The 72,089-nt window shown below is 39.5% G+C and overlaps 1 pseudogene; it reads left to right on the top strand.

The window, feature by feature from the left end:
* The first annotated feature begins 13,475 nt into the window (after window positions 1-13,475).
* On the top strand, window positions 13,476-30,802 carry LOC138069756 (POU domain, class 5, transcription factor 1-like; annotated as a pseudogene).
* The last annotated feature ends 41,287 nt before the right edge of the window (window positions 30,803-72,089 follow it).

The following is a 72,089-nucleotide window of genomic DNA, read 5'->3' as shown; positions in this document are numbered from 1 at the left end:
AGGATAAAATAACATTCATTTGACTCTTGGCTGCAATATTCTTTCTAACTTTGAAAACCAGTAATTTCACATAAAGATGAAGTGGGCTAGAAGAAAAGTTTGAAAAAAAAATACTATTAATATTTTCAAGAAAAAAAACTATGCCATATGCAGAAAGTTTCCAATTAGGTTAATGTACCTTAAACTGTATTAGTAATTAAGTGCTTTGGGTATTAACATACCTAATCTAGCTGCAGGCTGTTTTTGATAAATCCTTTGACATTTTCCCAGCTGAGGGGAAGAGACGGAACAGAGAAGGTCTCGCCTGGGATTATAGAGCTCTTGGCTTCACTCCCTAGCTTATAGTGGCTTACCATGTGACCTTGGTAGGCAGCTTTAGATCCCCAGCCTCTAGTTACCTTATCTGTAAAATGGCAAAAACAAGAATATGGATACATGACTGATCATGTAAATAACTTCTAACAAAAGGTTTGGAACTTGGTGGGACAGAGCTTTTCTTGGGGGTGGGGTATGAGAAGAATGTTACTTTGGGTTTTGTTGCTATGTTATTTATGCTACTTAGGGACATATTCACTTGTAAGTAACAAGATAGCTGATGTTTCTGACTTGAAAACAATTTTTTTTGATAACAAGAAACTGGCAGATAGGCAATCCAGGACATCCATACAAAATGCATGCAGCTATGGTAATTCAGCCACATCATCCATGGCCCAAGTTGCTTCTGTCTTTCCACTCCAATGTCCTTAGCATTTCTTGTTGTTGGAGAGTGGCTGTATCTTTAAGAATCATGTCTACATCCAGCAGGAAAAAAGAAGGGCTGGTGCTAGCTTTGTTTCTCCCATTTGTCAGGAAGAAAATCACTTTCCCAGAAGCAGTGCCATGAGTGGCCTGGATGCCTATCAATAGCACTGTTTCTGCTCCCACTACTGCTCAAATCCTAGGGAAGCTGGGAATGTGAGGAAAGCCCTACACAACTTTTCCTGCTTCTGCAGTGAAAGGGGCAAGAAAGGAGGGACTGGGAATAGGTGTTGAGTGAGCAAATCAACAGCATCTGTCACACCTGCTAAACAGAGCACCATCAAACACAGGCAAGTGAATCATTTCCCTAGAAGAAAAGCATTGAAGGTTAGGCTGGAGCTGAGACTTTGCAAAGGCAGCCCCCACTGGGAGTTTGCTTCAAGTATGGTGGGGGTCTTTGAGTAATTTCTTTGGTCCAAATTTGTGAAAATCTGTCTGCCCTCCCCCCCGCCCCCCCACCAGAAGGTGAATTATAAGAAAATCTGATTTCTTTAGCTAGCAGGTAGGCTTAGCAATGAATAAAAAGCACATGAAAAGAGGGAGAAAAAGAGAACGATGCATCCATCACAGTAGGATGGGAGCCCATTACTGAAGAAATCTAGTTTAGCTTAGCCCTTTCAGACTTAGTCATTGTAAGGTATGACAGGGAGAGACTAAGCCAAGGAAAGAAAAATCAAATTGCTTATTTGTGTGATGCCCTTGAAAAAAATCTGACCCAGCATTTGGAGACACAGAAGGAGAAGGTCCCTACGATTGCATGTGGCTTCCCCAGTGGCTCAGCAGTAAAGTATCCACCTTCAGTGTAGGAGATGCTAGTTTGATCCCTGGGTCAGGAAGATCCCCTGGAGAAGGAAATGGCAACCTATTCCAGTATTCTTTCCTGGAGAATCCCATGGACAGAGGAACTTGGCGGGCTGTCCTCCATGGAGTCCCAAAAGAACTGGACACAACTTAGCGACTAAACAACAACAGAACAGCAGCTGCATATGTTCCCTATCCCAAAATTGGTTGGCCCCTCTGATGTGCATGGATCCTCTACCGCTTCCCTGGAGAGAGCCTTCCTTTACTCCCAAGAGGGCAGGGAGTGTGCAAGTGTGATTTCGGTATCAAATTTGAATAAGGTCTCAAATTTTCTGTTCAGATCATCTTCTAATAAGGTTTATCATTCATGCCTTTATGCCTTGGGCAGCCTATTAGGACATTAGGGCACAACTTCCCACCATCTTTTTTTCTAAAGACGAGGGACAACTCCCATGTCTGACCACCCACCTATACCCCCTTCCCTCCTTGACCTCTGATCCCACAAATTGGAGAAGTTGAACTGTGCTACAGTTGGAAAGTGTCTCCAACCACAGGCCACTTTTCTTCTGAGCCTTCATCGTGATGGAAGCTCCATAGTCTGTGAGATTTAAAAAAAAAAAAAAAACTTTTTAAAAGGTCAGCTTTTTAAGCAAGACTGTCACTTCCCTTTTTTCTTTTCTTTTTTTTTTTTCATGTGAAATGTTTCCCCAGGTAGGGATCCTGTGCACTTCCGGATGTGTCTGTCTGATGCCAGGGAGATCAGCCGACTGGAGTGGAGCATGTAACTCTCACAGCTAGAGTAACGCAGGGTCTCAGACGGAGCTCAGTGAGGAGAAGCAGACTCCTCAGCTGGTAAAAGTGAACTGGTAACTCAATTTAAGTCACAGGAGAATTACCGCAGAGGCTCTGACTGCAGACCAAAGCCTTGTCTGTGTATTTTTGCATGTATTTGTGCCACTACTAATCTGTCTGCTTGCGATGCAATTGCCCAGTTCCTTTACTAGAATTAAGTGCAGGCAGAAGAAGGGAAGCAAGCTCACATACAGTTAGGACACACTTCTGAACAATACAGTACTGAAATTAAGGTTGATGAGCACTGACTATATTTTCACATCCCTCTGCTAGCACTTGCTCCAGTGGCTTAAAGCCATAGAGATCACATTCTGAAAATCCATTTCAGAGACACTATGATGCCCTTCATGAAGTTTACATATCCACTTTCCAAGAGTTTCACCAACTCATGGTGACACATTAAAGAACCCCTAGCATCATGAATGTCAAAGCCTGTTTAATGGAAAAGGGTCTGTTTCCATTATCCTTCAATTCTACCCAGAGAAGACACTTAAATACTCCAGAGTCAAAGGTGGAACGGGAGCTCTGAAGAGACTCTCCTCGTGAATGGAGAATGGCCCTGGATATTCAGCACTCCTCCTCCTGTGGTTTCCCAGGTCAGAGGTGAGGAAGGCAGGTGGAGCAGGGACACAGTGCAGAGTAGTTGGAAGAACAGGGGTTTCATATGCAATGGAGCTGGTGTATTTAGCTTCTGGTCCTGCTGAGCCATCCTAATGTGGTCAGAGTAATGTGCCTTGATCTCCCCTGAGAGCATCGCCATTCATGGGTCTGGGCTACAGCCATTTTGAAAAGCACCTCAGGACTGGGAAACAACTTCTCTAATTTATGAATCAGGATAACTTGGTACCCTGTTCTGTAATGAACTGAGGGAGAATTCTTTCTCTCTGGGATTTTTCAAATTTTCCTTAAACCATTTGACATAATAGTGTTGCTTCTGGGATTCCTATTCCTCACTCAACCCTGTGTCTTCTGATACAGATACCACCTGAGTTAAATGAACGTATATTAACCTGAAATATACCCACTTAAAGTCTGGAAAAATGAGGACTTATACAAACATTTCTATTCTATTCATAGATCAGAGTTTAAAAAGAATGCTCATATTTACACTTTATACATTTTATCATAGTTGTTTTGTCCATTCTTATTGAGAAACATCATTCAAGAAGGTGCAACTGTCTATGTCTCCTTTCTGGACTGATCAGCCACCTTGATTATTACTGACTGTTGCACCTACGTGGCCCTTTCTCAGTTGTCTCTGGGCCCATGAGAGTCTTTCGGAATTTTCTTGCCATCCTCATACCCAAATGGATTTTTGACCTGGTCTATGGGGTTTGGGACAGTAGAAACTAGCTTTAGGGCAAAGAGCTGCTAGAGAGGTTTCCTTTTAGGAAAGAATATAAAAGTCCTATCTGTTTAGGGGCAGTTTTACAGGATGCTTTTCCTGGTAGCCATAGCTCCCCCTGCTGCCCAGTTAGCGGCAAGAGAGGCAGAAGGAACCTCTGAAAAAGGACAAAGCGGGGCCTACCTGGAATCAGGATGGCCCTGGGAGCTAGATATTGAAGGCTGTTAACCTCAGCTTAAAAGTCTAGGGCCTCAAGCATGCTCAGGGTGAGGAAAGGTAGTGAATGACTCAGGAAGGCAGGTGTGGGTCTTGGAGCATGGGAGAGCAGAGAGAGGGGGACTGGATTTTAAACATGGCACCACCAACTGTTGGTTAAAGATCGAAACTGCAGGTGAGAGAATACCTCGGACTCCCATGCCTGTGTAATTCCCTGGCGAGTTCTGCAAGTCTCCATCACTTGCTCATGCATGCATGACATTATTCTCGACTTCTAATAGCAGCTCTGTCAGCTCTTTAGCTGAGGGCAAGTTACATATCCTCTGCCTCAGTTTTCTGGCCTGTAAAAAGGATTTATTTGGTGACTCAATAAAAAAAAAATGTATTGATCACCATGACCCACATTTGTATAGAAGCAGCCAACATATATTGACTATTGCTATTATTTTAGTTATTATTATTATTTTTAATTGGTTCTCAAACTTAACTGCATATTGGAGTTACCTGGAGTTGTTTCTCTCTTTTTTTAATGGTACTATTTTTATTTTTTAAATAAGCTATAATTGAGTTTCACTATCCACAACTTCAAACTATAGAGGTTTTCAAAAACTTAATTTTTATAGTTGCATACTTGCCCTAAAATATACACTGATTTGCTTTTATTAATGATGAGTTGTTTTTAAAATGCTAATGCCTGGGTATCCATCCTAGAGATTCCGATTTAACTGATGTGGGGAGTGGTGGCAGCATTGGGATTTTTTAAAGTTCTCAGGTGATTATAATATGCAGGAAGTCTGAGAACCATCTATCTCTCCAGAGTGCCTCAGCATCCCTCTTCAAAGACTAATATTTCACAGGGAGATGGTCCCTTGTGCTAGGTAGAGCGAAGGGCCTTCTGCAGTGTTGGGCTAGCTACAGGTCTTGGGGAAACATGCTCTTTGCTCAATTGTGATCTCTGGATATGCAGCATCTGAGTCACTTGGGAGCAGGTTAAATTCTCATATCCTGTCTCAGTCTTTGGGATCAGAGCCTCCATTTTAACAAGGTCACCATGTGATCTGTACACAAATTCAAGTTGGAGAAGCCGTGCTCTAACACATACTTTCTCTCTCTCTTTCTTCTCCTTCTTGCTTGGGATTTATTTTTTTCACCATGGACAATATCCTTTCAAAGAAAGCCCCTGGTCTTTATTTCAAGTCTCCTCAGATTCAAATATCCTTATTATTTTTTTTTCAGCTGCCACATGTAGTTTGAGTTTTTAATACCTGTCTCAACTCACAAGCACCCACTTCATGTCTGCTGATAGACAGGTACTGGGCCTCTTATGTAGCTTCTAAAAATATTCCTTCTAGGGCTCTTGCAAATACCCTGATTTGGCCAGCTTTAGTCTATTGTTGAGACAAGGTTGGCATTTGATAGAAGATCTTCTGTACATCACAACTGGGAGACCAAATTTAGAGGATTATTATTTACTAAAGGCTTAAAAGGGGAATAAAATCCTCCATTAGAACCTAGTCATTAAGGTTAACAGTAAACCATAAAATGAATGGAATATTGGCCCTGTGAACAGGTTCCCAAAAAAGACAGTACTAATGTTTTTAACTAAAACTGGGGAGACCAGACAAGGCCTTGGAAGGAGGGGATGGGAGTAGAGTGAATGATTAGAAAAGAGACTAAACTTCAACAGAAAGTTAACTACTATGAATGAGCACTCCCCCCTCCCTCCTTCTCTCCCTTTCTCCCACCCTCACCCGCTCCATTTCAAACAGAAAAAAAAAAAAATTAAGTGTGAGTATTAAAAGATTCATATTGAGATAGAAATAACACAAGCATTACTATGGCTGTCTTCACTTTTTTCCTCTTATTCTCCTTCTAGAGACACAAGGTCCTGTTTATGATGCTTTTTTGTCTATAAACAATTTAGGGAAAGACACTGAAACCAAATCTGTAAACGTGCAAGGCTCCTGGTTTGGAGAGGAGTGGGGCGGGGTGAGGGGGAGACACAAATTGCAAAGAGCAGAATAATCAGACACAGAGGGACTTTGATCTTCTGGAGACCTCAGCTAATAGATGTTAAGTGCAGTTCAGTGGAAGTAATAACCCATGAAGAAAACAAAATCTGCAAAATGATAAAATGCTGCAGTCGACTGATCAAGGAAGACATTGGAAAATTACTATGAAAGCATCCTTAACCCAGCAGACCCAAGGTGAAGAAAGGGCTATGTCTGCCAACCAGCAGCCAGACATTCCAGGCAGACTTAGCTGTCTCCCATTCTGTGGCCAGATTAACACTCTGTGGAACTTGAGTGCTTTCTCATTGAAAAGGCATGAACTGGCACCATCGCAATCCTGGGCTTCATAATCTCTCCCAGTTACGCCATAGTGAATCACCCCACAGCTGGCCGTGTGCTCCGTGGGGGCATTTCAGGCCCGTTGTTACAGGTAATCAATTAGTCCAAGGAAAAAAAATTTCTGAATAGTCTCCAAATGAAGTGTTGGTCATTTTCTTTCTTTCTTTCTTTTTTTTGACATCAGAACATAGACAAGACATATTAGACATTCTGCAAGAAATTAAAATCTTACCAAGAAAACCATTTAAGCAGAAATTTGTAAATTATAAACATTTTAAATGCAATTTAAAAATCCAGACACTTTATAAAAGGGAACTCCTTAACACAGTTTATTTAAGTAATATTTTATTATGTGTATTTGTTAATTGAGTAATGACTCATTATACACATTGAGTAAAGTAGGACAGAATTAATTTAATCTGTCTATAGATGGAACTGAAATTTTATTATCAGAAGAAAATCTAAAACTTGAAGCAGTTTGATAAATTTAGTCTGAACAGATTCTTTATTACAAAAAGATTTTTTTTTTTAAACAACAAAAAATAACAACAAAAAGCCACCAGAGAATGTGAGTTAAAATTCAGGAAACTGGGAGAAAATGGAAAAAATACTATAAGAGCCACACCTTCCTATGTTTCATGTAATGGCTAATTAAACATATGGAATACATTATCTGGACCACGTATTAATGTGTTTGGATAGGGTGGGAGCAAACAAATGAAAATAAAGGAAAGCTATACGGTTGTAATCCGGACATGATGTGGACAAGCTCTGCTGGGCAAAAGCATTGGTTCATCTTTGAAAAATGTACGTTAGAACACTTAAAAGCAATAATCTTGCTTAGAGGATTCTCCTTATCAAGAGAAAAATTGAACTTGGCAAACCTCAGATAACATTACTTTGGTATCTGCAGAGAATAATTCCAGGACTCCCTCAGATACCAAAATCCTCAGATGCTCAAGTCTCTTACATAAAATAGCATAGTATTTACATATAACCTACACACATCGTCCCGTATACTTTAAATCATCTGTAGGTTACTTACAATACCTAATACAATGTAAATGCTATGTAAATAGTTGTAAATACAATGTAAATGCTATGTAAATAGTTGCCGGTGTACAACAAATTCAAGTTTTGCTTCATAGAACTTTCTGGAATTTTTTTCAAATAGTTCCTATCTGTGGTTGGTTGATTCCACGGATGTGGAACCAAAGGATATGGAGGACCAACTGTATAGATGAGTGCTGATATCCAAAAAAAAAACCAAAAAATTACACCACGGATTTGTTCTGGTGCATTTAAACTCTCCAGATTATTTTCTCGTGTTGAAAGGGCACTGGTTAGCATGGACGTGTGCCCTTAGTAATCACAGTGCTGCTCCTCAGTGGAGTATTCACACAGACTAGCCCTTTAAAATATATTTCCTGGATGGTGAAGCCTGAGACTGGGCCCACATGATGCCAAAGGAACTTAATGGAAAATTAAAACTCCAAGCCTACCAAAAATTGTTGGAAAAAATATTTTATTTGATATGTATATATGTATATATATATACATATTTAGTTCTTAAACAAATTGAATCCTTGTTTTGAAGGCCTGTGGGATGGGCCCAGCTCCTACTGCAAACTAACTGGATGGTTAAGATGAGACTGTCATCAGCCTCCGAGTTTCCAGTCCATTCCTCAGCGACTGTGTCATGTTCCCTCTCACCAACAACCATCCTTATCTATTATATGCATATAACACAATTTAGACTAAGCATGCTGAGTGGATTAACTAATAATTGCAAACCACTTTGGAAATAGAAAATAGCCCATACGTGCACAGAATTACTAATGATTAGACAATAGACTGTCCTAAATTTTACTTTTCATTCAAATAAACCTTTTCTTGATGAAAGTTGTGCAGTTAAACAAAAGACTTTATTTTTTTTTACTAGAAGTTTTCACGGTATTTTCATTTAGGTTGAATTTCTGTTCTTCAGACCCATATTTCTGCCAATTTCTATCTCTTGTGCTTTCTCTGGCACAACTGAAAGAACAAAGTTAATAACAGAGAAAGGACAAGCTTTAAAAAGTGCTGCATTTATCGTCTGGTGTAATTCTGCTATTAAATGATCTTGGCATTTGGGAAATTCTTCTCCATTTTACTTTTTTACTTAGAGAAAAAAACTGAAAACATGGAATTTATACTAAAAATAATTCTTCTCCATCTTTTACTTTCTCAGTCTTTTCCTCTCTTGCATTCAATGTTATCCCTCCTACCTCTGCAGGATAGTACGAGATAAATGCTGGGCCTTTGTTTTCTCCTTCACTTTTCTAGAAGTAACACACTCATGCTCTTACACACATACATACATGCACCACACACACATACATGCACCCCACACACGTGGTTTGTGTAGAATTATTTTTCACTCTGATTTCTGCCTGTGGAACAGATTGAAGATTTTACCATCCAAAACCCACAAAGAGAAAACTCCTACTGTGGTCTTCAGAATTTCCATTCAGTTGGTTTGCCTGCCAAGTCCAGTGACCAGGACCACCGCTCCTGATGGTGGGGAGCATATGGTACTGCTGTGAATAGTTTTGCTCTCACTGCTGTGAAATCCCACGCCCTCCCACAGAATGCGTTTGGAGGAGCTGATGGTAAGTGTTGCTATTCAGCACAGCTCTGTCTCTGCTTGTGGAACCCATTCCTTTAAACAACGCAACGAAGACATAACTGCAGGTCTTCGCAGGCCCTGGCTTAGCAAACAGCTTCAGGATTAATGGTGACCTGTGATTGTTCACTGTTCCTTCTCCCAGTGAAGGGGAAATTTTCCTTTACACATCCTGGATTTATCAGGATCCATAAGGGTAAATCAATCACACATCATTTTTCTTTTTTTTTTTTTTTTTGGTATTTATTTTCCTCTTTCTCCTTCTTCTCCTAAAAAAAAATCTCAAAGTAGGACACAATCTCCAAGTTAAATTGGGGCTCCAAAAAGAGCACTGGACTTGGCATTGGAAAGCCTGAAGTATCAAACATGAACTAGCCTTGTAACTTTGGGCAAATGTATTCTGTGCCTCTTCTATGAAACAGATGGTGTGGGGCCTTTATGCTCCTTCCAGTTCTAAGACTGTATGTATTTGTCAAATTCAACCCCTCCCCTCTCCAACCTCATCTCTAGAAAAGTCTCTTTCTAAACCACTCAAAATAAATGATTCTCTTTCATTGTATAACACAGCTTTCAGGAACTTACTTGGTAGCTTGTTTCTGGGATTATTCACCTCTGAAGTCAAGGGCTTCTTCTGTTTGTTTAGCAAAACTCTCTTTCCCGCTACAGTATAAGGTTGCTTTTTTTCTCCTTCTGTTTCCTGTGAAAACAGAGAACAATTCTTTGGAGTCTCACTTATAATAACTTTTCTTACGCATGCTAACTGTTACTGTCACTCTTTCATGCTTTGACCCTTAAGATGTGTATTCTAATGTACTTACTGTCTCTTCTGCACCTCCTCCTGTCCTGATCACCACGCTCTTGCTTTATCAAAAGAGACGTGTGATGAGTGAGCCACTGACTTGGGCTGTTTGGAGGCCTAGCAAACAGCTAGGCCTGATTCCGTGGGTGCCACATCTGCTGGTGTGCAATGGGAGGGGAAAGGAGAGAGAGCCTTTCCTCGGCTGTTGAAGAGGGCTGTGGAAACTGAAGTCACAGACATGCTTCAGCGAAGGATGAGGATTTGCCCAGATGGGAAGCCTCAAGTACACAGGCACTTATACATCTACTTATCTTGAGTCTCAATGATGCTGTTTATGAGTGAGCTATTCAAATGGAGAGAGAAACCCACAGAGAAGGAAAAATAACAGGTTGGAGTGATTATGTACAGGAGGAGAGGCCCTCGTAGAAACCCAATGAGAAAGGAAAAGGGGAATAAAATTAAGGATGATTAATGGCAGATCTTTAATGGTTTCTTGGGATCCAAAGGACCAGGGCAATATAGAGTAAAAAACACTTGATAAAGGAAAGGAATATAAATGTGAAAGAAAATGCATCATTCTACAGATGTTGACAGGCTCTGAGGATGGGCACAGATCCCTCCAGAGCAGAAAGGAGCTGTCACCTCCACCCAACCACACACACACAGAGGCACCCTAGCTGGCATGGCATCTTCTCCTGGTATTTCTGGGAAATTCTCTCCAGCTGTATTCCAGCAGGGCCAAGCAAAATAACTGTGGCAATAGATGAGGGTGAATAACAAAATAATGGATTTTGGTTTTTAGGAACATTTAGTTCAGGGGCCCAGGCATTTCTCCTTCTAATTGTGTTCTTAAATATACTGCAAGGGGCATGTGTGTGTGTGTGTGTGTGTTGCTCAAAGTATCTGCCTGAGAATTAGAACACAGATTATAGTTTTAGTTACAATGGACACAGCCGTAGTCTCCTGCCACCCCAGTTCTTACTACTCCCACCCCCCACATCAAGCTTAGAATGGCAATAATGTTTAAAGCTACTTATAATGGGAAATAGTAATATCTGCCATTTATGGAGTTCTTAATATATGTCAGCATTGTGGCATATTTTCACATTTAATCTTCACAGCAATATATGAGGTAATTACAAACATTTGATAGCGCTTTTTAAATGTCAGATGATATTCTAAATATCTTATACATGTGTATATATGTACCTATATGTAATATAAATTTTATGTGGCTTCCCCAATGGCTCGAGCAGGAAAGAATCTGCCTGCAATGCAAGCGACTCAGAAGATGCAGGTTTGATCCCTAAGTAGGAAAGATCCCCTGGACAAGGAAATGGCAGCTCACTCCAGTATTCTTGCCTGGAAAATCCCATGGACATAGGAGCCTGGTGGACTACAGTCCATAGGGTTGCAAAGAGTCAGACAGAACTGAGCACACATGCATCTCCAAACTTTATACATATATATATGTATATAAATTTATTTAGGTATACGATGATACGTTTTTTGACATATGAAGGCACTAAGGCACAAAGATGTAAAATAACCTTCAACAAAGCACTAGTGTCAGAGTCTAGATTCACCACTCAAATCTGACTTATCTCATTAGACGGGAAGCTCCATGAAAGTAGTAATTACATGTGGTTTGCTGTCAAATCCTGATGCCTTGAACACAGTAAACACTCATACAGAAAGACTGAGTGATGAATATAGAACCTATAACATTAACCTCTATGCCATATCAAGTGTTACACGCTTCAGTCGTGTCGACTCTTTGCGACACCATGAACTGTAGCCCACTAGGCTCTTCTGTCTATGGGATTTCCCAGGAAAGAATACTGGAGTAGGTTTCCATTTCCTTCTCCAGGGGATCTTCCTGACCCAAGGATCGAACCCAGGACTCCTACATTGTGGGCAGGTTCTTTACTGTCTGAGCCACCAAGACACTGGGCAAATAGGTATCCCCCAACACCAAGTGAACCAAAACTAGACAGGAAACAGCACTAGAAAAAGTCATTCATTTAATCATCATTCTTTCAACAAGTATTTTTCAAACACCTACTATTTGCCAAGGGGTAGCATGGGTACAAGTGGCACCTTCTCTTTCAGAAGAGAAAAGTCATGTGACTTGTTCTGATACCTCCTATACCCAGGAAGCTTTGCCTCCAACTTTCCTCCATATCCTTCATGTTGCCCCCCCGACCCCGACTACCTCCCACAGCTAATAAAATGGGCCCAGCAACATGGGGAAGGCAGTTCTGATTTCATGCAAGCGGCTCACAGACATATTCCACTTATTTTCCCTCAGTCCTAGGCTTGAAGGACCCTCTGGGGATAATGGCTCAGTGCTAGGGAGAGCATGGAGTCTGCTTGCAGCAAATCTCAGAGGGAGGGACTGCAGATTGGAGACATTTTATTGTTTTCTCCTTTCTTGCTTTGAAAACTTGCCAAAAAGAGAGATCTGTTTGAGTGGTTTGCAAAATCCATCTTAAGGTCAACCCTAATTAACTTGAGACCTGGCAGCTGTATGGTTTCCACGTTGTTACACAGCTGCCAAAGGCGACTGAGGTGCCCACCTTCAATGGCAGCGGTGAGTTTGGACTGCCTGCCTGGCTCCTGCAGCCTCCCAGACCAACTTGGCCTCCATGATGTGTAGAATAGGTCAGTGCCAAAGAGAAAATCTGTCCTATACTTGGGTTGAAGTAGACTGATGCAGGAGTTTAGAATTTCATATTTTGGTAAGTTTAGGAGAACATGGACACCAATTGTATCACATAGTAGGTACTCAAACAGTCTTCTGTTTCTCTACTCTAAGAAGCATGTGGAACAGAGCCATCCCTAGCCATAAACAGCCTAGACAAGACAAATCCCAGATAATTTGACCCTCAAAAGCTAAACAAATTTTGGCTTTAATCCACTGAGATGTGGAGTGGATTTTTATGTGATAGTTGTATGACAGTAGCTAACTGATACATCATGGGTTTAGAAGAGAGGAGTTGGAGATTGCTTTATTTTAAACATGGAGTTCATTAGTGAAATTTGCAAATATATTTACTTCCCCATATTTGGTGAAACTTCAGATACACTTTTGAGTAAAATTTTGAGAGGAGAAGGAAGAAGTTTTGCTAAAATTATCTTTTTAGTTCAAATGACAACTTTAATGGTATCTGAAGCATTTTAAATTGCTGGATTATGAATGTTTGAAAACTTGCCATTAGGTCTGAGTATTCTAGCTTTAATTTTAGATTTGGGAATTTTAAGCAGGGAGGGACTTAATATATGTAGGTCCAAATCTGATTATAGAGTATGTCTGCATATTGCTTAATATCATTTTCTTTTTGTAAAACCTACATATTTTAGTAGGAGTTTTAGTCAGATTAACGAGGCTTTCAAAATACTGTGTCAAAAGATGGCCCTTGATTGGTCAACAGTAACTTCTGTTTACAAGGTCAGACACATATCTTAGAAAGAAGGACTTTGAAAGAAACCAATCACTACCAAACCAACACAGTCACTTCTAAAATAAATCAGTGTTCAAGTCTATCTATAAAACAGAAGCCATGTTCTTCTGGGCATTAGGACTAATACTAGCTGGTAAGCTTCTTCAGGGCAGGGACCAGAACAAATATACACAACACCCGCCATATGACTGCTTGGGGAGCTGAAGATGAATGCTACCATCAAAGAAAGGTAAGTTGAAACTTATTTCTCACTACTTAGGATCCAGACCAAATGTTGCTCCACCAGAAAGGATGCATTTTTTTTTTTTCTCATCTGTGTTCCCCTGGGACCTGTCAGGTCCATTTCCATGTGTGGCGCTGCCACTAGGCTCTCAGCCCTCCAAGACATGAGACACATTGTACTCCTCTTACATCCCGTATACTTAGCAAGATACCTTAAATCCCCTGTGAGCTCAATAAGCTCTTGTTAGATAAATGAATGCTAGTACTGCCCCAATTTATAAATGAGGAATCTGAAAATCAGAAAGATTAGCTGATTTTCTAGAAACCATACAGCTAGACAAAGTTGGGAAATAGATTTGAATGTAGCTCCAGGTGAATCCAGTCTATTTCTCCTATGCCATGCTTGAGTCAGGGTTCTGGGGGCAATAAACAACATCGTGCAGGTAAAGTACCTCGCACTCTAACAGATACTGAAAACATGTTGCTGACCTTTTGCATGCCTTACTCTAGGACCAGGGATCCCACTATTGGAGACTTCTTTCTCTTCAGGTGAGTTCATTTTCCTTAGAAGTTATCAGCTTACTGCTCATTGAGGAAGTTAGAAAACAAACCAAAAATCCCAGCAGAGTAATGGCTCATTTATGACATTAAATATCAACTGGAGTATTGTTCAGTCATAAACAATCATGTATATAGGAAGAGCTTAAAATAACATGGAAATGCATTCAACAGTGATGTTGGGGATTTGGGAATGCAGCATCTAATTTCTTTTTTAATATGTGCAATATTTTTGCAGTACTATCACAATGCTTCCAAAATAGATTTAAATATATTGAGAAAAGAATGGAGGGAAAGGTTAGAAGCAAGTTGGCAATATTTGTCTTTAGACAATAATAACAAGGATGATTTTTGTCATCTTTCTACTTTGCTGAAATTTTCAAGTTTCGAAAAATGAGCGTGTTTTATTTTTGTCCCTGAAAGGCTTTCACAGTAGCCCCCATAACGCATTTTCTGCTTCCCCATCTGCCTTTGGTAGATGGACCACTGTAACCATTTTGTCCAACTTTGGCAATGCTTCCACTCTTTTCTTATGGCATCTAAACCTCTCTATTGCACTTAATGGTTTCCATATTTACCTCTTCTGTTACTTGATTGTGAGTTCATTAAGGGCAGGGATTGTCTGATTCCTCTGCATTTCTCCAGTACCCAACTAGAACACAGTCCAAAGTAGTACGCTCATAAATTTTTGTTGAATGGATGCTATTTCTCCTGACTAAATTCATAATTGGCACCATGACCTCCATGAAAAGGCAGGATAGGAAAATGTGTATGTTTATATGTGTGTATTTCAACAGTCAGAGCTTGCAAACATTGTACTACATGTTTTCACGTCTTCCTTCAATTTTGCACATTCACAAATTAGAAAATAAAACTAAAAATGCAGTTGAGTTTTTCTCCCTTCTACATTGCCTTTTCTGAATAATGATGACTGGTGCTCAATATGCATGTTTGTCTAACATGAAGTCTGTAAATTATCTGAATACAGGCAAAATGTATGGAAATTATATCAAATCTAATTTAAGTGTGTTTTCTTAAAATTAGAATGTATAATATTTGCTTTCATGAGCAGAACAAATAATACAATTAGTGTTTATTCTTTGACTGCTCTTTCCCTAAACAGCTCAGTTAAAACATGCAGGCAACACAAAAACACAGAGCTTCCCAGTCAATGTTCCAAGTTTCATATGTTAAACAAAGACAGGCCAACCTTAAACCTTTTGATAAATACGATGCTTGTGGTAACTGCAGCATTCACTTTGTATCCCATTTCTCCAAGTTCCTGTCAGCCAGATGTCACTTGCAATGCAAACACTAGAAAAATATGAAATAATAATTTCATACATCATCTATGTGTGCATGAGCCGGTCAAACATTCAATACAAATTCAAACTGCTACTACACACAGAGCAAATATCATCCAAATAATATTTAAAATGATTGAAAGGCTTTTGATTTGGAAGTGTATTCTCTTAAGCTAAGTGGTCCCCAAGACCATCTAGAAAATTCAATTGTTTCATTTTTAAAATGTTTTCTGCCCAAAATTATATCAAACCCTAATGTCTCAATAGAAACACATGGGATTGGATCGCTGACTGGGCGCCTGATGTCAAAGAAAAATCTAATTTCACAATGGCATTTCCTCATACTGTCTCACCAAAACACAAAATTGATAAAATTTTAATGGATAATTTTCAGAAGCAGAATGTTAACCACTGGGAAAATATGAAGGGAAAGTTAGCATTGTAGCGCAAGAGAGGCAAAGTGAAGGAAGGAATTGACTATAAATACAGATATACAATGCTGTATAAAAAGCACTCTTAAAAGCTTTTTCTTATCAAAACCAGAACTTCAACTTTAAAACAGTCCTTACTATCAAGACATAAGCCTTTTCTGTGTCTAAGTTTTTCTTCCCAAATCTTTTCTATTTTGTAAAATGACACAGGAAAAAGAATCATACTGTAAGCTATAGTATTAGATATTCATTTGTACCGTGTTGATTTCTATTTTTGATGTTAGCTGTAAAAACAGGCATGTCTACCCTCAGCTTCAATTAGAGATAAGAGAGAATGGTATTAGATTCAGCCCCATTTCTTTTCACCAAGGCCCTGAACATCATCTCTTTCTGCTTGTTGTTTAGTTGAATTTCCCTGCCTGCCTGCAGGGGAAAAGGTCCCATTCCCTTTGTTTTAAGGAGGGAACTCGATGCTATACAAAAAGCATGGTTCAGAGTAGATAGCTCTTCATCCTACTGTGTGACCTTCAGCATGTCCCTCACCATCTTTGAGTCTCAGTGTTCTCATCTGTAAGGAAGAGAGAGCAATTCCTACCTTATTGTTTTCTTGTGATGTTTAGGAATAAAACTTTAAAAATATCCGATGCAGTGCTTGAGGAAGAACTCAGATATTATCCTATGATGACTCTAATTTCTTTGTGCTTCGAATACTTGCTTTCTTGGATTCAGCCTTTCCTAAGCACATCTCTTTCGGCCATCTTCACACAAGTTGGCAGAATGGGCAGGTTTCACATAAAGTGCTGAGGGAGGAAGGAGTAGCCTTCACTGGGCAGCTTTGCCAGAGTGACCCTGGTATCAGTGAGGTGGGCAATGTGACAGCCAAGCCACCATCAACTCTGAAAGTCTCTGTAACCTGGAGCCATGGACTTGGGCGTTGGTGACAGCACAAAGTGGCAGCTGCTAATCTCTTATAGGAATCTTGCTCCTTGGGGACACTAAGGACGGCCATCCATTTTCCTCAGGACCCCACCTCCATACCACCAAGGCTCTCTAAAGTGGACCTCAGGATTTTTAAAGCGGAGTCGACTACGACACTGATGTTCCTGCTTAAAACACCTGAAATTGACTAGAAATATATTTAGCATTTTCCCCTCTCCCTCACCTCCCTATCCTTCAACTCCCTCTCCTTATCTCTCATTCATCTTCTCCACTACATTATATTTTCCTATGAGAGCAGGTCCTGGTTCTTAAAGTATCCTCGTATGCATCTTTTCTTGTCTCCAGCCCTAGCACAAGGCTTTGGATTACGAAGATCATTAATAAATATCTAGTACTTAATATTGAAGAGAGTTCTTTCTCTTGAGGCGGCTTATTTGACTGAATAAAACTGACTGTATTTATTAGCCTAGATGAGGAGACTGTATGGCATAGTTGCTGACAGTATAGGGTTTAAAATCAAACAGAAACAGTTATCCCAACTCCTCTACCTTTACTTATTATTGTGGGCAATTTTTTAAAAATGTCTCTGAGTCTTAGTTTCCTCAATTGTAAAATGGGAATGATAATCATTTCTTCTTAGGATTCTTCCAAATAGCATTGCCAGATAAAATACAGATGGTGGTAATGGTTTAATCACTAAGTTGTGTCCTACTCTTTGCGATCCCATGGACTGTAGCCTGCCAGGCTCCTCTGTCCCTGTTATTTCCCAGGCAAGAATAATGGAGTAGGTTGCCATTTCCTTCTCTAGATAAAATACAACACCCCCCCCCCCCCCGCCCCTCCACCTTAAATATGAATTTCAAGTAGAAAACATTTTTAAGTATAAGTATATCCCCAATACTGTATGAGACATATTTATACTGCCAAGAATGTGTTACTTATCTGAAATTCAAATGTAACTAGATGTTAACTAGATTTTAATTTGCTAACTATGGCAACCCTAATTATAAAGACTAAATGAAACAATACATTTAAAAATGCAGTTACTAGCTTCGTGCCCATTGGCTAGTAGGTGCTTATTAAGTTTTATCTCATTATCTTCTACCCTCATGGGGCTATTGTGCAATTAAATGCCTGGTGCATAGTACCAGTTCAATAAATCTGAATGTGCTTTTCTTCTCAAGGCTCAACCCCAAAGAATACACTTTATGCCTTCAACAGAGGAGAGATCTCATCGACTTGCAACATTTTTCTCCAGGTGGCTTGCTTGCTTCTTTCTCCTTCCCAGGGCATGTTAGCCTCATGGAGTCCAGACGGTTTAACATGGCCCTGGTGAAAGGGCAAAACTGAAGGGACCAAGTTGTTGATACAGGTCCCCCTCAATTTAAGGCAACTTGATCTCTGAAAATCTGAATTTACTGTGGAAATAGATGTTAGAAATTCTTTAATTTGCGAGCCCTCTTAAGTGCTCCAAAACAAAATTGTAAAGAAGAGTTTGATTTACAAAAACACAGAAGTAATATAACCTGTTCAGCGAAAAATCCGCTACCTAAAGTGTGCTATAAAGGCATCGCTAACAGCTCTATAAAACTCTGCCTTCCTTCCACAGGCACCCCTCACCCTGCAAGACAGCTCTTCCGGACACTGTTATTCATCAGGACAGAAAAGCTTTCTTCTGCGACTGTTGCCAAATGCCCTCCTGGGGCGGCTAGGCATGAACTTGGCTATCCGCAAAAGATATGGGCCAGGATTTTAAGGACACTTTTTGTTTTCTTTACAAGTTCAGTGTTGTTCCTCTCTGAGAAGCCAGAGATAGTGCATAGGACATGATTCAATGGAAAGTCTTTGTATGAGAAAATGGCTCTTTCAACGTGGTCTATCTGAGGATCAGCACAGTTGGAGTCTGTCCGACCCATGGTCCCAGACATACAGCTGGTTCTGCCGGACCAGAGAGAAGCTGCCAGCATCCAGAGAGAAACTCCCTTTTGCCCCAGTTTTTTCCCCATGTCTGGAAAATAGTTGGGGCTTAAAACTTTTGAATATTTCTAGATTACACATCAAATCATTCCATGGGAATCGAGTTCTTGGCTGACAGCAGAAAGCAGGTACTGTCCACTTCCTTCAACTCACATTCTCATGTAAACAGGCAGCCACTGTGGTACTCAGCACCAGCTGCAGCTTCTGGGTGGTCCTGTAGGAAGTTCCAAGCAGATTGCAGTGGAGTCTCCTAGGCTGGTGGTCACACAGCTCAAGTAAGCATCTGTGGGAGAGAGCACACTCTCCAAACTCTAGTCTCGGGTGGAAATATCAAAGCCAAATCTAACTTCCCAGAGAAGGTCTGTGCTTCAGAATTAAAAAACAAAGCCGAACCAGACAGAAAGAGAGGCAAACAGTGAGTGGATTTTTCTGGCAAGCAATAGTCAATATAAAAATTTGGGTGTTCTGCCCTCCTTTTCTCTTGGGCATATAGAAGCAGAGTCTTCTTAAGTGCATGCTAACTGATCAGTGTGATGGCACACTAAGGTACGGTCTCCTGAGAATTTCCACACCTTTCCTTAGGAAGGTAAATGGGGGATTTCTGGGGTGGAATTCCACCTCCACCACTTATCAGCTGTTAAACAAGTTACTTAAACTTTCTGTGTTGTTGTGAGAATATAAATGCATTAATACACACAAAGGTTTAGAACACTGCCTGGCTATAGTAAGCCTTAAAGAAGTATTAACTGTTCTCAACATAATTAAAACGTTAATAGCCATGCTCTGTGTGTGTATAGTGTTTTACAGTTATAAAGTACTTCTTCCTCTCTTTTGGTGGATCTGTAGTGGAGCTGAGGTGGAGTGAGACTGAGAAATCTCCATTTTTTTTTCTTTTTTTGCATTGAGAGAAGGGAGAAATAGAAGTAATCAGATGGCTCACTGAGATTGTTCTAGGTAGAAAGGGTGGTATATGTGACTTAGAGGTAGAAGAGACACGTTCCATACAGGAGCTTTTGAGATGGTTGCTGGGTTGGAACTGAGAACCCACAGCAGCCCAGGGGCATGGACAGTCAGTGAATAGAAATGAATGGAAATTAAAATAAATGTTTATAAAGAACTTACAAAGAAAAATCAGGAGTTTAAATGTAATTTTGGAGACAACTAAGGTCATGGGTAATGATTTAACATTTTCAGAAGAACCTAAGTTGACTTGCCCTATACCTTACTCTAAGTCTGTTACAGATGAAGATTTAAGGATTGAATGTATAAAAAAATTTAAAGAGCATAGAGTAATCAGAAGAGAAAATTTAAAATGAAAAAGTATTTTGGGTGGGTTTAATTTTCTAAGCTTTGAATCAATAGATCAAATATTTTTGAGTGTTCACACTTTCCTTATGGTATTCATGGACCAAATCAGATAAAACAATTTTAGGGCATAAAAGTAGCCCTTCCAATAGAAGCTTTTTGCTTTCCCAAGTTTCATCTTTCAATCAAGACCCTCAGGCAGGGGATGTATAGTCTGTGGTACCAAGTAAAAAGTGAAAATATGGAGGCCTTTGTTCAAAAACAGGAAGAAGTATAAAATTTTATTTCTTCTGTGGTATCTCCTTTGAATTGTCATATTTTAAATTTTCTATTAATATAATTCTAAGTAAACAAAAATAAAGATTTTTAATTATTAGCATGAATTTTATTTACTGTTCATCTTTATATTGGCAATGCCAGTTTTAAATGTAAATACAAAAGTATTTATATTATGTGCAGAATTACTGAAATTGCATAAGTTTTATTTCATAGTTTGTACATGCATATGTATTTTGCTACCAAAGAGTGGAAATGGTACACAAAGCTAACTCAACTGTTTTTATCACATTTATTTATACATACACATTCACCAACATGGTGCTTTCAACTGACTGATGGAAAGGTAAGGAAGAGGGGAAAACAAGGACTCTGGATTGCCCTAGCACTTCCTTTACTTCTGTGTCATCATTTTCAGCTTAAGTGATTGGCTAACACATGGATGTAACATGAGTAAGAAGGATATGATATGATTCTTTGATTGTTTGCATTTCTTAGAACACCATGCCTTCTTTATGTGTTCTATGTTTGGAGCAAAGTCTGGTGGAATGAAAAACCTAGCAATCGGGACATATCAGTGTCCCCTCCTCCTTTGCTAATAGTCATGGATATAGCATTTTGACCTTGTACTTGCTTTGAGTCTTCCACAGTAACTCCCTCATACTGTAGGTCCAACAGAACTGTACACACATCTGGGGCATTGTGAATTCCAAGTGTGAATGGGGCAGCAAGGACAGACAGAGATGCATATTGTATATGTATCTTCCCTGTTCATGTGCCTGCTCCATTCTACCTTAGAGTGTCACCTACAGAACACATTCCAAGATTTAATTGCTAAGAATTTTAAGATAGTGACAGCCCAGTATCATTAGTCCCATAAGACTGCTCAGGTACACACCAGTGAAGTAGGCCACATCTTTAAGCAAAGTTCTCCTTCATCTCAGTTTCAGTTACTATACTGTCTTTGGAGCACCCTCAGCATAATATAGTCCAAAAAAGTCTTATATAGCGGTTTCTATCATTTAAGCCTGTAGTGGTCTCTTTTAGACTCATCATAAGCTCTTGGAAAGGAAGAACTGTATTTTATAAGAATTTGCATCTTCAGCAGAACGCGGTGTTTATGGGAGGTGTTGTTGTGAATATTGCTGGTGGTGAGCACCCCACACAATGTGACTCAATGAATCCTTGAAACCAGAGTTAGTAGTGCTTCTTATTCTATTCCTACTTGCTAAATCCTTTATGTCAAACTAACAAAAAAGTGAGGTACCCTGGTTCCTACTTCTGATGTTCCTTTTTAACCTGTCACATCTTGAGGAATCGCCAAAAGTTTACCTTTCTAGTATGGGTGAACTTTCTGGTTCTTTCCTAGTCTGTGGCTACAGTGTGCAGGCCTCCATACTATCTCAGTCCAAAAATTGTAGGGTGCTTCTACCACCTCCAAGTCTAATCCCTGTGAAGATGCAGTGTACGCAACCACTGCTAGGATCTTGGACAATCAAATCTTTGTGTGTATAAGATACAAATCCTACACATACAAATATTTAACCCTCAGGGGGAAAATGAAATGACACAATGACTTTAAAATATACAGACATGAGCCAGTTCACCATGGTGAAAAAAGACACTCCAAATTGAGGCCAAAATGTGTGACACATTACTCACCTTTACCCGCTTAAACCCAGGGGCCGCAGCAAGCCCTATACTAACCAAGTAAGATGGTACTGTAAAAAGATTCTAGGTGTATAGGTTAACTATATCTCTAGTATCAAATCATTTCCAAGAGTAGCCCCAAAAGGGGAGAGTCTGAAAGATCTGCATTTTGTGTTAAAGGACCTAGAATCTATCTAGTAATAAAGGTAAAAGCCAGAGAAGCCAAAATGTCTCCCTAGACCAAGGGGATGAACACAGGGCCAGACAGAGGAAATCAAACAGAGAATACTACGGTCCAGATATTTTCTAGACTGCAGTAGACAGCAAATGGAATGACATAGAGCAGATGATTTAGAATGACTTTTGGTGAGTACGTGGTTCAGTGAATTTAAAGGCATTGACTCTGGTCTAGACACATGGCCAAGGATATGTCAATATGATCACTGTCCTTGCTGGATAGCACAGCTCGTGGGATAAACAGGATTTACAGAATGAAGAAAAAACTCAGGAAATGCTATCCCTGTATTCACCATGAGGATCAGAGGAAGAAATCCAAGGCAACTAAGCAAAATAACAAGAGTAAATTTGGAAAAAAGAAAAAAAAAAAAACAACCCACCAAGGGAAGGAAGGAACAAAGGGAGGAGGAGAAAGAAAGAAAGAAAATGATTACAGTTGACTTGACCTTTTATAGAGCTTCCCTGGTAGCTCAGGGGGTAAAGAATCCACCTGAAATGTGGGAGACCTGGGTTTGATCCCTGGGTTGGGAAGATGCCCTGGAGAAGGGAACAACAACTACCCACTCGAGTATGGGTTCTTCATCTGTGGATTCAAACAGCTGAAAATATATGGGAGAAACATTCCAGAAAGTTCTCAATAACAAAACCTGAATTTGCTGTGCTGGCAACTACGAACATAGCACTTACACTGTATTAGGTATGTAGAGATGATTTAAAGTAAACAAGAGGGTGTGTGTGGGCTATATGGAAATGCTACGTCATTTTATATTCGTATAAGGGACTTCAACTACCGCAGATTTGGTATCCACGGGAGTCCTGGAACCTGTCCCCTGCGAATACGGAAGGAAGACTGCATGTTCGTGAAAGTCCCCAGCCTTGCACAAGGCCTGACACATGGAAGCAATTTCAAGTCAGTGAAAGATTAGAGAAATTAGAAAGGAACAAAATAAACTATGATTTAGTTTCGATTAGTGCAATTTTTCTCTTCAATCCCTGCCCGCTAAAAATGTCACAATATACCCCATGATGAGACACTCCAAAGACAAACACTTAATCGAAGTCGGTTGATACCTTTCCTAAGGGTACTCATCTTTGGACTGGGAAGAAGAGAATGAAGGAAAGAGAGAGAGTGAAGGAGAAGAGAATGGATGGCTCACTCATCGATTCCAATCAAAAACAGCTTGAGTTGCTGCGAGGGTAGCCTCTGAGGCGTGGTTGCCAAACGAAACATGGAGAAGTGGACCTGCTATGATCCACAGAGACTCAGAGACTCTGAAAGGCCACCTCACAGAGCTAAGAAAGATCTTCTTAGGAAAGCATCTCTGAGGGGCCATGGTTTCTGTGTTCATCAAAAATCCCCGAAAACCTAAGAATTGGGAGGTAGTCAGAATTGATTTAATCCTTTTTACTATAAATCTCATTTCTGCAAATGATTAACAGAGGCAGAGACATAAATGGTAAAGTCTCGATCAGGGAAAATGCTGTCAGCGTATCATCTAGATAGATTAGAAAATGAGCGCTCAGGTTTCTGTGAAGGAAGACTAATGACATTAAGTCAAGATGAAATAGAAGGGAGCGTTGCACAGGCTCTGAAATCATAAACCATGAGCTCACCCTGACAGAGGACCCTCAGCAACTTTCTGAACTGGAAAATTATCAGGAGTTTGGGCTCAGAGTAGGTTCTTAGGCCTCATTTAGAGTCCCTGGTTTGTTTGGGTTTGTTCTGCATGGCCTCGCCAAGGTTCTGACAATTGTATGAAAGTAAGATCCTTCTGCCTACAGCTTTCAGTGCAATTGATCGCACGCTCCGAAACAAGAAAAGGAGGGTTTGGCTCACTACAATAAATAAACATTTAAGAAACTTCCATACTGTGCAACCATCTGATTTTCGAAGTGTCACAATTCCGGTGCCTTTCAGAAAGAGGGCTGTTACCCTGAAATCAGTGGTGGCTGAGACCAACATCCTTTGTTTAAGTTAAGATCAAATAGTGAAGCAAGTATATAAATTCCTGCCAAATAAAGCTAAACCAGGCCTTCTGCTCTGTTTAGTAGTGGGAACAAGCCTGTGCGTCTGCTTCACATGTGGTGTATCACTTGATTACTTTAAGTGTGTCTCCCCTGAAACACACACACACACACACACACACATGCTTCCCCTTTTTAAAATAAGCCAGTAGAATAACTTCAAGTATAAATAGTTTCCTACAATTTCCCTGTGATTTGATAGAGTAAATCTTTTGTGTTCTATTGCAGTGTCTTTAAGTTGATCCATCCTTTTTCAATGACACACAATGATTAACTGTAAATTGCTCCCATCATCTTAAAAACTAAAGAGTCCTTGCAAACTCACCGTGAGCGAGTCGTTCATACTTAGGCAGGGAGAACTGGCGTCCCTGACATTTGCTGTCCTGTGGCTAGGCCAGGAGTGATTTCCAAGCCTCATAACACACCACTGATTTTTAGGAAAGATAGTCCTATTAATCTAATATTCAAGGTAAAATCTTTATCCAGTTTCAGACTTGGAATGGTTATGTGAAAAAAAATTCCCATTCTCTAACCCCAAACCCCTTATTAAGGCTACACCATCAGCAGATAAAAATATACTGTTCCTCACCTCAAATTTCTAAAATATGCAATAGATAGATGGATAGTTAGGTGGGTAGATACTTACTGTTCAATTCTAATGTTTCTGACTTAAAATTTTAAGGTCATTGTCTCCTTTCTGATACCTTTTATTACATCAATATCCCATTATATCATTATAGACTCATGAAGCAATGTACTTTTACATTTTGCAGGATAATGACTCTTTTGTATTTCAGTTTTTATCATAATATAAATCTTGAATTGCAATTTGCATATCTTTTGTTTAGAAAAAGAGACCCCTATTTAAGAGTTTGTCATTTTAATACATAAGCTTAAAGTGGCTTTTTTTTTTAAAAGAAATGCACCGAAATATTCCAATTTATTCTTCAACTGAATAACTGAATCTGATTCAACTTCTACTGCCGCATCAATAAGTTAACAAATGTCCTGAACAATACATTTCCAACAATGATGGCTCCACCGCTTAGTCCTCTGAGCCAGTAGGTTTTCTGCCTGTTACAAGACCAATCAAATTTGTAATGGCATCTTGGACTGTACATCAGGCTAATTTTACACACACAGGTGTGAACACATGCATCTTTATGTATGTGTGTGTGTATATATATGTATATATATATATATATATAACTTATTTATTTATGTCATGTGAAGATATGAAGAGTGCACTATGTAAATGTGTGATCACTGTCGTGTCTGACTCTTTGCAACCCCATGGATTATAGTCTGCCAGGCTCCTCTGTTCATGGAATTCTCCAGGCAAGAATTCTGGAATGGGTTGCCGTTTCCTACTCCAGGGGATCTTCCTGACCCAGGGATCAAACCCACATCTCTGGGGTCTCGTGCATTGGCAGGCAGATTCTTTTACCACCCGTGCAGCCTGGGAAGCCCAGCGCTATGTCTATATACAAATGTATGTATATGTATATATGTTTGTTTATTTTTTTCACATAAAGAGTACATGTCTGCTCATCAACTCTTTTACTTTGTTTGTTCCCTTTGTTAAACCATCTGTTTAAGAAACCTGAGAAATTTGTCACTGTGACAGAACTTGGGTAGATCTGAAAGAGCCTTTAAGAGACAGGGCATGAGCAGCATCCTGTGGCCTCTGCACAGCAGGAAGGGAGTAGGCAGAGTGCTGAAGTACCTAGCATCCCTCATGCCTAATGCAGTGCTTAGCACACGGTAAGTGCATACCAAATAGCTGCTGAATAAATGAATGGATGAAATGAACCAGAACTTTTCCCCACTCTTTTATCAAATTAGTGAACTGCCTCAGGAGCTCTCCCTCTCAGAGACTGACAGACCCTTTACAGTCCCTTTGTCCTGCCTGGCCCATAGCGTTGCTCAGTTGACTTTACTCCACTCTTATGCATTCATTCCATTCTACAACGGTTTGGTGAGATCAAGGGTTAAAGCTGTTGCAAAAAAGCTACCTTTCTGCAATAAAACAAACCCACCATCTTAAAAGTAAGTTTAACCTTGTACTTTCAAATGTCCTGATGACACACCTGAACCAATTGCTTAGGTTAAATGAGTGGCAACTAAGGGCTAAACAAGAGTGAATGAAATGTGGAGCTCCCAACCAGGACTGGGAAGCCACAGAAAAATGGAGTTGAAATCCTGGTTCTTCCATTCACTAGCTGTCTTCATTTCTGCAAGTGATTTCATTCTCTAAGCCTCAATTTCCTCATTTGTAAAGTGGGAGTGGGAGTCCTGCCTTACAGGGCTGCTGTGAAGACTAAGCGTGACAATACACATGAGACAGCTTATGTAGCCCATATTACGTTTGCAATGTGTGTTCACTTCCACCGCCAGCCCTTCTTTCCCTCTCTCCTTCCCTTATGCAATTATTTCAAATTATTTCTCTTTCTTCCTGGAGAGAACGGAACATTCAAATGTGTCTTCAGACTTGGCCAGAATGAGGTAGATGAGCCAGCGGGAAGTGGACCAAAACAGCCAGAGCAGAAAAACCAATCTCGTGCCCTGAGGGCTTTGTCTCCTCTGAGCCCTTCAGCTCTCCCTGACCTTCCCCTTGGACTAGGACATGTGCCCCAGGCACTCCAAGAAGTCCACATTTGGCCAACCTGGCTGACAGTGACTCTGTGGGGAGCTTTGCAACCCCCGTAAACATAGGCAATTAAACCCCTAAAAGCTCTTAGGCTTATTGCCCAGTAAATTCACAATGAATAGTAACCTTAATAAATGTTATAAATCTCACCTCAGAGCCAACAGGAAATTCAAACTTTTGCATGTGTGGGAGGCAAAATGCTGCTGAAACAAAAGGGAGGTGTGTGGACAAGGAGAACATTGTGCTCGGCCTCCTTACCTCTGGCAGCACCAGAGCACTGTGGGCCTGGGAAAGGCCCTTAATTGTATTTTGTGAGGCAGTTCTCTGGACTTCTGACTCCTCTGGCCCTTCACCTGCCTTAACTCTTTCTTGTCCCAGTGGCCCAAGAGGTCATCCAGCCATAGACATCTCCTACGGATTGAAATAAATAATGGAAATAAGGAACAGGGACAAATTACGGACAAGTTGCCTTTTTAAGTCAATGTTTCAGTCAGAAACAATTTTAAAAACTTAATGAAACTCTAAAACTGAAACTTAAACTCAGTGCTATAAAAAAAGGGAATATTGAAGAAGAGAAACCACTGGATATTTTGATCCACACCCTCACTCACAAAAGGGTGTTAGTTTTAATAAACAGTTACAATTTGGGGCTGTTATGAACCATAAGGCACACTCCTGGCCGTGTTTCCAATTTCCTCTCTTGCCTTTACTGCTGTTATATTAAGGTCTGTGGTGAGGCAAATCTTTATTAAAAAAAGGTGAGGAGAGCAATATTCCAGATTAGATTATTTCACCTGTTCTAACTGTGCACCAGCCAATCAGAGATCTTCAGTGTGGGTTTAAATGCAGCAGCCCTCCCACCTCTGGGGTTGACAGAGAGGGAGTTTCAGCCGGTGGTTACAAAGTGAATGCAGATTAGGTCGTTTTAATTACTGACTTTAACTGAGTATGGAATACATTTTCCAGTCGCAGAGAGGGGCAAATAAATGCATCTGGAGCCTCCTCCATCATGGAGATAATTACACTGGGACTGAAAAACATCTCGGGAGTGATGAGCAATGTGGTAGAACAGTCTTCTAAGAAGGTGTCTTTCCTTGAAGGATGGGTTAACGTGGAGGGGACATTGACTGACTTCATATGGAAATAAAATATTTTCTCTTTGAAGACCCAATTCATGCAGGACTCCTCTGGAGAAAAATGAAGGAAATGCTCAGCATGTTGGAAATTACCTAGAACACAGTCCTCAAAGAGCAAAAACCTCATTAAAGCATATGCTTCTTTGACTCTCTTGGAGGTTTCTTTAAGACAATAGACTTTCTCAGAGTGAATCATCATTGGGGACTTCCAAATCCTTTAATTGTTTCTGAAATTTCTCTAATTGTGGGAGTTGCCGAAAAGTACTTTTATGTATTGAATGAATGCCTTCTATTCCCCAGTGTTAACACAGTTTCTTTATATCCATTCCTTCTCTTTTCATTTTGGTAGGTATAGGACACTTCTATTCCAAGCCAATACATACATGGGATCTTACTGAATAGTGTTATTAAGGCGTGGGATAAGCTACTTAACCTATGGCATAGCCAATTTCACGTCATAATAAGCTATGTTGTTACACCATTCTACAGAATTTATTTTAGAAACACAGGTTTTAAAATTCTTAACATGAGCATCCTTCTTATATCTACCCACATTCAAATACAGAGGGCTTCCTCCTGTGAGCAGTCCTACCCTATAGAAAGATAATGTATATTGTAAATGTGAGTAATATAAAATTTTATTGCATAAATAATTTAAAATTTTCTGATAGTCATATTAGAAAAAACATAAAAGAAACAGGTGAAATTAACTTAGTATGTTATTTAGTCCCACATTTCCACAATATTATTATTTTCACATATAAGCAGTATGAAACCTTTATTAACAAGACATTTTACATTCTTTTTCATAACTAAGTCTTCAGAACCTGTTTTCTTGAAGACATTTTGCATCTTACATTTACAGCACATCTCAAATCAGATCAGCCACAGTTCAAATGCTCAATAGCCACTGTGGCTACCAAATTAGTCAGGGCAACTGTAGACTCAAAAATCTCTAATGCTTTAAAGAGTTTATCTGATTCTCTCCTCCCTTCTAGTCCCTTTGGTGTAAATTGCTACCATTTTCTGACCAACTACATCTGTTTTAAAACCTTACATGTCCTGTGAGTTCTGAGTAAACCCAGGTCCTATCATATAACAACAGACCCTTGTAGTTTCCAGGGGGGTGAACTTGATACTTCCCGATGTTTATTCTGAGAACATAAATCCTCATCTTTTAAGATGCCTGTTTCCTTCATGTGTGTTCATAGGAGTACCAGTCCCTACATGCCAATCACCACAGAGAAGAGAGACTCCAGTTTGGAGTCAAAAGAAAGCCATCCACATTCTACAGGGGGGGTTTTATTAAGGCAGGACACCATCCTCACCTCCCTCGTCTGCTCCTTTAGGGCAGTCTCAAACCCCACAGCTCCGTCTGCACTGAATCCATTTTACCCTTTGCCTTGTCCTTCTGCTATATATTCAATCTGACAGGCCATCACCACAAGTAATTTAACACTGTCTTCACCTTGAGATAATCAAGAACTCAGGGGGTAGTTTTTAAGTACAAACTTAAATATATATATACAAAAACATATGTTTCTTCCTTTCTCTCACCCCTAATCACAAAGAAGACATAAAAAGTACCTTCATAGTTGTTTCCTGAAGAAAGATTTTTTATTAGTGCACTAATGGATCTTTAAAACTTCCTTCAGGCCTTCTCTCCCCTGCTGGGTGGTGCAGGCCATCAGCAGGGAGGGCCACAGCCAGGCTGGGTTGATCCTGGGACCTGGATGAGCTTCCAAGGGCCTCCGGGTGGGTCAGGAATCTGGCTGGAGCTTGTGCCCAGCGCGAGGTGTGGTGGCTTCCCCTGTGCCCCCACCCTATGACTTGTGCAGAGGGATGGCCTGCTGTGCACCGCAGGTTAGAGTGGGGCCAGTGCCCTGAGGTGTCCTGAAGGGTGCCTCAGCCCGAGGGCGAGGCAGGAGTCAGGGTGGAGAGCAACTCCGAGGGACCTCCCCAGACCACTGCACCATCCCACCCAGGCATCATGAAGCTGGGCAAGGAGAAACTGGAGCGGACCCTGAGGAGTCCCAGGACATCAAAGCTCTTCAGAAAGACCTGGAACAATTTGCCAAACTCCTAAAGCAGAAGAGGATCACCCTGGGATATACCCAGACCAATGTGGGGCTCACCTGGGCTCACTCTTTGGAAAGGTGTTCAGCCAAAGGACCACTTGTCAATTTGAGGCTTTGCAACTCAGTTTCAAAGAACAGGTGTAAGCTGTGCCCTCTGCTGCAGGAGTGGGTGGAGGAAACTGACAACAACGAAATCTGCAGGAGATATGCAAGGCAGAGGCCCTAGTGCAGGCCCAGAAGAGAAAGTGGATGAGTATGGAGAACCGAGTGAGAAGCAACCTGGAGAGCATGTTCCTGCAGTGCCTGAAGCCCACTCGGCAGCACATCAGCCACTTCGCCCAGCAGCCTGGGCTAGAGAAGGACGTGGTTCCGGTGTCGTTCTGCAACCATTGCCAGAAGGGCAAATGATCAAGCAGCAACTATTTCCAACCAGAGGACTTTGATACTGCTGGGTCTGCCTTCTCAGGGGGAGCGGCATCTGTTCCTCTGGCACCAGGGCCCCATTTTGGTACCCCAGGCTATCTGGGCCCTCATGTCACTACGCTGTACCCCTACATCCCAGTCCCCAAGGGTGAGGCCTTTCCCTCAGTGTCTGTCACCGCTCCAAGCTCTCCTGTGCATTCAAACCAAGGTGCCTGGTCTCCCCAGGAAAAGGGTGTGGGGGGAGAGGAAGGGAGACCTAAGGAGAGAACCCTGGGGTTTGTACCAGGGCTTTGGGATTAAGTTCTTCATTCACTAAGAAAGGAATTGGGAACACAAAGGGTGTGGGGACAGGGAGTTTGGAGAAACTGCTTGGAGGGAAGGTGAAGTAGGATGATGCTCCTGACTTTAATCCCCACATCACTCATCATTTTGTTCTTATATAAAGGCCTAGGAACTAAAAACAAAACAAAGCTTCCTTCAGTGTAAATGAATGTGTCCTACCATTTAAAAAAATTAAATTATTTATTTGGCTGTGTCAGGTCTTAGCTATGGCACTTGGACTTTCTCCAGGGCATGTGGGATCCTAGTTCCTGGACAAGGAATTGAATCAATGTCCCTTGTGTTAGGAAGCAGATCCTTAACCACTGGGCCACCAGGGATGTCCCATCCTACCACATTCTTACCAGAAGTAAGGAACCTGAAAGATCCAGAGGAGGAATGCTGAGGTGGAGGACCTGTCAGCCAGGGAGCATGAGGATTTGGGGGCACTTCATTTCTAAATTTCTACCCTCATTAAAAAAAAATACAAAACCTAAAAAAAAAAACAAGACAAAACTTATATTCAAAATATTCTGTCATGATATCAGCATATGCCTGTAGTCTTGCTACTTCAGAAGCCTATTTATCTAAAGCCTTTTGATGTCACTCATCTTAAAGTATTTGATCTGGTCAGCAAAATACCTCAGAATACTGGTTGTTTGTGAAAGAAAGTTCATGTGAACAAAGAGCCAAACAACTAAAGCAGAGATTGAAAATTCAGGTTTAGTGGAAAAAGAATTCAAAAGCTTCAAGTGCCATATATATATACACACACACATATGTATTAAATTTTATCCAACATTTTTTCAGTTATATAATAATTGACCATTGTTCTTAATTAAATAATTAGGCTATTTTTTTGTTATAGAGAAAACATCAAATATGGGGTTTCATTTTTAGTACATTCTTCCTGGGTCTCAATCACTCACTTCTGTTACAGGCCATTATAACCAATACAGCTATTATACAAGATGTCCACACCCGGTTGCAAGTATTTAAATGTACAGGCACTGTGTCAATTAGAAAAGGAAAAAGAAAGAAAAGAGATGAAAAGAAAATCCTAGCACGACAAATGCAAACCCATAAAGCAGCAGCAAGTGCCACAGAAGCAGTCTCCCACCTCTTCCCTTGCCAAGACTGCCGCTGTGTTCTAAGCTGGGTAAATGATGCCAGGTCCAGATAATGTGTTTTTGTTCAGGGCCAGACTCCAGGGGCTCTCCAGGTGAGTAGAAAACTCCTGATGCTGAGACTGGGCAGCCTCCGACCCTGTGTGATCCTGTCCTACCTGATCAACCATAATGCAAATATCCTGAGGCTCTTTGAAGACAGTGAATCTGAAAAGATTTACGCTTGTCTGAAAGTATATTTTTGAGGTTTTTTTTTTTTTTTTAATCTTCTAAACATTAACTAAAGGAATTGTACGTGTGAGAAAAATTCAAGGTTTACAAATGTTAAGTGAGTTGTTTACGATCATGTAACTAGTTGCTAGAATTAGGGCTAGAAATTGTAGGGAAACTGAAATAGGAAAAGAAATCAAAGTATACCGCATGAGAACCAGCTTGTGGTTCTTCTGTTTTCTTTTATGATTTAGATCACGTGGGGCCTTCATTATGTAATGAAAGTAAACTGCTTATTGATGACTATTAAATAGTTGTGTGGCTGGGAGTGGTTAGATTTTTCTGGGAGAAAGCTGGATCACACGTGTAAGTGTGAACCCCACCTTTTCTTGTCAAGTTAAACACCATGAGAACAGAAAATTCTCCTCTAGTGCTGAACCCTAGTTCCCAGTGCAGTGCCTCATCCATTATAGAGTCTCAATAAGCAGGTTTTGAATGAAAGAGTGGATAAATAACTTAGTGAATAATCAAATGGGCTCTTGGAATGAAAGCTCTTTACAGTAGAGATGTGTCTGGTTTTACATATTTATTACATTCCTGTAAATGTATCTGTGGGCCTGATTTTGGTTACTCATGTGATAAACTTTTTTTTGTTTGTATTGGGGTATAGCTGATAACAACATTGTAATAGTTGCAGGTGAACACACGTGAAGGGACTCAGCCAAGCAAATACAGGTATCCACACCCCGCCAAATGCATCCACTTTGCATCTAAATTAGCTGTAGCCATTCTGTTAAGTCATTAATGATTTGAACCAAACACATACAACCAGAAGTGGAATTCTATTTAGAGGAACTTTCCAAAAGTCAACTATTCCTTATGTGTTCGGGAGGACAGATATCTCCTTACATATCTGTTTTGTAAGCTTGGATATGTGCACGCAGCTCGGTTACTGTTGTTTTAATAGCTGGAGTCATCTGTTTAAAGGAAAAGGAGAAGCACCAACAACAAAGAACAAAAAGCAACACGCCCGAGGCCCTCCAGGAGTTGTGACAAGTGATTAAGAGCAGATCGGGGCTACGCCTCAAGAACTCTTGCTCTCCACTGCTCCCCTTGAACCCTGGGAGACTTGGTTTGCCATCAATTCTGCACAAAGTGAGGCTGTATTTTTCAGTTGAGAGACAGTTGCAGGGACAGAGACAAACACCTTGGTATGTCAACCTTGAAGTACCACCTGGAGGGCGAGGACCTTTCACAGTTTAATAGTGGACAAAATGTTATGGTGATGATCTGGGTCAGGTGGTGACTGAAGCAGTCACGGATCCTGAAACAACAGATGTCACAGTGACAGCTGTAATATCCAAGACTTATTTTTCTCCTCCAGCAGCAGAACCAAATAATGGGGAACAGATCTGATCCTACAGAGGAGGCACTACCTTGCGTTTATTAGTTCCTTCACTTGGAATGAACAATATTAACTCCTTACACCATGTGCGCCAAATCTCGAGCAGTCAGATATGTCCTGGAGACACGAAATAAAGCCCATGATGCTAAAGGTAGGCCTTTAAAACCTAATTTTCTAAAAAGAGTTTTATCTTGGCATTTTTGTCACCAAATTCTCCTTGGGTTCCATGGAGAAAAATGATCTGGGTTTTAAAGCCTACTGGCAAATTGGTGTACAATTGCTGATAAAGTAGCTCTCTATCAAATGTGAAGTTCAGAATGTCATGATTATAAATATGTCATAGAATTTTTAAATGGCTCAACATACTGGATAGTCTATATCTATGAGACTATAAATTTCACTGATTCATAAAATATATGGAATATTTTACAATGTTAAACAATGAACAGATAAAATTATGTTGGCATTATACCTGGTAGAGTAGACACTCAATAAATATAAACAAACAAATAGTGATCCAGAACCGTGTCTAGAGCTGGTGGTAACTGTATCAAGGCTTTTAGGTATTTATTACTTGCCCTCATCTTTTTCTGCCTTTCTCTATATATACTTGCTTGATTAATACTGTTCTAAATAATATGATACACTGTATAATTTTTGTTTATGATTTATAATATATGAGATGCAATAAAAGTTAATTAAATACCACAAGGTAAAAGAACTCTCAAGGAAAAACCAAAGAAAACAGCATCTTTTAAACTAGACTTCCAAATGCCTTTCCCCTTAGATAAATGAATCTGTGTTTTTCAGCTGTTGTGGAACACAGTCACTGTCCATTGCTGAGTGTTTCTGTGGCTCCTAGTGTGAGGCTTTTTGACATCTTTTAGGGGGTGATCCACAAGCTCTTCTAGAGCTTGCTGTCACTTTGTCACCTCATTCTCAAATTGCATGAGAATGTATACCTCAGTGTTTCTCTTCCTGCCACAATCGTGTCTGGATTGGCAGAGCCCTTTCCACAACCACTTTCCCTACTGGCCCCAGACAAATTGGCCTAAGGATCTGGAATAATGACTGAGGATTCCCGTCATTCTAGTTTCCCTGTGGTGGGAGTGAGGAGCAAATTGATGAAGACAAGGCTCCATGTCCATGAGCATCATCCTCACTCATCAAGGACTACTATTCATTGGATCCTGAAGACATAGACAAGTAAAACAATATGAAGTCCTTCAGAAACTTAGAGATGTCCTTGGGAAAATAACTAGCAACATAAGACAATTCAAGAAAATATCCCAAATGCATGATGTGGGCAATAATTGTTGAACGAGGGCATGAGTGCTCTGGGATGCAGTGGTCGAACATACCTGCAATGTATTGAGAAAAAATAAGGAAACCAAGACCAGAATTCTAAAAAAAAAAACTAAACTGTGAAAGGCTAAGAAGAGTTAATTCTATTTCAAACCAAAGTGAAAAACCCTGAAAGCAAGAAAAAAGATCTTTATATTCATATCTGGCCTATTCTAAACCAAGAAGTATGAGGAACTTCACAAGAATGAGTTTGATCACATATGATTGACAGAGTAGAAATTTTAAAATAATATTGGAAAAATACCTGACAGTGGCCCCCTCCTCCCTGTCTGTGGGTGGCCCCAATCTAATCATATGAGCGATTAGAACTGGATGAGGCAGGTCATAGCCTAGGTGAGTTCTAGAAATATAACCAAACATGCAGTGTTAAGAAGACAGAAGGAGAAGGAAAAAAGAAAAATCCTCAGTGGGATGAAACCCAATTTTAAGCCTCTAGAGCATAGAAAAGCCTCACTATTCATTAAGGGAGGTCCCACCAGCTATTTTCTCAGGCAGCTTGTATTCACATTAATGAATGAAAGAGAGAATTTTAATGTGCACCTCTGAGAGAAATAAGACCCCCAAAAAGTTCATTCCCCAGATCCCTCTGGGTCTTTTTTTTTTTTTTTTTCCTTTTCCCTTTTCTAGTGCATAGTAATGAGCTTTCTTGGTTCTGTCAAGGTGGGGCAGGATAGAGCTGGAGCAGGCTAGGCAGGTTCTGTTCTCATTCACAGAGGTTTAGCACCAGAGAGATCACATTTATCTGTAACCCAGCACTTCCTCCCAAGCTTGTAACTCAGACCCAGCCTCAAGCTTCATCCAGTGGGGCAGAGGGAGCTGAACATAGTCATCCCTCTGGGCCAGAGGAAGCCCAGGCTACTAATGGGACCATCCTTAACACTCCTCTGGAATAAACCTCCAAACACACGCCAACCTTGACTCTAGTATCCCAGTATTTAATCCTGGCTTCTTAACTCCCTTTCCTCCCCCATCCAAATCAAAGAATAAACTTCTACCGGACATATAAGAAAGGCTTGATTCAAAGAGCCAGAGGTCAAGATGTTGATCATATTTGCCCTGAAATATCCCTGAACTTGTAGAAATGTATATTTGTTTGCATTATAAATGCACTAAAATTAGCTAATTATAGTGATCATAACTCACAATTAAAAACAAACACAGTTAGAAATTTCAAAGACTTTTGATATCTTTTCTTTAATCATTCACCCGGGCTCAAAATATGCATTTTTTAGATTAAAGCATTAAAGTTGCTAATTATATTCTCAGAGCTAACAATTATTTCTTTACCCTTTTACTACCTTCTTCTGGCAACAAAAAAATGTCAGCACTGATTTAATTTTTTGTTATTATAGGATTAAAAGAAGTTTCTAAAAATGCAATTAAATTTGCCCTATAGCTAAAGCAACTTCCCTATCAGCATTGGAAACCTCTTCTCTAAGACAACAGCATAAAAAAAAAAAAAAGATTCAGAATTTCTTGACTTTTGTGATACATTCCTTCGGTGATTATCTCCGATAACAACTCAACCGTTTTAATGAAACTCCCTGCACATCATGTCCTGGTGAAAGGTAGAACATATTAGATTAATAAAGAAAATGAAAGTTAAATTGGCTGTTGGAGTGTGAAGCCCTGCCCTTGTCATGCATGGGTTCTTCACCTTTGGGAGCCTAGTTCAACTTCAGCCCCAGGCCCTAAGTGAAAAGTTCAGTAGTCTTGAGTATGTCCCCACTTAATATATCACAAAATCAATTATTTTATGGTGGTACACTTGGTAACCTATGCTCAGACAGAATCAAGTTTTGTTCCCACTGGGGATTCACCAATTATCTATTCCGTGAATTATTTTCAGATAAAGCAGAAACACCTGCTGTCAGCAGAGGGAGTATCTGCCTAAGATGGGTATCGTTCTGAGCCTGACGTGTTATTGCACTTGTCACGTGCAGGATGGCACTGCGAGACTTTGGATGAATTTATCGCATTACCGAGATGCTCGATGGGACATTGTAGCATGATTCAGTGCCCAAAGTTAGAGCTAAAATGCTGTAGCAAAGAGATCTAAATGAAGCCACAGAAAAATTGGGGAAGGGGGTAATCAAGTGTGCAGATACTGCAACTCATCTGTCTTGCCTTATTTCCAATAAGTCAGCACAAATAAAAATTGTGATAATTCAGCACAATTTCCTTTTACTGACTATTGACCCGGGCCAGATTCAAAGTAGCAACCAAAGAAAGGCTCCATGGACTTTGATTCTGAGATTGGGACAAAGGTCAGGCTTGAGACAAGCATAGTTTATGAGGCTTGCTATCCCTAACCATCTACTCAGGTAAGATTTTCATTCTTTCAGGTCTCTTTCTCAGCAGTCAGTCAACCTCAAAACATCAGTGCCATTTATTTTCTCTCTTTGGCAAAATTAATAACAATATCTGAAACTGAAATAAAGAACAGGCACTACAAACAAATAAGATATGTCTGTAAGCTCAGCTGTATTTCATAATCTCAAAAAATTAATGCGTGAATTCCTGGACCCACGCACAGTGAAGTCCAGAGGCATGTATGGATACAGGCCACTGAATGAAGAGTACTTTGCACTGATGGATGGAATGGGACAGCATCAGGAGTCCCTCAATAGAGTGATACTGAGACATTAGTGGGTACTTTTATAGTTTTGTTCTTCACTGGAATGATTCCCTATCAAAAGTATTATGCCAGGAATCATGGGGAAAAGTATCATCTTTCTGATTATGGGCATGGTTTCTAGAACTAAGTTTAGAATACAGTTTCCAGGATTCAAAAGCAAGATCTACCCAATTAACACCTGTGTTACCTTGGCTGTTTATTAAACCACATATATAAGCCTTAGTTCCCTTAACCTCAATATGAGAAAAATGGTTCATAGCATTATCCTGGAAAGTGGAAGAAGTGAAAGTGTTAGTTGCTCAGTTGTATTTGACTCTTTGCGACCCCATGGGCTGTAGCCCACCAGGATCCTCTGTCCATGGAATTCTGCAGGCAAGAATACTAGACTGGGTTGCCGTGCCCTTCTCCAGGGGATCTTCCCAACCCAGGGATCAAACCTGGGTTCAATCTGCCTGCATTGCGGGCAGAGTCTTTACCATCTGAGCCACCAGGGAAGCCCTAGAATTATCCTGAGGAGGATTATTAGTAATTTATGTGAAGGTTTTGCATGATACCTGTCACATGACAAATACTCTGAAATTTTTACCTGTTGTAGTGGCGGGGTTATTACTCTCACTGTTACTGTGCTGTTGTTATATTATTAATATAGGAGAATATTAAATGATTCCCAGGCCCAATCCATAAAACTCTTTAGTTGAGAGAAGTAGTGGAAGAAACATAATGATTGCGCTTTAAGCTGAAAGGAAAAGAGGCAATTCGTTTAGAATAGACATCAATCTTACTGCACAGGCTCTAAGTCAGCTCTCAAATTATCTTTGCTAATAGAGAGGAGAAAATAATTCCAAAACAACAGCTGACTCAACAAGCTGGCATTTTTTAAAAATTGAAATCCCTTCAGAGATACAGAAAAACAAACTGTCAGCTGATGCTCTTTGTACTGGCTCTTGGTCCTAGTAGCTGGCAGGTGCCTGATCCTCATCTGCATTTCTGAGAGCAGACTTCACCTTGCTGGTGACCTGGGACCTGCCACCCTCATAGCACACCAGCAGCCCTCACTGTAGAAGAGCCTCACTAAGACTACATCTCACATGCAATGTCAACCACTCCCTACCCTAATCTCCTCCCCATTCCAGCTCCCTTAACTTATTTTCTCAAGGCCAGAAGTTCTACCTATCTATTAAAATAATTAGCCTTACTGTGAAACATTTCATCATATCCTAAAGGCATAGCCTACATGAAAACATATTAACTTGCTCTGGAAAATATAGTTATTCCAGGCCTGGAGTTTCTTTGGAATCTCTGATGTCCAAGCTCTAGCCTTCCCCCACCTTCCTCCTCACCCTACCCCACTGCTATTATTCCCTGATATTGTTCTGAGCCCTGGCAAAGACCATAAACACAAAGGCACTGTCTCCTGAAGCAGGGGCCAAGTCTCTCTAAGACAGGGGTATCTGGAAAAGAGGCAAGTGTTGGATGGGGATCATGATGGGAAAACACAGGATGAGTTCAAGCTGTTTATGGTTTAGCATGGAGTCAAGCAGAGTGAAAGTTTGGAGGAACATTAGGTAAATTTCAGTCCTGCCAAGCAGTCTTTTTTCAGCTGACCACCAAAAATGGTTTGCCTCTACTTTTACTGCAAGACTTAATAGAACAGATAGCTTAAATATAATAATTTGACAGAAATCCATTAATAACTATTTGTATAATGAATAATAATTCATTCATTATAAAAGTCATTCAAAACTTAGTAATTTATTCCCCTACAAACATTTATGTTAGCAGGTACTGAACTAAGTTCTGTGGGGAAGAGAAGCTAAGATAGATACACAAAACCTAGACCAGTGGGTCTTACTCTGGTGCAGTTTTGTTCTGAGGGGAGATTTGGCAAAGTCTGGAGACAATTTGGATTGCTACCAATTTGAATTGGTGTGCTCATGGTACTGACATCAGGGGAGTAGAGACCAGAGATGTTACTGAACATCCTACAATGTAGAGGATCGTCCCCATCATGAAGGATTATCCAGCCTCAAACACCATAGTGCAGAGGTTTAAAAGCCTGAACTCTACTGGAAGATGTTATAACCTACAGTCAACACAAAAGACAAAAGTGCCCACATACAGTATTGTATGTGATCTAGATGGAGACGAAGAACTGTTGACTACTGTCTGGTGAACGGGGTCCAATTCTCCACTGGGCTCTGATTGCTACGGAGGAGAATGTAGGGGGCATTCATTCTCCCTACATGAATGCCTCCATTGTAGCTATTTCACAGTCACTTGAAGGTTTTCTTTAATTTATTCCCTTAGAGAGGCTAACTTGCCACCTGGGGAGATTCTAAGTTGTATTCATGAAACTTTGGAGAATCATCCCTTTGAAACTCATTGTCAAGTGGGAGAAAAGATTGAGAGACTGTGTTATAGGTTTTAATAGGGAGCCTAATCTAATAAAATTCAGCTTACCTGGATTCTTGAATTTGGGGACAGTTTTAATTCTGTATTATTGCTAATATAGTTTCCTGGCATACATTCTTCCAGAGTCTTTCAAAATTCTACTTGATACATTTATTTTTAAAAGTCAAATGAAATTTATTTTATTTTGAGCCCTCCCTCCTTTAGTATGGCAGAAGTGGACATCTTTCCAAGCACAGGAGTCCACGATGGAAAAGAAGACACAAAGGGGCCCCTCGGTGCTGAAAGAATTGGGAATGGCTGAGTTGTGTGTGTCCTGTGTCTTTTTTTTCCTATTAAGTCATGTCTAGTTAACAATCTTTTATGTGCAAGCTTAACCACTAGGTTAAGAGCAAACTATATCACTTCTAATCCTGGTTCTAGCACTAATTGGTTGTGTGATCTTGGGTCCACCATGCAACTTCCCTGTGCCTTATAGGAAGGATGAGATGATAACAGTAATCAATATAAGTAAACTGCTTCTAGGAGTAACTGGCTCACTCACAGTTAAGAGCCCTTTAAGTTTTACCTATTTTTATTTCATTTAACAGAATTTAGTGGCACCATTTGAGACACATTGACTTTTCTTTATGTACTACTCGTCTCTGGCTCAAGGGCTTTCCCTGAAGCCCCCAGGCTTTACATTTATGTCCACACCAACAGTCTTCTCCTTGGTGGCCCTCTAGGAGTCTTGAACAGCTGTAACTGTCACTATAATACTAGCACATAGGTCTTTAGCCAGAGTCTCTGGAGTCCTTGAGATCCATGAGCTTCTTTATTATTTTTCAAATCCTAATGTAGCTCATTTGCTTACTCATAATAAAGCTATATATAGTGCCTGGCACATAGTAGCCATTATTAGTGAAATGGATAGACTATAACTTCTGGTCTTATTTGTTTGTTTTCAGATGTTAATTAATCAGAGGTATGGTTATCCTATTCTGAAAAATAGATCAGTTCAGTTCAGTTGCTCAGTCATGTCTGACTCTTTGTGACCCCATGGACTGCAGCACGCCAAGCTTCCCTGTCCATCACCAACTCCTGGAGCTTGCTCAAATTCATGTCCATCAAGTCAGTGATGCCATCCAACCATCTTAACCTCTGTTGTTCCCTTGTCCTCCTGCCTTCAATCTTTCCCATCATCAGGGTCTTTTCCAAGGAGTTGGTTCTTCGCATTAGGTGGCCAAAGTATTGGAGCTTCAGATTCAGCATCAGTCCTTCCAAAGAACATTGACGGCTGATTTCCTTTAGGATTGACTGGTTTGATCTCCTTGCAGTCCAAGGGAAAAAGCAAATCATTTTGTGTAAATGAAGATCAGTTTGTGTAAATGCATGTCTCCTGTGAATAAAAATAAGGAAGTAAATTAATCATGTCTTTAAAAATGCCTATTGTTCAGAAGACTGAATCATTTAAAATAAGGAGTCCATCCATGTTTGGAGGAAGGACTAATCAAAGGAATCTTCACTGACAAAAAGGTTAGAAGTTGCTGAAGTCTAATGTAGTATCCCTTGTTTTCTCTCTCTTTTTTATATTTGATTAAGTGTTTCTATGAAGGGCTTCCCAGATGGCGCTAGTGGTAAACAACCCGGCTGCCAACGCAGGAGACGTGAGACCTGGGTTCTGTCCCTGGGTTGGGGAGATCTCCTGGAGGAGGGCACGGCAACCCACTCCAGTATTCTTGCCTGGAGAATCCCATGGACAGAGGAACCTAGTGGGCTATAGTCGATAGGGTCACAAAGAACTGGACAGGACTGAAGAGATTTAGCACGCAAGTGTATCCATGAAATAACAAAAACATGAATGTCTCCAAAAAGCAGGCCCAGTAGTGAAATGGGAGGCACGGTGCCTGGCTGATGCAGGATGCATGGTTGAAATATAATCTTCTGTGTGCAAACTTAACATGCCAGTTGTTTTATTTAGGGAGAGAGAGAGGCAGGGGGGATGCATTAGAGAAAAAAGTCCACAGCATAATTAGGAAACAATCAACACGTTTTTCTTGCTGTCCTAATTTTTTCTTCACTTTAAAATGCTCCATTGAGTTTAATTAAACTTGCCCTAGGCTTATAAGCCTAGCAAACTGGGGAACATTTTTTTTTGAAACTCGCTTTCCTGTCAGAAAGGTTTTCTTCAAACAGGCCCAGTACTGCTGAACTTGAAGGTTTCAGGGGATGTTAAAACAACTGCAACCAAATTAATGTAGATTATCTTTATTTCTTCCTATTGATTTGAGCAGAGGGGACGGGAAGCTGGGCACTGCCAAATGAAAGACTTCTACAAGGTTATTAAGGATGCTTGGTTTGGAAAGCGGAGAGTGGCAAGATGATTTCACATGGTTGTGAAGGAGAGAGAGAGACAGTGATGAATAATTACTGTTATTTCAGTTTTCTGCTATTAAGAATGCCATTTCTTCCCTTCTTTTTGGTTGTCAGCATCCTGTTCACTTTGGGGAATTACCATTTCCCCATTCTCTGAAGTCCCAGTAGGACTGCCAGCTATTTGGTCTGCCTGCCACCAGCTTACCATTTTCCTTGGCAAAGGGACAGATGGGTATGTGACCATTCTAGAAAAGTGAGAGTCTCACTTTCTCTCCCTTAGGAATTTGGAGACACATAATGAGGAGCTTGGAAAAAAAACATAATTTTCAGTTCAAGGCCATATAGAGTTTGTCCATGAGTCCTAGGATAAATTCTTTATAGTCACTTAGATTCCAGTCTGTTCTGAAGCATGCTTGCCCAGTTTGGGGTTGGATTTTGTCAGTTCTTCAATATTTGTATTAGCTGTATTTCACTAGTTTATGCTGAGCTAGTGAGCAACCCCCAAATCTCAAGGGCTTGCAACAATACAAGTTTATGTCTTACTCATATTAAATGTTACTTGCAGGTTGCCCGAAGCTCTGCTCCATACACCCTTCATTCCAGGTTGAAGGTACAGCTTCTAATAGGGAAATTGGTACTCTGGGAGCAGATGAAAAAGCACTGTGAGGAAATCACAGGATGCCTGCTAAACCTTCTGCTTGGGAGTGGGCATGTGTTATTTCCACTCATTCTTACTTGGTCCAAGCAAGTCTAATGTCAGAAGGGCTAGAAATACAATCCTCCTCCAGGGAGGAGCCTAATAAGAGCAACAGATACTTTTGAGAAATAGTACAATTTGAACTCCAGTTCTGCCAAATATTAAGTGTGAAAATGTGGGGAAATAACTCCCTGGGCTTTAGTTTCTACATTTTTAAGCAGCACTCACTAATATCTAGTCTCCTTTTTCTGGGCACAGTGAAAACTACACATCCCAGCACCCTTTTAGTTGAATGGGACAATATGACCAGTCCTGGCCAATGAAATAAACAGAAATGACAAGTTTCATTTTCAGAATAAGATAAGGATAAGGTAAGCCATCAGGGCTTCCCAGGTGGCTCAGCAGTAAAGAATTCACCTGCATGGCAGGAGACACAGGAGATGCGGGTTTGATCCCTGGGTTGGGAAAAATCTGTTGGAGAAGGCAACCCATTCCAGTATTCTTGCCTGGGAAATCCCATGGACAGAGGAGCCTGGTGGGCTACAGTCCATGGGGTCATGAAAAGACATGACTGGAGATAAGGATAAGCCATGTAAAATTCTCCAGTCTGCCTCTTCTCTGTTGTAGCAATTTAGAAGACCAGAAATTCTAATGGCACCAGTGTAATATATTTGATTATCTGTCTGCTTGAGCCTCAAGTGACTATGTTAAACATAATAAATTCCCTTCTATTGACCCAAGCTAGACATTGCAATGAGGGGCAAATGACAATCCTTTGTTACACTAAGCCATGAGTTAGAGGTTAATTTCTTTTTTTAATGTAACCTTGGTCTTCTGACTAGCATAGAAATTTGTAGTGTTATTATAATCATCTAATACCTTTCTGTTTGAAATACCCAGGGTAGCTTTATTTTCCTGCACTAATCTGACTGATACAGGTACCTAATCCAACCAGGAGATAATGGGAGAAACTTCTTGCAAAAAGTCTTGCACAAACTATGTCTAAAAGAATGAATACAATAAGTGATGCTAAGGAAAAGGACATTCCAGACAGGATTTATAGTGTGAACAAAGGAACAAGTGACAGCATGATGGAGATCTATATTTAAATTTATATGCTGATATTATAGAAAATGAAGTTTGGAGATAAATAATAAATTCTGTTGAGGTGGTTAGAGAAGGAGGATATTGTGTCTAATATTAAGACCCATGAAGTTGCATTACATGACAGCAATGGGAAAAGCCATGCAAAGATATTAAAGCAGAAAGAGTACAGGTGGTTACATATGAATTTTTGATAAACACTACAACATGAAGGTTAAATTTGGCAGATCATCTAATGGATAAAATAAAGACTAGAAAGCCAATTAGAAGGCTATTTTGTAAGTAAGCTTAAATTGGAGGAGTAGAAGAGGACATCAGATTAGGGGAAAATATCTGGATTCTGGAAATATTCTGGATACTCGATCAACAGTGCTTGTTGAACACTTGAATATGGTAGTGGAAAAGGGGGAGAATTTAAGAAAAATTCTCAGATTTCTAACTTGGATGACTGGGTGGGTGAGATCCCTGAAGCTGAGGAGAATATTTTTGGAGGAGAAGGTTTAGGTAATTAATTCAGTTTTGTATTTATTGATGGTGAAGCATTAAAGGCATATCCAAATATATCTGTGAAAAAATATGAATAGATTAGGTTTAACATTCAGAACAGAGTCTAAACTGAAAATATAGTTCCATAGATTACAGAACCATCAACCTATAAGTGTCAGTTGAAACTGGAAGTGGGTGAGGTCATTTGGGAAATTTGAGGAGAGTCATAGCTTAGAAGAAAACCAAAATTCAGAAAGGAGTCCACAGATTAGATATAAAAAGAACTGAGAGGATCAAGGAAAACCAGAGAATTGTGAAGCAAGCTGATAATAACAAAAGTTTCAAATGCAGAGGTTTATTAATTTATGATCTAGAACGTTTCCATTGGATTTGACATTAAGGAAGATTGCAATAGGATTTAGAAGGGAATTGCAAATCAAGAATAGAAAATCATATATTCATTTCTTAAAAGTATGATAATAAGAGAGGTATTTAATGGGAGAAAATTTTAAACATTTTTACAAGGGACAAAGATGGAATCCTGAAAAAGAAAAAGTAGAAGATACTTTAGGTAATGGTAAGGAAAGATGGACTAAAACCTCAAAGGGCAAATGAGGAGTCAGAGTGTCAGGAAGAAAGATGAAGGTCAAAGGAGAAATGTTTAGAACGGAAGGCAACAGGAAAAAAGGGAGAGGAATCAGGCTGTGGATAGAGAAAATCTGTTGGTAAGATTCATGATACAACCTTTTTGAATTTCAGACCTTAGAAATGGCATAGTCCATTCTGAGTAGTCACAAGTTTAGACTATGGCCATAGTAAAGAGAGAATGAAACAAAAGGTAGACAAAGATCTTTAGAGCTGAATAAGAAAGGAATTCAGAAGTTTAGAATTTTTGCATGGATACTACACGTGAGCTCATGATGTTACTGAATTTGGTGTGGAAAGGAGGACTCAGGGACTGTTTCAGAGTCTCCAATGACTCAAAGCTAGGGAGAAATAAGTAGGCAAAAAGCAGTGAGTTGATAAAAATTGTCTAACATCATGAATCTCAGATAGGGAATTTTACAGGTAAATAAAGGAAGTCATAGGAGAAATGAGAAGAATGCCAAGCCCATCTCCAGTTCAAGTCACAAGTATCTCAGTCTGATTATAAAGCATACAGTGCATCTAGCCTGGGGAAATGGATCTTTAAGGAAAACCCACATTTCCTAACAAAGGAAGTAGAGGAAATATTTTGTGTCTAGGTACATGTTATAGAAAAGATTAATGGGGATAAGTTTGTACAAGTAGTTTGAGTCTCTCCATAAATGACCACATGATGCTACCCTCCCTTTTTTCTGCTCTGGAAATTCTCAATAGCTGGCTATGGTCATTATCTTTTCACTGTCCTCACCTCAAAAGCCTTGCCTGATCTCTTAACCTACATTTCAATCTTTAAAGACCCAATCTGAATCCTACTTCTCTCCTGAAATCTTCTCAGATTATAGCAGTTTTTCTTGACTTTGCTATGAACTTATAGGCATTTTTTGGATGTGTTAATGCGGATTACATCATTACAGGTGTCCTATATCCATGAGGAATTGGCTCAAAGACCCCCGCAGATACCAAAATCTGAGGATATTCAAGTCATTTATGTAAAATGGCTCAGTACAGATGCCTCTGTATCCAGTTTCTGCATCAGTGGATTCACACAATAGCAGCCTCGTTGGTTGAGTCTGCAGACACCAAACTCATGGATGCTGAGGGAGAACAGTGTATGCTCTTAGAATCTCTGTGCTGGCTGGGTTCCTCCAGTAATTTGCAAGCTCTTCGAGTGCATGATCTACACAGTGGCTTTGCATTGTGCTGCCTTCACTTCAGCACCCTACCCTTACTGCTTTTTGCCAGTTTTAACTGCATGCTCCTACTGGGGATCAACACTGCTAGCTAAAATACTCACCTCATCTCTCCATCACAGAAACAGCCAGGTGAGCAAGGTTTGATGATTTATAATACTACATTCTAGTGATTATAATGGTTCATCTATAGGGCAACTAATAAGAAGTTTTCTCTAGTATTTCCCAATGGCAGCTAGAAGGAAAGAAGTATTTCCTGTCTCTTTGGTATTCAAATCATTGGGATGGGACTTCTTAACTGATGGCAGGTATTTTCTGTGACAGTTAATTTTACCTGTCATTTGATCAGGCCATAAGACACCCAGATATTTAGTCAAACATTATTCTGAGTGTTTCTGTGAGTGTGTTTTTGGATGAGATAAATGGTTAAATTGATAGAATAAATAAAGCAGACTGCTCTTCCTAATGTGGGTGGATCATATCCAGTTATTTGAAGGCCGAGACATAACAAAAAGGCTGACCCCTCTCTGAGTAAGGGACCTTTTCCTGCCTGACTGAAAGCAGGAAAAAAGCCTTCAGACTCTAACTGCAACTTTAGTTCTTCCTGATTTTGAAACCATTGGCCTTTGGACTGGAAGTGCACCATCAGTTTTCCTGATTCTCAGAGACTTTGACTTAGAATGGAACTAAATCACTGGCTCTCCTGGGCTTCAGTTGTGCTGACTCACCCAGCAGATCTTGGCACTTTCCAGCCTCCATAATCAGGTAAGCCCAGATCTTATAATAAACCTCTTTACACACACACATACATATATGTATTGACATTCTATTGTTTCTATTTCTGTCTCTCTGGAGAACGCTGACTAATACATATATCCTGCCATGTGGAGAACGAGAATGAAACTGACATCCAGAGACAAGAGGCAGGGAAAGAAAGATGTGGCTTCAAGGCCTCAAGTACTGGATTTTTATTTCACTTCTGATGTTCCTAGTTCATGGTTGTAGCACTGTTTCCTTCAATTCTAAGGCTAAATTAAACTCTTCCAATAAATTCCCTCTGATGCTTTAACTAGCTTGAGTTGTGCTTCTGTGAGTTGCAACCAAAGGAATCCTGACCAAAACATCTATGTTTTAAATGTCTATAGCCCCTGTAGGACTCAGCACTGTGCATATGGTTGATTTGATAAAAACCTGTTGAATGAGCGATTAATCAATTGATATTGGAATTAGATTACTCTGCTCAATTGGTTCCTGCTAAACTCCTGGCCTTCTCAATATTTCCTTCTGAGCCCCATAATGTAGAAAATTTATCCAGACTGCTCCTAACAGATAATCCAACTCTGAGAGAACAAGGCCACTGGCAATAAATAGCCTAGATGCACAAAGAATAAAACAGATTAGACTAACTAGAAACTTTTTGGCTGAAATCACAAAGATTATATTAGCTACAGGGAATGTGGTAGATGATTATTTGATTTTGTGTCTTGATAGTGCACATAGTAAAGTGCTGGATACACCATCTCATGAAATCTTGATAGCTAAATTAATTTAAATTGGCTGAATATGTAGATCTTAAATATCCGAATACAGCAAACATGGGATGAATATAATATAGGAAGGTGTCAGGTTAGAATGTGCAGACTGGCTAATCAGATAATGGGGGATCAGTTTAACTCTGCTTTATTGGACCATCATCACTAATAGCATCTGAAGGGGTAAACAGCATGTTAATGAAATCTTCAAAGCATTTGTAAGAGCATTAATAAATTAAACAAAGAACTTAAAGAGATATGAGAGATATACTGACAGAATAAAAGTTAAATATCAGAGAGGAAAATATTCCTCAGATCACTTAGATCCCAAATGCTTTAATTAGAAATAAAAGGAAAGTGACTAAGAAACATAAATTGTCCAATTTTAAAAAGGTGCTGCAGATCAGTGCTTAATATGCTGGAATATAAGGTGACATGAGAGCCCAGAAAGCAAGTGTGTGCACCCAGCCTCACAATTTTTTAATAGGAAAAATTCAGATCTAATCTTAGGGTTAGGGATGACTTTTAAAACATGAAATCATATTGATATATGGTAAAACCAATACAGTATTGTAAAGTAAAATAAAAAAAGAAAATAAAAGATGAAATCAAAAGATGAATCCATAAAGAAGATATTGGTCAACTTAATGACTATACACTATTAAGTTCTTATTGTCAAACACTACAGAGTGAGTGAAAGTTGCTCAGTCATGTCTGACTCTTTGCAACCCCATGGATTATACAGTCCATGGAATTCTCTAGGCCAGAATAGTGAAGTGGATAGCCTTTCCCTTCTCCAGGGGATCTTCCCAACCCAGGGATTGAACCCAGGTCTCTTACATTGTAGGCACATTCTTTACTAACTAAGCCACAAGGGAAGCCCAAACTACAAAATGTAACAGAGATAATAATAATTATATGTAAAAAAGCTTTCCAAATCCTCAAGGAATAAGATAAATAATCCAATAGAAAATGAACACATTTTATGACAAAGAATATTCATAAGACAAAAAATAAATCATCAATAATATATAAACATTTTAAGCCATATATCTAAAAAAATGAGAAAAAAGATATGACATTTTTGACCTTGAGAGTCAACAGGTCTAGAAATAAAACACTTTCATTTACTGCTAGTAGAAACAGTATTTAAAGCTAGCACTCACAGTGTTCTTAACAGCACAGAGTAACCTTTATGTCTGAGACTTTGGAGGGTGGAGGAGTATAGTAGAATAGCAGAGTAGGATAGCCTGCAATAACAAAGAGATCTTAAGCTTTTAGTGGCTGATTAAAAGAAAGTCTCCTCCTTTCACGTAAGATTTCTGGGCAGATATTCAGGCTGGCGAAGCAGTCAATCCAAGACGCCAGGCTCTGTCATCTCTTTGCTCTACCGTTTGCATGCGCACGGTCGTCATCTGAATCCAGTGGAGAGGAAACTGAAGAATGAGTGAGAGCTCTTCACACCCTCCAGAAAGAGGCAGGTGGAGTTTCTGCTCACATTCACTGGATAAATTGCCGTCACGTGGGCCACAGTGAGTATGAGGGTGCTTAGGAAATGTCGTCTAGCTCTGTGTTCCAAGAAACAGGGTTGGGCGGTCAAACAGCAGTCTCTGAGGAATCAAGGAATCTGACTGAGCCAAGTGGAATCCAACAACTGTAGCTCAAGGAGTGATCAGCTCCAGAAATAAATCAACAAACTCACATCTATTAACTCCTCGAGGGAGTATTCCCATTCTATCCTCATAACATCTCTGCAAGATAAGTATTAAAGTTTCCAAAAGGACAATACAGGTCTGAAAGTCTTGAAAAGTATATTTAAGTCAGATAGCTATTAATAGCAAATGGGAGAGTCAAACTCAGATCTAATTCCACAGAAGATTGCTTTGCTTTATTTTTGTTTATTTTTTAGTTGATACCACTATGGGTAGAGTAAGCCCTCAAAGGTTTTAGCTGCTCCAACTAGCTCTACAATAATTTATATATAGTCCATTGTCAATTGTATACTCACTCACTTCAACATTTAGTAAGACATTACTATTTGGGTGACTCTGAACTAGCCCAGTTAACATGTATGACCTCTCAGTTCCTTCAACCACCCACCTTGAGGAAGACATTGTTTTCCACTGTGAATAAACTTGGCAATAGTCACACAGTGAGTGGGCAGCCAATCCAGACTGCAAAACTTAGACTCCTCACATTAACACCATTCAGATCCACTCGTGCATACACATACTTGCCCAGTGAGACTTCATGGAGGCCAAATTTGCACACAGCACTGTGAGATTCTTTGAGACCTGGATCAATAAAAATCTGCTCTCAATAACTTTACAGATTAGTTGGAGGAGATAAAACTCATACTCACATATATACTCACATGACACTCACTACACATGATGCAAAAATTACCTATAGCTTGTATCTGACTGGAGGACAAAATGAACATTTATTAGAGATGGAAAGGAAACCTTCTTGGACTCAAGAAGACCAGAATGGGTGGACTGAGAGAGACATGGAGGTAGGGGAGTGGAAACAAGACAGAGACTTTCTAAGGTGGGAGAACAGAGGAGCTTAGCAAGGGAAGCTAATAATAGTCAGAGCTGGTCCCATGCATACAAGTCCCGTGGATCACTATCTGATCAATAATGTTGGTTAAAACAAACAAGCAAATACACCAAAATCTTTTCAAATACAGGATAACGAGGTCTTGGCTCCATTAGTTTTCCTTCCAGGGTGTATGATCTGAATCCTAATTCAAAGTCTCCTCTAAAGGGCTCCAGTTCTTGGTTTGAAATACCTCCCCCTCTCCCCTTTTAATGAATGTGCAAATGTTATAATGCAAAGGTGAACTGAAAAGCTCTTTGTCTTCAGAGACCAAAATATATTGCCCTAATATTAGTTGGTGATATTGCTCTTGCAACAGCTCAACAGCTGTTTTCCTATTAATATATGTGCAGTTTACTTTGTTTAGCCAGGCTTATACCAAGAGATATTATTGGAAGGGAGAGTAAAGACCTCAGGGAGAAAGGAAGAAGAGAGTTCCATAGCTCCAAAAATCTTATTTTAATGTGTGGTCAATTTGCCTTCTGTCCCAGACATGACATAAACACATTTTTTTCAGAAAAATCTTTACCAATTTTTTGGTGGAAGTGCATGGGGGGTACATTTTATTTATATTTTAAAAAATGATCCTAAACACCCCTCTTGACTGAGAAGAGCATAGCTGTAGGAAGTAATGTATCACGAGGTAAGGACTGACAGTTTTAAACCATAAGGTAGACTATTGTAAATCAAGTGTTTAAAATAAAATCTTTACTAAGCAAGGTGCTATTGTAAGTACTCACTGCCCATCTCAGCTTTGGTTCCAAAGATCCCAGCTAAGAATTGGAAGAGATCCTTTTTCACTGGCAAGATAAAACTTCTATTCTTTCCCAGGCACTTACTCATATTTAATAGATATACTTCTTCAACCATGAGCCAGACACTTTTCTAGGTATAAGTAATATTGCAGTGATCCAAAAGATATAATAAACAATCTAGAATTCATTACATTCTGCGAGGCACAATAACTCAAAAGAAGGGGGTAAAGTCACGGGAAAGGTGCTCTTTAGAATGGTCGGGGCAGCGGAATGCTCCATGACAATGTGAAATTTGAGGAAAAGTGGCCTGAATGAAATACATGGGCAAGTCCTCTGGACATTTGAGGAGATGACACCTTAGGCAGAGCTATAGTAAGTTCAAATGGCCTGAGGGAGAAGCACACTTGGAGTGTTAGAAGAACAAGGAAAGCAATGTGGCTGGCAAACAGCAGACAAGGAAACAAGCAGGAAGTGAATCGTAGAAAATGGGCCACTGGGTCAATGCAGGTTATTTTTACTCTGAGTGATGTTGAAAATCTTAAGAATGTTTTGAGCAGAGATGTGATAATATCTAACTTATTTTTTAAAGATAGTTCTAGTTGCTATTTGAGACCAGATGGTGGAAGGGCAAGGGTTGTAGCAGGGAAACCACTTAGGAGACTACGATATAATCCAGGAGAGGAAAGATGATGGCTTGGACCCAGGGGAGAGAAAATATGAGTGGGACAGAAGTGGCAAAAGGGGTCATTTAATGCATCTATTTGAACTTAGAACTAATAGAATTTTTTTGATGGGCTGGATTTAGGGTATGAGAGAAAAAATACAAGTCAAGGATGAATAAGGATTTGGGAACCTGAGTAACTGGAAAATAAACTTATGATTTAATGAGCTGAGGAAGGCAGAGGGATGGATGGGTAATATTAACACAAGAACTCTGTTTTCTTGTGTTAAATTTCAGATGGTGATTAGATATATAAGTGGAGATGAGAAATGAATGGTTGGATACAGGAACTTGGAGTTCAGGTGACAAGTCAGGGCCTAAATGTAAATATGAGAGTTGCAAGGGTGTAGTATACATTATAAATGCCTGGCAACTAGACAGTGAGTGCAGAATAAGGAAAGAAAGAATTCCAAGAAATGAGCTCTAAGGAATTCTATTACTTAGAGGTTGGGCATATGAATGATCATTTTGCAAAGGAGGTTGAGAAATTGCAGTCAGTAATAACAGGAGGAAAACCAAGACAGAAAGTGTCTTGCAGGCCAAGTGTATATATTATTTCTGGGAGGAAGGAGGATTCAGAGCAGACAAATAGCAGTTATGGCTCCAAGAATCACCATGAAGAGGCAACTTCCCAGATTCAAAAGCCATGATCCAGTGACTTGCTCTGGGGTCTGATTGCCTAACAGAGCTTAGGCTGAAAGTTACTTGATGTTGGGGGTGCACCCCCAGTTTTCTCTCTCTGAATGTTTCAGTTCTTGCTGCTGTCTCAAGGCTGACACCTTCTACTTTTCTAATTATTTCCAACTTGGGAAGTTGGAATTTAAAAAGAGATGATTACACATTTTCACTCAATTGAGGCTTCTTCCTACATCATCATTATTTTATAGTCATTGTTGACGTTTTCATTGTCTAATCACTTTTGTCGGATCTGTACTTGCTACTGAATTAAGATCTTTGCCTTTATTTCGTGTTAACCCTGACAACAATCAGAGAGTTAGAAGGCTTTGTTTCTATTTTAACATATTGGAAAATGAAGACAGGTGGGTAGAGTGCATGCTTGAAAATAATAGAGCTAAGACCTCAGGGTGTCTAAATCCAGGATCCATGCTTTTAATCACTCCTCTCCTTCTGATTTAATGACTCTCATGTGCCTGGCTTCAGTTCAGTTCAGTCTCTCAGTCATGTCCGACTCTTTGCAACCCCATGAACTGCAGCATGCCAGGCCTCCCTATCCATTACCAACTCCCAGAGTTTACTCAAACTCATGTCCACTGAGTCAGTGATGACATCCAACCATCTCATCATCTGTTGTCCTCTTCTCCTCCCACCTTCAGTCTTTCCCAGCATCAGGTTTTTTGCATCAGGTGGCCAAAGTATTGGAGTTTCAGCTTTAGCATCACTCCTTTCAATGAATATTCAGTACTGATTTCCTTTAGGATGAACTGGTTGGATCTCCTTGCAGTCCAAAGGATTCTCAAGAGTATTCTCCAAAACCACAGTTCAGAAGCATCAATTCTTCAGTGCTCAGCTTTCTTTATAGTCCAACTCTCATATCCATACATGACTACTGGAAAAACCATAGATTTGACTAGATGGACCTTTGCTGGCAAAGTAATGTCTCTGCTTTTTAATATGCTGTCTAGGTTGATCATAGCTTTTCTTCCAAGGAGCAAGCGTCTTTTAATTTCATGGCTATAGTCATGATCTGCAGTGATTTTGGAGCCCAAGAAAATAAAGTCTGTCACTGTTTCCATTGTTTCCCCATCTATTTGCCATGAAGTGATGGGACCGGATGCCATGATCGCCTTTTTTGGAATGTTGAGTTTTAAGCCAGCTTTTTCACGTGCCTGGCTTACTTTCGGTAAAATAAATTGAGTTCACATAAAGAAAAATAAGTACTAAGAACTTACCAAAATTCAGAGGGAAAGTATTTGTAAATCTTTCACAAACCCTTACCCCATTCATCTTTCTGAAAAATATTTTGTCAGATTCCAAAATTTGAAAACTCTCTCTTTAGATGTTAGCATACTTTACGTGGCTCCGCTCCCATTTCCACCACCATTTCCACTCCCAGGAATCTCTCTCCTTAAGGCAGGAGGTTGCTGTGTTATTTTCCTGTTTTGTTTTTGTTGTTGTTTTTTGGTGGAGGACAGGGATGTGAGATAAGCACAACTATGGTTTTCACTACACAAGTTAACATACATTACCTCGTTTATATCACTTCTCTAAGGTCAGGCTTTCAATTACTTTTTTCTATGAATTTGGTTTTAAGTGAAAATGTATTCATTTTGCAAATATATGAGAGAAGTTGATTTCTGCTACAATTGATAGCTTTGAGTGTCTAAAGATTTTAGGGTCTATCATTTCTACTCTTGTTAAATCATTATTACTTACAGAATATGATATTGTATTTTACCTGGACTTCACTGATCATTTTTCTCCTACATCACATTAATAGCGCAAATATTCCTACTAGAGTTTTCATCTCAAAGACTGAAAATTTAGATAGTTCACCATTTTTTGATGGCAGGAATTGAAAAATTGAGATTTGTGCTTCTTCTCAGCCAATGTAACTGGGCTAAACTCCATTTACCTCTTTATGAGATATCCATTTCATTTCTCAGCTTAACAAAAACCAGAATAATATTTTAGTAGCCATGGAAATTATATCCCAGTATTATTTTTGGTTAATGTGTGTTTTTTGTTCTAGTTGCAGGATTTTTATCTCATAATAAAACTTTCATTAATATTCCAATGACTTTTTCAGAGCCTGTCCTCCAAAAACCAACAGGAGCATGTTAATAATAAGCTCCACCAAGCTTCTCATCATTTCCAACAGCTCAACAAACACATATTCAGAGCTGTCCTCTTAGAATTTCCTTTTCATTATGGCAAATATTTCTGGAAGCTAAATTTTCATTTTAAATTTCACAGTAATATAACAGTAGATTTCCAGCACTAGACACAAGCTAAAAGCAAGAGTCCAGAGCGGTGACATGTTCTATTATCTAATCTATGGGTACCTTTTAGCTTCATTTCTCATTCTTCTATCTTCTTTAAATACATCATTTTAATTTTTTGTATCAGAATGATTGATAATCTAACTTTCCAGTCATATTCACCTACTTTCAGTTTCTTTCTCACCACTTAGCTCCTCTTCACCTTTCATGTTGGCACCATAAAGTCCCTCTGTCTGCAGTGCCTGCCCTGATGCACATAGTAAGCTCAATCCTTGTCAAGAGATTTTCTAGCACTTTGTAATTCCCCCATCAGAACATTTGTTAAGCTCTTTATTGACTTATAATGTTATATTAGTTTCAGGTGTACAACATGGTGATTCAATATTTTTATCTGTTTTTTAGTTGCTCAGTCGTGTCCGCCTCCTTGCAAGCCCATGGACTGCAACCCACCTGTCTCCTCTGTCCATGGGATTTCTTAGGCAAGAATAATGGAGTGGGTTGCCATTTCCTTTGGCAGTGTGGATAACAACAAACTGTGAGAAATTCTTGAAGAGATGAGACTATCAGACCACCTTATCTATCTTCTGAGAAACCTGTATGCGTGTAAAGAAGCAACGATTAGAACTGGACATGGAACAACGGATTGGTTCAAAATTGGGAAAGGAGTATGGCAAGGTTATATATTGTCATCCTGCTTATTTAACTTGTACGCAACATGCATTTTGCAATCATACAAAATGCCAAGCTGGATGAATCACAAGTTGAAATTAAAATTGCCAGAAGAAATATCAGCTATCTCAGATATGCAGATGACACCACTCTAAGGGCAGAAAGTGAAGAGGAACTAAGAGCTTCTTGATGAGGGTGAAGGAGGAGAGTGAAAAAGCTGGCTTAAAACCCAACATTCAAAAAATGAAGATCATGGCACCTGGTCCCGTTACTTCATGGCAAATAGAAGGGGAAAAAAACTAGAAGCAGTGACAGATTTTCTTTTCTTGGGCTCCAAAATCCTTGCAGACAGTGATTACAGCCATGAAATTAAAAGACATTTGCTCTTTGAAAGGAAAGCTATGACAAAGCTAGACAGCATATTAGAAAGCAGAAACATCACCATGCTGACAAAGGTTTATATAGTCAAAGCTGTGGTTTCTCCAATAGCTATGTATGTATGTGAGAGCTGGACCATAAAGAAGGCTGAGCACTGAAGAACTGATGCTTTTGAATTATGGCTGGAGTAGACTCTTAAGAATCCTTTGGACAGCAAGGAGATCAAACCAGTCAATCTTAAAGGAAATCAACTCTGATTATTCATTGGAAGGACTGATGCTGAAGCTCCAATACTTTGACCACCTGGTGCAAAGAGATGACTCATTGGAAAAGACCCTGATGCTGGGAAAGATTGAAGGCAAAGGGAGAAGGGGGGGCAGCAGATGATGAGTTGGTTAGATAGCATCAGTGGTTAGATATCCACTCAGTGGACATGAATTTGAGCAAACTAAGGGAGACAGTTGGAGAAGGCAATGGCACCCCACTCCAGTACTCTTGCTTGGAAAATCCCATGGATAGAGGAGGCTGGTAGGTTACAGTCCATGGGGTCGCTAATAGTCGGACATGACTCTGACTTCACTTTCACTTTTCACTTTCATGCGTTGGAGAAGGAAATGGCAACCCACTCCAGTGTTCTTGCCTGGAGAATCCCAGGGATTGGGGAGCCTGGTAGGCTGCCGTCTATGGGGTCGCACAGAGTCAGACACAACTGAGGTGACTTAGCAGCAGCAGCAGCAGGGAGACAGTGAAGCCTGGCATGCTGCAGTTCACTGGGGTCGCAAAGAGTTGGATATGACTTAGTTACTGAACAATAGCAACAACCCACGAGATCTTCCTGGATCTAAGTGTTGAACCTGCATCTCCTGCAAGTCTCCTAAATTGCAGGTGGATTCTTTACTGCTGAGCCACCAGGGAAGCCCTTATAGATTATACTAAAATTATTACAAAAATCAGCTATATTTCTGAGTACACTTTTCTTTGATTAAATATCTTTAACATCAGATTTGGGGAAAATGAGGGCAGTCAGTTCAGTTTAGTTGCTCGGTCATGTCCAACTCTTTGTGGCCCCAAGGGCTACAGCATGCCAGGCTTCCCTGTCCATCACCAACTCCCAGAGCTTGCTCAAACTCATGTCCATCGAGTCAGTGATGCCATCCAACCATCTCATCCTCTGTTGTCCCCTTCTCCTCCTTCCTTCAATCTTTCCAAGCATCAGGGTCTTTCCCAATGAGTCAGTTTTTCACATCAAAGGAGGGCAAGGCCTTATCATTTCATTCAACAGATTGTCTACTAAGTTTTATGTACTTTATCAGTATGTATGGAAAAAATGAAGGGCAACACTGGAGGAGGTAGATAAAGAAAACTTTATAGTGATGGTGTAGTGAGAAGGCGATGGCACCCCGCTCCAGTACCCTTGCCTGGAAAATCCCATGGGTGGAGGAGCCTGGTGGGCTGCAGTCCATGGGGTCGCTAAGAGTCGGACACAACTGAGCGACTTCCCTTTCACTTTTCACTTTCATGAGTTGGAGAAGGAAATGGCAACCCACTCCAGTATTCTTGGCTAGAGAATCCCAGGGATGGGGGAGCCTGGTGGGCTGCCGTCTATGGGGTTGCACAGAGTCGGACACGACTGAAGCGACTTAGCAGCAGCAGCAGCAGCAGCAGCAGCAGCAGCAGCAGTGTGGTTTATAGGAGTTCAGCCTTGGATCTTCCCTGGTAGTCCAGTGGTTAAGACTCTGTGCTTCCACTCAAGGGGCATGGGTTCAATCCCTGGCCTAAGAACTAACATCCCACCTGCCACCTGGAACAGCCAAAAATAAAAGAGTTCAGTCTTCCTTCCACTGAGTGTTGCATTCAAATCTCAGCTTGGGTACCACCAAGCTGACCTTGGATTAATTGCTTAATTCACTGACCTTGGATTAATTGACTAATATTATTTGAATTTCAGATCCTTCAGTAAGAAAATGGAGATAAAAATAGATACCTCCTCAGAGAGTGTATATACAGTTGCATAGTTCATACGGCACTGTATTGATACATGAAAGTATTAAATATATATACACAAGTCTTATTATTTTACTAAACAATACTGTTACTAAATGATAAAATATGTTTACAGATCTGGCTGTAGATTGCATTCATAGCACTGGTTTTGAGTTTCAGTGGTAAATCCAAAAACAACTAATGGAAAACTTTATGTGGTAAAGACAATAATTGTATAGTAATGTGTTGAATTTACAATCCCAGACAATTAATGAAGGTTAAAATATGGTATGACATTGGCCAAGCTACTAAATTCTCTGTTAGGCACCACGGACAATGAATGTTATCTCTTTATGCTAATCTTTGAGAATTCAAGAAATGCAGATTGAATTATGTATATCGTAAACTAAAAGGCAACCATTATTAGAATTACAAATAAAATGTCTAACTTCCAAATTAGCATAAAAGTTAAAAAATTAAAATAAAGTCTATAACAGTGAAACATAGAAAACTAAGGAAGGGGCAGATCAGAAAAAGTAAAACCATACAAACAATAAAAAGGAATATTCCTAAAACATGGCAAATGCAAGGCTAAATTTATGTTATCAAAATATATAAATATATTGTGCAACCTATTAAAAAAGTAAGGCCTCTCAGATTGATATTTTAAAAATTCAGTGTAATCCTCTAAGAATAAAACAACTTTATAAGTATTGAAATGCAAGATTTATTAAGGACAAGCAGAAATTCAGTCTTTTATAATTTCAAGTTTTCTACAAGTAGGTATTACCTCCTTAATTAGGGAGAAAATGGAGTAGATGAATACATGTTAACACCTCAAAAGAGTGCTTGGCACAAAGGAAGCTCTACAGTATTGGTTCATGGTACCAGTCATTACTGCGGCCATGCCATTTAAGTAATACATCAAAGCCAGAACGTTGCGATGCAATCACCACAATCATGCAGCCCCCTTAGCTTTAGGGTGTAATTGCTCACATTTGTGCAAAGTCCCCAGGGTGAAATTCCTTGTGATTTCAGCTCTTTGTGGTACAGCTCATTCATCATCACCATATCCCTTATTTGTAGACTAATGAGTGGCACATAACGGATATTTACTTACATTATCTTCATTAAAACAGCAATAATGCTATTTAAACTGCTCTGCAGTTTACAACATGGCTTTGTCTCTATTTTCTAATAGAAAAATTAGGCAAAATTTCATTAAAAGTCTTTGCTCTACCTCAACATGTAAAACGAGCTCTTATTTTCCTTTATTTCACTCATTAATTCATTTGTTAATCCCTTACCAGGCAGTGTGCCTATATAAAGGTGAGTAAGAGCATGTGTGGAGCTTGTCCTCATAAAGCTTATTATCTATGAGGAGGCAGCAATTAATTTCATGTCTCACTCACAGAACAAAATACAGCTCCATGAGAGCACATAAGAATATGACCAAGAAGTCTTCCCTTGTTGACAGGGGCAGGTGGGCCAGGGTTTTCACAGAAGAACTATTATAGCCAAGGGTTATTATTAGCATGTCTTTGTCATGTCCGTAGTTCAGTTCATCTTTCTAACATCCAGAATGCTGATTCACCAGAATAAGTACATTTATATCCCATGGATCCTTTGCTCCAATCTCTCAAATTAGCTCTATAATATATTAGTTTATACCTTTTTTATTAAACCCTATATGTCTTCTGAAAAACATGTTTTGCATTTATTAGTAAGAATTACATGTAACACCACAGCAGGAAAAGAGAATAGACACACCTAGATGGGCTATTATATATCTAGAGTGTTTTCAAATAGGTTTATGTTTGGGCAGGAGACCCAGCAGTCTTTGCCCCACACACTCTGCTACAGTAATGAATGGATGGTTTTACACAAAGTCAATTGCTTTGTCAAGTCCCTAGAAATGTTCCCATGTTTGAAGGGTGTTATCTGGGCATAAAGAAGAAAAACCGTGTAATAGGCATTGCTATGTGTTTCCCTCTGTCTTTTTTCCAATAGCCATAGCAAGTTAAAACAAAGTTTAGTTAGTTAATATTAGAATGCATTCCCCTCATAAAAAGGAAGACATTGGAAATAAGATTAAAGTCACTTTTGATGACAAATCCTGTATCGTATACCATTGATAGAAGTAATCATTGTCATCGATTTGATGTGTTTCTTCCAGGACAGTTTTCTCTGAATTTACACATACATATGGGGTAATAATTTTTCTGGTTTGGGTTTCTTTTATATACAAGTAATATGTATATATTTTTTGAAATTTTTTTCAATAAAGACTATCTTGTAGCTTTTACATGAGGATACAAATAGATCTACCTCATTCATATTTATTGTTGCACAGTATATGAAAGTGAGGGCATATCAGAATTTATTAAATCTCCTACTCATGGGCCTTTGCGTGCTAAGATGCATCGGTCGTGTTTGACTCTTCACAGTCCTGTGGACTGGATCCTGCCAGGTTCCTCTGTCCATGGGATTCCTCAGGCAAGAATACTGGAGGGGGTTGCCATGCCAGGGGATCTTCCCCATCCAGGGATCGAACCTGTGTCTATCATGTCCCCTGCTTTGGCAGGTGGATCTTTACCACAAGTCCCACCTTTAGCTTCCCATTTTTTCCCATTACAAACAATGCTGCAGTGAATATCCTTGTGAATATGCTAATAACTTTTCTAGGTTATTGTTACAGATTTTATATTCTTGGGCTCTAAAATCACTGCAGACTGTGACTATAGTCACGAAATTAAAAGACACTTGCGCCTCAGAAGAAAAGCTATGACAAACCTAGACAGTGTATTAAAAAGTAGACGTCACTTTACCAAACAAGGACCGTATAGTCAAAGTGATGGTTTACCCAGTAGTCATGTATGGATGTAAGAGCTGGACCCCAAAGAAACCTGGTAAAGTGAACTGTTAGTCACTCAGTGGTGTCTGATTTTTTGCAACCCCATGAACTGGGACTTGCCATACTCTTCTGTCCATGGGATTCTGTCCCTGTCCAAAGAAAGCTGAGTGTGGAAGAATTTATGCTTTTGAATTGTGGCGCTGGAGAAGAAGACTCTTTAGACTCTCTTGGACTGCAAAGAGATAAAACCAGTCAATCCTAAAGGAAATCAATTCTGAATATCACTGGAAGTACTGATGTTAAAGATGAAGCGCCAATACTTTGGCCACCTGATGCAAAGAGCTGACTCATTAGAAAAGATCCTGATGATGGGAAAGACTGAAGGCAAAAGGAGAAGGGGGCAAAAGAGCATTAGATGGTGAGATAGCATTACTGACTTAGTGGATGTGAAATTGAGCAAACTTTGGAAGATAGTTAAGGACAGGGAAGCCTAGCATGCCACAGTCCATGGTGTTGCAAAGAGTCCAACATGACTTAGCGACTGAACAACAACAACGTATAGAAGTGAGCTTGTGAAAACTTCTAAAGTGCTGTCTGTCACTTTATAATTATATATGCCACCATAAATGACATTAAAAATTTTAAAAATCAAAATGTCATAGGCATCGGCCAATTAGAAAGGATACACAAAAGAGGCAGGCAGACACCAGCCAGAAGCATTCAGTGTGCCATACATTTTCCTTCTGCCCAAATGCCTGCTCTGGGATTTAAGCATTGGCATTTAAGAAACATTTTTACCCTCTTAAACATATTTTCTCGTGATCATATTTGGCTATTCGTGCTAGCAATGGTGCTCATTCATGGCCAAAAAATACAAGTCAAGACTCTGTTTATGTGTGTGTAATGTGCATGCCGTGGTTCATTATAGCTGGTATAAAAATACATTATAGTTTTAATAAATGTTATAAATCCACGAAAATATCTAAAGAAAGAAAATGATAAGTAGTAAAGCACAGAACTTTTAAAGAAATATTTTTAAATAATATGATATGCACAAATGATTCGGTATCTTTCTCAGTAAATCCTAACTACTTTTTATCCATATCAGTCTTAATATTACCTACAGAATCTGATCTGGTACTTCTTTCTTAATCATTCAGATTTTTAGCTTGGGCCTTTTCTAGAATTTTATATGCTTCTAGTGCTTCAGGTCAGTTTCCCTCAAAAGCTTCTCTAGCTTTGTAAATTGTAAGTATGCATTCTTAAGGAACTAATCCTGTGACTACTCAGCTTTCATATTTGCTTAAAAAATGTCAAAAGTTTCAGTAGTCTTCTTCTTAAGGCATTTCTTTCATCCTTTCCATGACATAGAATCACAAAAAAAGGAAAAGAAACACATGGGGTATTCCCTTTGCTGAGATTTCAAAAACTCCTTGTGATTACTTCAAAAGAATCCGAAAGGAGTTCTTTTCTGTTTAATTATTAAACAATAATGAGAACTATTTCTTCCATAGTTTTTCTTTTAGAATAACAGGAAATGGGAATAGCATGGCATGTTGTAGTCAGTGAAGCACATTTCTATCCACCAAATGGAACTCCCTAGCAAAGTAAAACAATTCATCTCAGAACACCATTTTCCTTTAGCAACACCCTAACAATGATCCCTACCCTTACATGTGATCCCTACCCTTATACATGGGTATTGTTTTGCCAAAATTTCCATACTGTTAGAAAAAACATTAATTAATCCAATGAGAATTTTCAAACTTGGTTATCTGATGGTAGCCCCAAGAGAGAGGAGTATGGGTCAATCCTATTTTCTATGCCCATTTCCCCCAATCACTCAGAAATATAATTGTTTTGTACCTTCATGATCCAAAAGCAAATCAAAGTCATATTTCATTCGAAGTGCTCATGGCAGAGGGATCTTGGGAAGCAATTTCCAACCCATGATTTTAGAATCTATTAAACCTCTTGTTCTTATAATTATGTTCCATTTTTTCCATTACTTTACATAGATAGCAGAATAAAGCTGCAATTCTGATTACAAGAATGTTTTAATCTCATTACTTCTTCATATCCACTTTTTTCTCTTTAATTTCTAATTTGAAATATATTAAAATAGTAAAAAAAATATTTCAATGATTCTAACACTAATTATTTGACAGGTCTAAGATCCTAATCTTTCAAACATCTTACTTATTTCAATGAAGCACATATAATTTTAAACATTAAGAAAAAATTAATTTTAATTTATTCTGTACATGAAGAACATTATATTTAGTTTGATAACACATTTATCGATTCAAACTGAATTTGAAGGGGAGAAACAGTATACTGTTGGAAACCTAAAATCAAGGTTGCCTATACCAAGTTGTAAGGATGAACCTGACATTTCTATGTAAAACATGAAAAATTCTACAAACTACAAGATAGGTGTGTTCACTGGTCACACATAACTCTGACCCTGGCTCTGCATTAAGTTGTTGGATACAATGTTGAAAAGGATGCAGACTTAAGAAACTCACAATAAAATACAAAGTGGCTGACACTAAGAGATGTACAAATACTGGTGGGACATTATAGGTAGCCATGATCCCCTCCTCTAAGGGGAACACTGGGAAGGGCTTCACAGGGGTGACGTTTTATTAGAATGAGTAGCGATTAGAATAAGCATACACTGAGATACATTTTAAATGAACTCGATATCCAGCTATTAAAATCCACTTCAAGGATTGTTTTTCCTATATAGATAAATTTACAGTTTGCCCCTACTACAGTAACGTGCAAGCTGTATTTACAGGAGGTCTTCACAAGGGGCAAATGCAGGACAAGAAAGCTTCTACTTCCTTCTTCTACCTTCCCCTCAACATCTGTTCCCTCTTTGGCAAGAAAAGCTCTCTTTCTAGCTGGGTTATGTTTACAAGATTGTGCTACAAAAAGAAACGTTTTCCCAATCTACGTTTTGTAAATTCAGACTTCCGTGTGCATGTGTAAGTGTGCAGTTGCTCAACTGCTCAGTCATGTCCGACTCTGTGACCCCATGGACTGTAGCCCACCAGGTTCCTCTGTCCATGAAATTCTCCAGGCAAGAATACTGGAGTGGGTTGTCATTTCCTCCTCCAGGGGATCTTCCCAACCCAGGGATCAAACTTGCAACTACCCCATCTCCCGAATTGTCAGGCAGATTCTTCACCACTCAGCCACCTGGGAAGCCCAGGTATGTTTAAAAAATTAACTCCACCTGTAATAGTAGATACTCAGATAGATTTACAGATAAAAATAAAAATTTAGGCCTTAAGAATGAAAGAATCTCCAAAAAACTGTTTTGTCCTTTCAGCCCAATTTCCATCAGCGAATTTGCATAGCATGTAAACAAGGTCAAGTAGGAAGTGGAGTGCACATTGTCTTTCTCACTCCCTAAGAAAGTCTCTTGCTAAGGCTGCAGTAGAAGTTACTCTGTGAAATTTCAGACTTGGATTTATCTGCATTCTATTTTTTTTCATCAATGTTTCAGCCTAGCACATTATTTTACAAACAAATCCCTAGATCTATACTAGTTTTTAGAACACTTTTTTAAACTCTGAAATATACCAATGTTCAATCATTTTCATTTGCCATGAAAATCCTTTTTTTTTTTTTTTTTAGCACAGACAAGAGTAAAACAGTTTCACATTAGAAAAGGGAATCCTCCTACATTGTTAGTGGGAATGTAAACTGGTGCAATCAATATAGAGGGTATTGATAAAACTAAAAATGAAGATGCTATCCTGCAATTTCACTGTTGGGCTTATATCCAAGAAAAACTGTAATTTGAAAAAATGCATATACCCAACGTTCACTGCAGCACTATTTACAACAGCCAAGACATGGAAACAGCCTAAATGTCCATCAACAGATGAATGGGTAAAGATCTGGTACATATATGCAATGGGATACTAATCAGCTGTAAAAAAGAATGATATGATGCCATTTGCAGCTACATCAGTGGACCTAGAGATTATTATATTAAGTGAAGTAAGTCAGAAAAAGAAAGACAAATATATGACATCACTTATATGTGGAATCTAAATACAACACAAATGAGCTTATCTATGAGACTCACAAACATGGAGAAGAGGAGAGTGAAAGGAGAGATGGAGAAGGGATGGATTGGGAGTTTGAGATTAGCAGATGCAAACTGTTACATATATTGATAGAATGAATAAAACAACCATCTCTTATTATGTAGTACAGGGAACTATATTCAATATTCTGTAATAAATCATAATGGAAAAGTATATGAACAAGAATGTATATTTGTATAATCACTTTGCTCTATAGTAGAAATTAACACAACATTGTAAGTCAACTATACGTTGATAAAATAAACTTTAAAAATAAGAATAGCATGTTCACAACAAAATCATGGAGAGTGAAAAACAGTAACAAGAAAAGAAAAGGTCCACATATAAGTTCTCTCTGGGGGAGTAAGAAAGAAGGGAAGGGAGGAGCAAGTTTCCTTTACTCCTTGACTACATCAAAATATAGAGGTGGTCAGTGGGTTGAGTATAATCACGATTTGTTAAAGTTGTTTGTTCAGACTGATAGAAAAGTTCTTCCATAGTTTATGACAGACTGTGCTGTGCTGTGCTGTGCTTAGTCGCTCAGTTGTGTCTGACTCTTTGTGACCCCATGGACTGTAGCTCACCAGGCTCCTCTGCCCTGAGGATTCTCCAGGCAAGAATACTGGAGTGCGTTTGCATGCCCTCCTCCAGGGAATCTTCCCAACCTAGGAATTGATCTGGGGTCTCCAGCATTGCAGGTGGATTCTTTACCAGTTGAGCTCCAGGGAAACCCTTATGACAGACTAAACTTTACCAAATGAGTTTCATTTTTCACTATATGCACAGAAACACACACACATACACCCCTCTACACCTTCACATTTTAAGCACCTTGTGTGTCTTGACAAATAAGAGAGAAAACTAAGAAGTGGCGACAAATAAGGAATTTTCTGTACTGAGGGGAAGAGAAATAAGTTTAAGAGCTGGTTGTAGAAAGTCATAGAGGAGAGAACTCTTTGTTTGGAACAACACTCTCCTATCTTTAGATTCTGGATAGTGTGATGGTTAATTTTATGCATCAACTTGGCTAAGCCATGGTGCCAAGATATTTGATGAGATATTATTCTGGATGCTCCCATTAAGGTATTTTTGAATACTATTTACATTTAAATCAGTGGACTTTGAGTAAAGAAATTTTCCCTCCATAATGTGAGCAAACATCTTCCCGAATGAAACAGAAGTGTGACCTTCTCTGAGCAAGAGGGAATTTTCTAGCAGACTGCCTTTAAACTTCATCTGAAATACTGGCTTTTCCTTATTCGCAAGCAGACTGTCTTTGAACTTGAACTGAAACCCTTTCAGAGTCTTCATGCTACTGTCCACTTCAAACTCCACAACACACACACACACACACACACACACACACACACACTCTCTCTCTCTCTCTCTCTCTCTCTCTCTCTCTCAAATTTTTGATTCATCGAGTCTCCGCCATCACATGAAACAATTCCTTAAAATTAACTTCTTTCCATTTTATACACATCCTATTGGTTCTGTTTCTTGGGAGAATCATGACCAATGCCTACAGTTCTTAGAGTTTGTTCTATTTTAATTGGGGAAGAGGCAAGTAGATAGATAAACCGTTCTGCCTCGGAGGGAAGGAGCAGCATGCTTGGGGAAGGATGTGAAAGTAGAAAGGAAGAGTATTTTCAACAAAGCAAGGGAATAAAACTGGTTGGAGAAAACAAATGGAAAATTTTCAGAGTCTGTTATGATCGAGGCTTCTAAAAAAGAAAAAATAAGACATCTAATTGTGTTTTTTATAAGTTGACTTTACCAGATTGTGGTCTATCCACCTTTCAATCTTTCCATAATCCCATTTTCCATTCATTGATTCCAAATCCCCAGTAAAATCTGCTACATACATAGCCTTCAGTAGGTGGCATTTCAGAAAGTTAGGGGATGATATCAGTGTTGAGAAGTGTGATTCAACATGGAAACCAGGTAATTATGCAAGTGATAACATGTAGGGAAGTGATTGAGAATTTAGCAGAAGTAGCAATGTCTAGGGAAAAGATGAGCCCAAAGTTACTCAGGCATATGAGGAAAGGGAAACATTAAGTATTCCATCACCAGCAGGACAACAGCAAGGTGATTCTAGTGAAACCTGGGACTTGCAGACTTTCAAATGTTTGACCCATGGATTACATTTCTCATTGTACCACGTGGTTACTGAGGCCAATACTTAGAAAGCAGTAGAAAAGAAGGGAAGGAGGAAGGGGAGTAAAAAGGCAACAGGTAGAGATTAAAGAAAAGAAAAAGGAAAATAATGTAAAAGAACTACCAAACCCTGCCTTTCACTTTGTTTCTGATATTTCAGTTCAGTTCAGTCACTCAGTCATTTTTGACTTTTTGTGACACCATGGACTGCAGCACACCAGGCCTCCCTGTCCATCACCAACTCCCAGAGTTTACTCAAACTCATGTCCATTGAGTCAGTGATGCCATCCAACCATCTCATCCTCTGTCGTCCCCTTCTCCTCCTGCCTTCAATCTTTCCCAGCATCAGGGTCTTTTCCAATGAGTCAGTTCTTCACATCAGGCGGCCAAAGTATTGGAGTTTCAGTTTCAACATCAGTCCTTCCAATGAATACTCAGGACTGATTTCCTTTAGGATGGACTGGTTGGATCTCCTTGAAGTCCAAAGGACTCTCAAGAGTCTTCTCCAACACCACAGTTCAAAAGTATCAATTCGTGGGCATTCAGCTTTCTTTATAGTCCAACTCTCACATTCATACATGACTACTAGAAATAGTCATATATTTTGATAATTTCTATAAAATCAAATATTTTCTGTGAAACTTCTGTAAAATCAAATATTTTGGTAACTTCTGTAAAATCAAAGACTTCATCCATGTAAAACCAAAGACTATATGTCACCCAATGTTATACTACCCATCCCTGCTGCTGCTGCTAAGTCACTTTAGTCGTGTCCAACTCCGTGCGTCCCCATAGATGGCAGCCCACCAGGCTCCCCCATCCCTGGGATCCTCCAGGCAAGAACACTGGAGTGGGTTTCCATTTCCTTCTCCAATGCATGAACGTGAAAAAAAGTGAAAGTGAAGTTGCTCAGTCATGTCCAACTCTTCGAGACCCCATGGACTGCAGCCCACCAGGCTCCTCTATCCATGGGATTTTCCAGGCAAAAGTATTGGAGTGGGGTGCCATTGCCTTCTCCTACCCATCCCTAGCTAGCTCCAAAATTTCTTTTGAGCTACATCTCCCAGTAAATCTTTATGTTAAAACTCCAACCACTGGTTGCTGACCACTGGGACTAGTAAAGATTTATCCCAATTTTAATCAGTCAAACCCTCACCTTCTAGTGAAGGAGTAAAGCATGGGAAGGACTTTGATACAGTGCCTGCAGCTTCAAAGCTGGCAGCTGGTCAGGTTAGGCATCTATCTTCCCCTTTCTGGATTTGGTCTGGGTTGGATAGGGTGCAAATAGAGTCCAGATAGTCTCCATCTACACATCTAGGAAGATCTTAGTATAATCTTGAAGAGAAAATTCAAGAATGCACTTTGGTATACATTATTTCAAATATATATATAATTTGTATATATAAATATATATACAAAAAAATTGGCATATATATTATTATGCTTGGCTTTTTACTTTATTGAAAAACCAAGTTATTTTTCTTCATTCTCTGAGGTTTCTCTTTATTGGTATACTGGAAATTCGCATCTATTGCCCCAAACAGGGAAGGTTACAGATTTGAAAAGAAAAGTGTGCAAAGGGGAAATACATCAGTCATAACTGAACAGACTCATCCTGTTCCAGCCAGTAACTGACAATTGTGATGATTTAGTTACTGGGATGAAATGCTGTTTTATGCACTAGGGAGGCTTTGATAAACAAAGAAAGAATCAATGTGATTTGGTCCCTGGCCAGATTTTGCCCTTTTGTCCTACCACTCTTTCTTTCATCACTAAGTTTCCAACATGGGGTTGCAACACACCGAGCCAATTCTCAATAGGGCTCTTACACCTTGCTTATCCACTTGGAATGCTCAAATCTTAACACAGTTGGCCCCTTCTCAATGTTTAGTCTCTGATCTGTTGTCACCTTCCTTAGAGCTTTTTCCTGACCCTTCTTAAAATAGCACTCAACATGCCCCCAGAACACCCCCAGACACTTTCTATTTTCTGCTTACCATGTGTCATTATGTGACATCCATATGTCTCTATCTATCATCTATCTATCCTTCCATCTCTAATTATCTTTCTCTAAATGTAAAATATCCCAATTTGAAACTAAATCTCATGAAAGCAAGGACCTTTTCCTCCAGATTTCTAGTCTATCCTTAGCATGTAGAGCAGTGTATCCTACACATAGTAGGGATTCACTTATCTTGAATGAATAAGTATTTAAAGAGATTTTAAGAACAGTATACATCTACTGTTCTTTGTTTCCAATACATCTGTCAATAACAAATGATTCTTATCTACTCTCAAGATTGGACCAGTGAAACTTCTAGCTAAGCTATTTTCATTCACTGTCTAATAAAATTCTGCCTCAAATATAATAAATGTATATGTAATTTAAAAATTTGAAACCATTCAGGCTTTTATACTAAATGTGATCAACCCCTTCCCCAAATTAATATGAATCATTAAGAATTTTTGTAATGTCAATCTCAAAATCCTTTTTCTTTGCTAAATAAAATTGAAAGGAAATGGCTAATTAGTCAATTTGAATGATTTCCAAATAACACACCAGCCTGCGTTTGTCTATACTACCAAGGTGAATTATTCATTAGCATTTATGAGAAGTGCCTGAAGAACACTAGCAGTGTGAGTAAAACAACCTAGAATGGTTTTTAAACGACCTTCCAAGCAACTCGGATTAACACTGGCATTATTCTCCCTGCACAAATCGAGTTAAAATTTTCCATGTGTCAGTTCTCAGAAGAAAGCAGTGAAGGAGTGCTGTCTTGAGAGGAAAATGACCTTCTGCACCTCATACAATTAGATTCTGCTTCTTTCTCTGTATTTGGTGTCCATGTGTATCTATGCGTATCTGGGGTGAGGAGGGAGAGAAAGAGAGAGAAACAGAAAAATGCAGAGACGAGAAAGATGAGTCAGAGAGAGAGAGAAGAGATGAGAAGAAAGACGAAAGAAAAAAGACAAAGATGAGACAGAAAGAAACAGGAAGGAAAGAGAAGAGAGACAGGGCATAGAAGAAAGGAAATAAAGATAAAGAAGAGATATATGAAATTAAATCTAGAAAGCAGAAGGAAGAAAGGGGAGAAACAGGACCCGAGGAGGAAATGTATGATAAAAGGGATAGATTCTGAGGCAGGCTTTCCCTGGAGCTGACACACCAGGTTGCCAGGCTCCCAGGAGTTCTTCCAGGTGTGCAGGGTCATCTGACTTAATACTGATTAAAAGTGTAAATTGCAACACAAAAAGAAAAAAAAAAAGTAATTGTCATGTTTCTTCTCTCCTGTGAGGTCACACTCTCTGGTTGTAGCTGAGCCTGCTGCTAGGCACACCCCTCTTGTTTAATAAAATTGTATTAACTTTATCCCTGCCCTTGATTTGTGGCTTTCTCACGTTGTGAGGAATAAATAATAAATGATTGTAAAGCACTTGTACATATGAAATGCCACATAAATGCTTAATAATAATCAGCTTAGGCCAGGAAGCCAGGGGGGTTGAATAGAAATCATTGCATACAGCCATTCTTGTTTATGTGACTAAAATCGTCCTGTGTGCTGTCTCCACTTCCAATCATACCATAGATTTAATTTTCACCCATTCAAGAATCCACTTCTCTGCAAACTAAACAACCTTTGTTCCTCCATCCCTACAGTAATGTCATGTGTAATGGTAGAATATAACTGCCACAGCCCATCTCTGCCTTTTCATTTCAGCTTGTTTTTTTTTTTTTTTGCAGCAGCAGCAGTTCTCTCCTTGTTACCCTTCCAAATCCCCATGTGCACTATTTTGAGTCATCATTTCTTACCCCTCAGGGATGCCTGTTCTACTCTGGTTATCTTTGGAAAAATATCTGTTTTCTAGTCTTGGATTTCATTGTGTTTGCTTCTGGGGAATGCAAGGTAGCTAAGATGTTGTTCCTTGATTCTCTTCATTCATGCATTTCTTTAATCATTTATTCACTCAGCACTGACAAATGGAGTGTTGTGCTAGGCATTGAGGATAGTGAAAATCAAGCAGAGATTCTGCATTCTGTAAGAAAGACAAGCAAGGTGAGTCTAGCAGAGTTTAAGAAATGATCTAATCAGAGTAAACACAGGGAACTAAGGGGAGTTAGCATGTAAGCACTACGAAGTAGGAAATTCTGCTAGGGTCTGAGTTGATTTTGTTTTCTTTTGTGTTCAAATGTCTTTTGAAGTTTTTCTGTGTGGTACTTAACATGGCTGAAACTCTCTCGGTTTGACCTGGCTGTGGATAGAAGGAGGTGGTGCAGACCCAGGGAGACAGCAGCACGGGCAGCACGTGCACCCTCTGAGTCACCTCTGTCTGCTTCAATTTCAGGTAGAACTCAACCTTTGAGAGTCGGAAAGACTTGGTCTTTTGCTGATGGGACAATCTACTTTTAACCTGGAGTCTATATTTTCAAAAGAAGATATTGTCTAAACTTGTATTAATATGCTGCTGCTGCTAAGTCACATCAGTCGCATCCAACTTTGTGCTACCCCATAGATGGCAGCCCACCAAGCTCCTCTGACCTTGGGATTCTCCAGGCAAGAATATTGGAGTGGGTTGCCATTTCTTTCTCCAATGCATGCCATGCATACATGCTAAGTCGCTTCAGTCATGTCCAACTCTGTGTGACCCCATGGACAGCAGTCCACCAGGCTCCCCTGTCCACGGGATTCTCCAGGCAAGAATACTGTAGTGGGTTGCCATATACTTAATGACAAAAAAGGGGACATACCTACTGAAAAAAAATGAAAGTAAAGCAAAAGTAAATTAAGTGCAATCAGATTACCCACTGGGACCATTTTTATCATTTAGTGTATCATTTAATGTATCATGATGTCCATGCTTATATCATATAAAAAAGTACCTTACGCACATATTCCTTAACCCCATAAAATTACATTTCT

Source organism: Capricornis sumatraensis, chromosome 2, assembly GCF_032405125.1.
Source record: "Capricornis sumatraensis isolate serow.1 chromosome 2, serow.2, whole genome shotgun sequence".
NCBI lineage: Eukaryota > Metazoa > Chordata > Mammalia > Artiodactyla > Bovidae > Capricornis > Capricornis sumatraensis.
This window is presented reverse-complemented; position numbering and strand designations above follow the sequence as displayed.